The sequence below is a fragment of the Setaria viridis genome, chromosome 1 (genome assembly GCF_005286985.2).
Source record: "Setaria viridis chromosome 1, Setaria_viridis_v4.0, whole genome shotgun sequence".
Lineage (NCBI taxonomy): Eukaryota > Viridiplantae > Streptophyta > Magnoliopsida > Poales > Poaceae > Setaria > Setaria viridis.
The window spans coordinates 27,172,946-27,240,836 of NC_048263.2; the positions used below are offsets into that span (position 1 = coordinate 27,172,946).

Here is a 67,891-nt window from a genome sequence, read left to right on the forward strand (position 1 = left end):
TCCCTCTTTTTCGCTTGTTGAATCAACTCGCCGGCGCTGCCTCTCCTTGCTAGCAGAGCGCGCCTAGGGATAGGAAAGGACCTAATAATTTAGCCTAACCTTTCGAAAAAAATAATGTAACCTAACAATTTTTAAGTATTAGGCTCAATAGGAAGCGGACTAAGTTATTATTTATTTTTGAACTAATATTAATTAAGGTTGTGTTGGATTTTGAAGGAGATATAAAAGCCATGATCTATTACCACCTATATGCGTGCATTGCCTATGAAACCTGCTTCTTGCACCACCCGTACATCCACTAACCTGGCCGCCTAGCTCCCCATGCCGCTTGTCCATGCCCCTAATGAGCTCCTGTCACTTGTCCCCCCCCCATCAAACAACAAGCTGAAGTGTTCTTTCCAGCTAAATCTGTGTCGCATCGTTGCATTTGCTAGATCCAGCAAACGGCACATTCTCAGGTCCAATCGCTCTTAATTGACTAAGCTAGCTAGTCTGGGGTATCTCAATCTCTCTTTAAATAGTCTTTATGGTTGTTGTCATTGGGCTTACGCCGTGGTGAGATGTGAATGGCGACAAGAGTGGGAGGTCAGCACGTGCAAAAGAACTAGAGCAAATAGAAAAGTGCCACCGTAGATGTACTAAGTGAATTAGAGCATGGATGATGGGTCCGTGATTGTTAAGATAACAAAATTAGTCTTATTGCATCCAATCTGAAAGGTTCAAGATAAAGGTGGAACTTCCATCATCCACAATCACCTTTTCATTTTGCCAAGTTAGCTTGGGCTAAGTAAGATACAAAATTACAACCTCTAACTTGTTGCCACCTAGAATCTATTCATTGATGAGATTGAGTTTTGTATAATTCAACTATGTACGTTCGATGATTGGCAACTTGATAAGTTCTCTTATATATTTTAGGTTATCATCGGAGCTATGATAGTATCAATCATTTTTTAGTGTGCAATTGCAGTACCACATAGAAGGATGGCAAAGGCATATTTTTATGGATTTTGTGTTATCATCAATAGATACATCATTTGCGATGAACGGCTCACAACATGCTCACCTTTTGATCAGTCAAAGCTTCAATGGATGTCTGATATCAGGTAAATTTTTCGACACACTTATCTTTGGCTTGTGTTCAAATGAAGAGTAATGTGAAAAAATTATCATCATTCTTGTGAAATTTAATTCTTAAAATAACTTTTTATCAACTGAAGCTGTCATTACGTTGTTTCCTTTTTCCAGGGAAATATTTGAAGCGCTTGATTGACTTCATGCCACTAGGTTTGATCACCAATGTCTGAATCACATGCAGAGTTTTGTATATACTGGTAATGAATCAAACACGAAAAAGATACTTATGATGTTCAAGGGATTGCGTGATCAAAGCTCTGACAAACATAATCAACAAATCAAAATTCTGGATTTTCTGAAAATATGTGAAGTTAATAAGTTAACTGAATATGAGTCTTTTAAACATCTAGTTTAGAAAGGTACTGAATTAGATGTTTTACTATTATACGTGTTTGATGGTGAATGCAATTTAACCTATCTATCATCTTAACATTCTGGTAGTTGGATGATGTTGTTTTTATTTCCTATCATTTAATTGCAGGGTTAGTTTAGATATCATCCTAAAGCATTCATTTGTTCTTGAGACCGCTGAACAAAGAGTTACATCAATTTCATCCATAAATGAAATGATGTTTGGCCGTGATTGGGTCAACGTCATTTTTTAGAGAGTATTCTTTGTCAGAAGTTCCAAGGTTTCAAATGGAAGGACGTGGGAAACAAAAATAGAGAAAGGTTTGAAACTTTTAACTTTCATACCGATCAGTGTGAGGACAATTGGTGTGGGTTTGCAAGATTTAACCTAGATCGACATGTAAGATATTTAATCATTTCCCCATTGAATATTGATGATTTTTATACCATACTCAATAATTTCTTTTTAGGTCGACTATAGTCTAGCAGATACCATGTTGTCAGATCTCTTTCCTGTGTTTTGGGTTGGTTGTACACATGTGCCCACACAACTTAATGAGGTAATTTTCATATATGGAATAAGGTTGTTCAAAGCTAGTTTTCATACTTTGTGATTGTTTTCAACATAGTACCTCCATACCCATAGTTACACCACATCATGCTTCCTTATGCTGAAAATAGTAGTAATAATAATAATCCTAGGGCCTACTTCCCGTTACCCTGATTCTTTTAGTAAATTGGTATGTCAGTATGTGTGAGGGCAGTGAAGATGGGTGGAGATTTATTATATTGTTGTTCTGGATTAGACTATTTGATAAGTTTAGGAGGGCGAAGGGACACCAACTATTGGTAGCATAGATTGCAACTGAATGATCTATTTGTTATAATAAATGTCACATGAGACTCCTATTTTCTTGGAGTTGCTGATGTCTTTATCAAAGTCTCACTATGCTCCATGGAGTGTGAAAGCATTGCAAAATGTTGAAGGAAAGAAAGGCAACTCTATAGAGTGTTCTCCATCATGCAAGAAGAAGATATTTAGCACGGATTAGTCTAGACTTGGTAATAAATTAAATTTGTAAATGTTGTAATATCTAGGAAGTCTCTAGAAACGGGAACACTTATCTCAACCTCATCATCCCCCTTGGCCTATAAATAGAATCGCCTCCCTTGCCATGCCATTCAACTAATGAGCATGGTAGATGAGCGGAGCATGGTAGTAGTAGAAGGTAAGTTCTAGGCTAGCCACTAAAGAGAGGGTGTTGTACACTCTCGTATAATATTGTTGTATTGAAATAAAGTTGTTCTTGTAAGTGTTAGTCTCCTGGTTGGGCCATATAGTTTGTAAGTACTTAGTGCATAGATTGTGATCCATCGAAGGTTGGCTGTGTCACCCAAGATCACAAGGGTCTGGACTTGATCGTATGTTGGCTCTGCCACTCGAAAGTCAGCTTTATCTGTTGGTAGGCTCTGCCACCTGAAAGTGAGAAGTTGACTCCACCGTCAAAAGGACCCGGTACACTAAGTAACTAGAAATTAAAAGGGATGATCGACTCTAGAGTGAGTTGGTGTCCTAGGTGTAGATCCTCAGCTTTGTGGGTATTAGGACCACCTCAATTTCCAACATAATATATTTTTTCTTCTCTTTGCTCGCGCACCTGAACCTGCATGACATAGTACTATTCAGAAATCGTGTTTACCACAATAACGCATTTGTAATCCTTGTGCATGCCTTGAAAAAAAAGACAAGATTACCGTTATCCTAATGAGCTAAATATTTTGCTCTTGAGTTCATAGCAAAAGTGGATCTGGCACGCCCGGTTTGAAGGACAAACCGAACGCTATCTTTATGCATGCCTAGGGTTAATTTTTCATGCACAAAGTGACATCATCAGTGAAATATCATAACAATATCATTACATAAGCATTAATATAAAAAAATGACCAGAGGGTCTAAAACAAAAGATTACACAATCGTACACTAATTGCAGTGGAGTAGGCACCATCTTCCATAGGAAGTCGACCGGGGGCATGCCAGCCTAAAACTCCAAGTCTTCACAAAGTAGCTCCATCTTGTAGCTTCTATCTATCTGAGTAGCAGTGGGGAAGAACAGCAGGGGTTGAAATGGAAAATTGTGAGTACACCTAGAGCCGTGTACTCCGCAAGTGGCTTGTAGTCTCTATCTATCTGAGCAGCAGTGGTGGAGAACAACATAGGTTGAAAGGGAAAATGGTGAGTACACCTGGAGGCGTGTACTCCACAAGTGGAGGGAATTTGCATAACATGCAGGCTTAGAACAAGGAAGGTTTTATTTGGTAGACTACAAAGCTCAAATTTTAGTTGGTCAAGTTTTAGTTTAAGCACCTAGAAATATTATGTTCAAAGGTCTTTCCCAACACACAACCAACTTAAGGCCAAACCATCTTGTAACCAGCATCAACTTCTCTTGCAACCCAAGCCCAAACCACCAAACCATACATCTAACTATATGAGGGTCCAGGCTGCTCTTAACCTTGAGCACGGCTGTTATAACAGGTTTACACAGAGGTCGTACACATTTCCCATGAGTCATGATTCCTGTTTGCCAAGGGTTGCAAGTCCCACATCACATTTCCGAGATGTGTGGTTAGGTCTCACTACGAGACCTTTACAAATGATACACTAGTAGGTGTTGACAAACTCCTTGTCGAGTATTGGGCCTTGCAGAAATTGTACGTGTAGAACTGTACATTCTCATATGCTATCTATCCTAATGCCTTTTATAGCATCAGGTGTCATTAATTGTTTCAATCTTTGCTTTTATAGGTTGATTATCTTGTGAAATATTTTCATTCCGAGGTAATTCTTAAAACGCAATCTTGTTCTTCTTTATTATTTTTTCTGTTATCTCTTATAAGCATCGTAGATTACACTCGTTCATAGGGCTTTGATTTGAAGGTTATTACTAGAGTTGCTCTAAGTGATTACTTTTAACCAACTAGCAAAGTGCATGCGCATTACATATATAGAATCCAAAGTACACTGTGTGCACAAACAAATGCAGTTTATCCCTTTCTCCATTTGTTGTATTAATGTTTGTTTTCCTTTTCATATGCATTGATTCTATTTTGAGATTTAATGGTAATAACTTCAAACATGTGCCTTTGGTTCTCAGCGACAACATGGCATGTACAAGGAATGGGTGTGTGAGAAGGTTGATTTGGAGGTAACTAGGATTGTCTGTGAGACGGTTGATGAGCTAGTAGCTAAATTTTGGTTGATGAGCTGGTAGCTAAATTTTATTTCAACTTTGTTGCATTAGTAATGATATTTTAGTATCAATTGTAATTGTGATGAATTTACTCTGCTTTTGTGCATAGGTCCTGTGCCCTTATCATCTTTATGTGCGACTCCTAAGAAAAAAAGATGATGATTGCAAAAGAGCTTGGCCTAGTGACAACCGAGGAGCCAAGTGTAATAAATGTCTTTTTATAGAAAACAAAATGATATATCAAAATATTTGTCGCTGTTAACTTTTTAATAACTATGTTTGACCATTCACCTTATTAAAAAAATTATGCAAGTATCATTTACTTTGTTTGTAGCTTACTTTAATATCATAGGTATTTTAAGATTGATTTATCTTTTCGTACATTTGCAATAATTTTTTGAATAAGACGAATGGTCAAACGTTGCAAGAAAAAGTCAACAGCAACATATATTTGATATGGAAGGAGTACAACACAATATCTGTGTTCCACACCTGTTTCGTGAAAGTTCTTTCTTTCTTTGCTCATGTGATGTGTAGGACATCAATCCAGTGTGTGCAAGCACCACTGACATGCCGGTGATCAGTGAAGAGCACCAACAGGCAGAGTCTGAAGATGGCCCCCGACGCCGCAACAGTGTTCAAGAGTGGGCCTGTTTGGCTCCAAACTGTTAAAGTTTAACACCCATCACATCGGATGTTTGGATGCTAATTAGAAGTATTAAATATAGACTAATTACAAAACTAATTGCACAGTTGGAGTGTAATTCGCGAGACGAATCTATTAAGCCTAATTAGTCCATGATTTGACAATGTGGTGCTACAGTAAGTATTTGCTAATGGTTGATTAATTAAGCTTAATAGATTCGTCTCGCAAATTAGCACAGGGTTTTGCAATTAATTTTATAATTAGCTCATGTTTAGTTCTCCTAATTAGCGTCAATCCATCTGGGCTTGAGGGGGCAGAGGCCCAGATGGCGCCATGGCGTGCGGGCGCTCTATCCGATTCAATCAATTGACGAGGAGTAAATCTGAATTGAGAGAGCGAAGGACATTGAGAGAGCGAAGGACATGAACATTGTAATGGAATTCTCAACCCTACGAATCCCATTCCCTCTCGATCGCGATTGCTGTTCTTCACCTCAATATCCACTGCTCCTCTCAATCCTCCCTGGTGCTAACATATCTGTTAGTAATATTGACGCCAAATTTCAATCGATTTATGACGAGTAAATCTCTACTGATAATGAGAAGAGCACCGAGCAGTACCATGACAAACTACAGCAGCCCTCGCTGCTTTTCTATTCGAATACCCAAGTTCAGTTGGGCAACTTGGCCCCTTTGGTTCGTCGGAAAAAAATCTCAGCCGCCAACCAACTCGTCGATCCTCACGGAGTCACGGATGGCGCCAAAATTCGAAAGCCACTGGCCCGGCGCGGGCGCGCACGCGCCGTTGGATCGTCACCGCCGACATGCCCGAGGGATGTCAGAAATTGGCAATGAGCTTGGCGTAGGACGTTGTGATCCGGTTGCCTTCCACCCGCCGGCCTGCGATCTCCCTCTCCCGGCAGGCCTCGCCGTCGCCGGCGCAGACGCTCCGTCGCGGGTCGGCGATCCGGACGGCCCAGTGGCCGTCGGAGGCGTTGGCCTCCCTCGCCCGCGCGACGTCCCACCGCAGCAGCGCCTTCTGCCGCTCGTCCAGCAGGCAGAACCCCTGCAGCGGCGGCGGCAGCGCGTCGTGCACCTTCCACCACCTCGCGTGCGCCTCGTCGCTGGCGAACTGCCGCAGCGCCGGCACGTTCCAGTTGCAGTCGTAGTCGCGGAAGCAGAACCACGGCTTGAGCCCCACGAAGTGCACGGCGAGCGCCACGGGCGGGTCCGCCGCCAGGACGCGCCGCTTCGCCGCGCGCCGCTCCGCCGTGTCCCCCTCCCAGAAGTGCTTCATGTAGTTGGCGTGCGACGGCAGGCGGTGCCACCACGAGAACACCTCGTTGAGGTACCCCTGGTCGCCACCGTTGTACGACTCGATGTCACCGACGTGCGCCGCCAGCAGCCGGAACGTGCACTCGCAGGGCTCCACCACCATCACGCCGGAGTTGAACCGGCTGCCGTCGTTCCCCGTTGCGCTCACCTCCGGCATCCCGAACAGCGGCTCCATCGGCCGCTGCACCAGCAGGTCGGCGTCCAGGAAGATCACCCGCTCATACTCCGTCAGCGTCCACAGCCAGAACTTGCTGTAGTTCCACTCGTTGTACGCGTCCCGCGACGCCCGCGGGTTCCGGATCCGCCGGATCGCCCGCACCTTCCAACCGGCCGCCTCCAGCGCGCCACGGTGCCGCGCGCCGATCGTCTCGTCCACCAGCGCCACCATGTCGCGCCCCGACCCCGCCATCCGGATGCTCCGCGCCGCCGTGATGGCGCCGCACGCGTACAGCTGCTCCGAGTGGAGGATCGTCACGTACGCCTCCCGCTCCGGCGCCGGCGAGGCGTACGGACCGCCCAGGGCCTTGAACGGCATGGCGAGCTTGCAGGACCCCACGGGCAGCGCGAGCTTCCGGTTCAGGTCGTCGGCGTCCGGCCGGTACAGCCACACGTCGCCGTCGCGCGCCACCTCGTCCCGGCACCTGAACAGGTTCGGCGCCGGGAAGCACCGGGACACCACGAGCACGTGCGCCGCCGCCGGGCGACGCCGGCCGTGGCGCGCGGCGAGGCGCGCCGTGGCGAGCTGCAGGTGCAGCCGCGCCACATCCTTGGACCAGCTGGCCGCGCGCCCGCACGGTAGCTTCACCGCGACGACATCGTACAACTCCGTTCCCGCCGCCGCCGGCTCCGGCAGGTCCGGGCACGACGGCGCGCCGTACAGCTCTTCCTCGTCGATCCATTCAGGGTACAGGTGCTCCCAGGTGACGTTTTTCCCGACGGGGTCAAGGCGCACCGTCGAGGCCTCCGTCTGCGGCAGCCGCGCCCTCCATTCCTCGACCTCGCCGGCGTCGAAGTTGAGCAACGCCACCCGGAGCCCACCGCCGTCCTCTGCCGGAGCGACCTGCAGTTTCACCGCCGTTTCGATCTGCGACCAGTCGATCTTCAGGCTAGACGCGTACCCGGAGTTCGGCGCGTCGGGGTGCGACATCCAGCTCGCCTTCGACGCCTCTGGCCTGAGTTTTCCAGACAATTATCAGTTAAGTTCTTGGATCATTGGATCAAGTAGCTGAAGTTTATTCATTGTCTGAAGATTTGCTCACTGTGTGTGGTGTTGTTCAACGGCGAGGTGGATCGACGGCGAGTTGAGGAGGCCCATGAAGGAGCCGCACATGAGGAGGACGAGGACGAGCTTCACGTAGAGCATCTTGCCGCTGTAGCCTTCGGGCAGCAGCGCGCTGAACGGCTTGTACTTGGCATCCTTGGCATAGTAGCTTCCGATGCAATCCTTCTTGCTCAAACCGGAACTGAAATCGACACAGCAAGAATTGATTTTACCGTCAGTAACTCAGTGGTAAGAACCCAAAATAATGGATCTAGGTGAAACGTGTCTTTGAGACGATGGAATTATGCCTTTCTGTAAAAAGTATAAACTATTTTTTACTGAGTTGTTAATTGACGTTCGTTTTAACTTTTTACAGCGTAACTGGAAAGCATCTGACGCCTTTGGTCCATTCCACTCTGCTTGTGCAATGACTAAACCCTGATCCTCTTCAATTTGGCGTTAAGTTTTCCAACCCAAGACCTGAGAAAGTCGTTGGTCACGCTGGATTTTGTTCTTCACCTACTCCAGCAAGTCATCTAGAACAGTTAGCTCCATACCCCTAACGGTCCAACTGCCAAGCGTCAGAAAGCTCCGTCGATTTCCTCAACGTCATCGCTGACTGCGGTAGTAATCCCCATCATTCCCCCCCACCCTTTCGTTATCGCTGACAGCTTCGTCTCCTGCCATTTAGGTGTTCTCATGTGTCGCCCTCTGTTTGTCCTGCACCTACTATATTCAGAGCCCTGTTCCTGTCGCTTGGCATGAAGAGAGACTTGTTCAGAACTGAAAACAGCGTCGCGACTTCTTCATCATCCACCAACTGATTCACCCTAGGAGAGCGTTGTTCGTTGCACCGGATCAATTGCTTGGTCAGAACAGGTGAGCCAACCATGGAAGTAATAACTTGGCACGTGATTATTCTAAATTAATCCGGGTTAGCTCATCCGAAAAACTTTTGAAAATAGATAATCTCGTAGGCAACTTTGAAAAAAAAGGGTTCTGTTAACTGCACACGGAATTTGGACGGTACACCTATCATGCCTCTGAAAGTAACAAGTGCTCCCAAAGTCACCAGGATTAGATGCGGTGAAACCGATTTTCTTGACAATTTACGAACCAACATACTATAATAACCAAGTTTCAGATGGTGACTTTGTAACACTAGACTCCGGAGCATGATCGAGTAAACTTTCGACATATGTGTATATATTTGCACAATCGGTGTGATCAGTGTAGCATGAATGGGAAAGAACCTCTCTTCTAAGAAGAAAAGATACGTAGCTCTCCTACGTATTCTCGAAAAAATGAATGGGAAAGAACACGGTGAAAACAAATGTTAAGTGGATGAGGGCAACAAAACTTGAAACGTTAAACCACTTCAATGAGGTAGCATCATGCATGGCGTTCGCTAATCATTTCATTGCCCATTGCCACACGAACAGGAGATGAACAGAGTTCACAAGAAGATGAATGAAGTAGTACAAGGCGGTTACGGTTAGGAAGCATGATTCTCCACAGAAAATGAAGAGAAGGGGGAAGGGGATAAAAAAAACTCACAAAGTTCTGTCCAAGCGATGCCTTTTCTCTGCATGAGCGCAAGCAAAGCCTCTCATCTTGATGCACCAAGAGCAGCTAGCCCAGATGAAACCCTGGTATTGTTGCCTCTTGTACGAGGATAGGGAAGACCGATGACGAACTTTGCCGATCGATAGACCGAGCTCCACTGTATATGGATCCTGAGAGATTGATCCTCTCCAGCTATAACAAAAACCTGTAGCTGAAGCTTGATCTGTTTAACTGTTGGAGCAACTCAAGCATGAACCAAAACAAGTCCTGTTTATCTGTGTTAACAGGGTCTCTCAAGCGAAGTTCTGAGGACAAATGAGAGTTGAAACCAAAGCCTGGAAGCAACTTATAGCACTGGGCACAGCTGGGGCAGGTGAGGTGAGACCAAAGCTTAGGAAGGGACGACACTTGGTTGACAAGTTCAAGCAGGGAGGAAGACCGGGTCCCTTTCACAAGTGTTTGGAACACGTCACATGACACGACGATATCCCCGGCCTGCACTGCAAAAGGCACATTCATGCTTTGCATGGAAGGGTGAAGTAGTTAGCAGGGGCATGCCCTTCCAGACCTAGGATAGAGAGAAAAGGTAAAGGAAGAAGAGGAGGAACAATCCCCTTCATTGGTTGTTCAGTTGTTCCCTTGTCTTCTCTTGTTAACGGGTATGTTTTCATCCATGCTCAGTGATCACTCCACCGTGCTGAACGCCGGCCTCTGTCTTTGCTTCAGGTGTGACCTTACTTATGTTATGTGCAAAGAAAGAGTTGGTGCAACTCATCACAAAAAAGGCTCTGACAAAGATGTACGCAACTGAAGCAAAGACCACATCACTAGCCCTTCAGTAGTCTCTTTTGGATGAGACCTTGACTTCTTGCTAGATTTCTGTGTGCATAATATGCAGAAGAGGTAGCATTTCTTGGTACAGGGTGAAAGATCTGAAGGCAGAGAGAGGAGGTAGATGCCTTTTGCTGTGGTTGGAACGTAGATTGGCTACCATATACTACAAACGCTGCAGGAGTGCAGGTTTGAGAGACGTTCACCAAACCCAACCGGTGGATGCATCGGCGGCCCGGGCGCGTGTGCGTGTGTTTGGTTGGACCTGAAGCAAGTCCTGCTCCATCTGCAGATGCCTTTGTGGCCAAGGGATTCAGGTAAACTCAACCAAACCTTACAAACAAGGTCACACTACTACATAACCTAGGGTGGAATCTAGGAAAAGTACTACATAAACAAACAAATAAAAAAAGAGGTTCCAAAAGAAAAGAAAGAAAGGGAACTTGGTACACACAAAAAAAAAACACAGCAATAAAAAAATGGAGACAAGAGAAGTGAAGGAGAGGGAATAATCTTGACTTGACACTGACAGAACCATTAGGTACGTTGTAACAAGAAGAATTTAGTGAAGGTTACCGGGCACCAAAGTAATCTTTCCCTGTGTGCTATTAGGTGAACCGTGTGGAACATTGATGTAGCTAGCCACCCGTGGAATATAAGGTTGGAGTCGTTGTTGAACACCACCATGACTTGGACTACCGCCCATTGCTACTCCGATCCTTTCCATCGGTCTCAAGCGTAGCCGTAGGGCAGCTGTGCCGACTATTCCTTCTCATCCAGACTACCAATCTGCAGAGTACGTACGTGATTGCAGAGGAAAGTTGAACACCACATACCACTGTGAACTGGCTGCAATTATATGTGGAAAATAACTGCATATAATATACGTTTGGGTTCATAACGGAGCAGGTCTTGCTTCGCTTCCAGATGGAGGGATCGCGAGAGCTGCGAGGGCGTGCGAGTCATTTGCTTACCTCACACCTCAGGGTGCAGGCAAGACGTTTGTTTCTTCCTCGTCTGTTCCATGCGTGCATCCAACTGCTTCTTTGACCCGGCTTCTCTCTCTCTCAATCTCTCCAAATGGTCGGAGAAGCTAATCATCACCGTCCTGTCGCCCCAGGGTTGCTTGATCGGGTCATCTATCTCTCCCATACGACTTCTCTTTGGATCTTCCGTGTCGTCACCGTCCTACGATTTCGGCTGGCAGCACGCGAGACGCAAACCGAACCCAACCAGATGAAACAAAGACACGCCAAGAGGGAGAGTGGAAGCATCCCTGGTGTTGCCTGAGATGAGATGAGAGCCTCACATCGAGTACTGCTGGGAGTCCAAATTTTTGCCGGGTCTGTTGCGCTCAGATTGACGAGCGGGCCGGCCGTCAAAAGGATGAACAAAAACGTACACAGAGAGAGAGGAGCTTCCTCCAGAGGAAACGGGAGACCGAGTGAGTGAATGCACGTGCACGCTTTTCTTTCTTCCCTTTTCTGATGAACGTTGATTCCACGTTGTAGGGTTTTTTCTGCACGTTCCACGCTGTGTAGTTGGGGGAACAGAACTTGACTTTTTTGAGAGAGAGAGAGAGAGAGAGAACTTGACTACTTACTTCTACAGCAGGGAAAGTCTTGCAGGGCCTCGAGGGCCATATCGTGTACGGGCACAATTGGGCCAAGGAATTTGCAAAACAAGAGCGCATAGTTGTTGGGCCACAATCAGACGAGCCCGGCATACTGTCAATGGGCTCTGCACACGGAGAAGCCCACTGCGAGAAGGAAGAACGAACAGAAGAAAGAAACCCTAGTAGACAAGACGCCGCCGCCGGGTTTCTATAAATACGACCGTCATAACCCCGTCCCCTCCACCATCTCCCCGCCGCCGCTCGCCGATGCTGCAATGGATAATCCTCGCCTCAGCTCGGCGTCATCTTCTCTGGGTTCTGGGATTGTTGCGTGTGTTCGTCGTTGGGTTGGGGATCTGTCGTTGCGTGTGTTCGTCGTTGGGTTGGGGATCTGCTTTCTTTGCGCGGAGGGGATCTGTTCCCGTCTTGTTTACGAAGAGGAAATCGCGGCAGCGGCAATGATGATACGAGTATTTAGTCATGCACCACTCTGAATATCTGTGCTGACAAACAACTTACTACCCATTATTCGTCTGAGCCCTCTCGTTGCATGTTCGTTCTCCTCTGTTTCTTTTCTTAGATTTGATTTTTTTTGAGATGGCAATCAGGGTTTTTTCGCGCTGGAGAATGCGATATTGGTTCGATTGCGTTTGGTAGTTTTTGGATGGTTTTCTGGGAACCAGATGATGAGGATCAGACGATCCAACCATGATGCGGACTGAATTTTATTTGAGGTCAAATCTACATGCCGCTGATGGTTCTCCAGTTACCAATCCTCTAGTTTTTCTGAACTGCGCTTTCTAAATCGATTCTGCAGAGTTTGCAGATGGTTCTGATTTGACCTTATTTTATTGTCCTAGTTGAATTCCGGTTTGATCGTTGATGGTAATGGAAAGACGTTGATGTAATGGAAAAACGTAAGCCCATTAAGTATTAACTGTAAATCTTTCAAAAAAAGAATGAAACTGTAAAAGTGGCGAACAGAAGTTTGCGTGGTGCTACCTATAACATGTATCAACACAACAGAACTGAAGAATGCGCTGCTGGACTGGATTGTCAAATGTTAGCAAGGATAAATATCGGTAACTGAACAAAATTGTTTGCCCATTGCATCGGTACACGCTAAATGTTAGGAAAGATGAAAGAGTGGCGTATCATGTACGGAGTAAACTCATATCATGTTGCATTTTTGCATGTAAGACGATGGTGGTATCCCGCACAGTCTGTATGGATGGGCCGTAGCTTTTTGGAAAATTAGCTGTGAGATGTGAAAAAATAATTATTGAAAAAGTAGCGGTGAGCTGTGAAAAAATAGCTATGAATTTTGAAGAAAAAAAAAAGCCTAACTATGGGCTTTGAAAAAAAACTGTTTGAAAAGCTATTTAGTAGATCAGCTGTGGAGACTTCATATGTCATTCATTGTCCACCCCACACAACCTTTTCCCTCTCACTGATGAGCGGACCCCGCTCGTTAGTCCCTTCTTCCTCTGAACAAAGATGAGCGGACCCCGCTCGTTAGTCCCTTCTTCCTCTGAACAAACAAGGTCTTGGCTGCGTGCGAATGAGCTTGTGATGTGAATTGGCTCTCCCTCTCATTGACGAGCGGACCCTGCTCGTTAGTCCCTTCTTCCTCCGGACAAACAAGGCCTTGGCCGCGTGCGAATAAGCTTGTGGCGTGAATCGGCTGGAGCTTGGGCGATGGCGATCGGTGAGGGAGCTAAGCGGCACGGGGAGAGAGAGGGAGGGGCCGGTGGCGGCGAAGGGCAGAGCTAGGCGGATGCTAGCATAGAGGAGGAACGACGGGCAGCGCGGGGAGAGTGGGAGGGGCCGGCAGGTGGCGCAGGAAGGAGGGGTCGCTGGGCGGCGCGGGGAGGGAGGGAGGGGTCGGTGGCTTCAAAAGGGCACGGGCAAGGCCATGTCGAGATTGAAGAGCGTCACGCCACCCAGAAAGGAGAGAGGGGGACCGTCGGAGATGGAGGAACACCGTCGGAGCTCATTTCAGGGGGCTAACGGAGGGGACTGCGGGATGCCGCTGGCAAAAGCACAACCCTAGCTGCGCCGCTCCTCAGGAGAGGGAGGACCGAGAGGAGGAGAGGGGGGAGACGGGATCAAGTCGAGGAAAGAACGAACCAATATCTTCATAACCAGTAGCAGGTGAGTAATTTCTTCGAACTTACCGTTTCACAGCTAGAGAAAGCAAGCTTGGGAGAAGCTACTTTTACCCAAAGCACCTCCAGATTGCAGGTTGGGTAGTCCTTGGCTTTTAGTTTTTTTAAGCCAAAACAGCTTAAAATCTCAACCAAAGGGACCCTTCCGCAGCCCTCCGGCTATGTCGATGATCGCCACAATACGCCACTGTTAAAAAGCTTTAGCAAACTGACCTGCCAATGGTACAAACCACTGGTGCGCCATATCGTCAAGGCATGATGTTAACTAAGAAATACAGTTCATACAAAATTTGAGTTACAACTACAGTTCCATATCCATCAAAAGGATTTTACATGCCTAACACAAAAATCTGAAATCATAGTACATCTAACAGCTCCTGTTAACGTTTGAGGCTTCTAGCTCATAAAATTCAGCACAAGAGCTCTAACTGAAAGGATACAGCAACAAAATTGTCTTATCTTTTCACTAAATTCAGCACGAGTTAGCATCTCTGCTGCTACACATACTTGCCTCTGTACTTGGGCTTCAACTCCCTATCAGGTTTCGCATCTTGTGCCGGCTCAAACACAGCGGAGTGGAGGTTTCCCTCCTCCATCCACTTCTGATGGTTCTCCCTGAACTCCCGGTGCCGCTCCTCAGCCGCCCTCTCAATCTCCTCGGTATAGGGGGCGACCTTCACCATGGTCAGCAGAACCCGGCTGTACCGGTAGCTCAGTATCTGCTCGCAGGAGGCAATCAGCTTGAAGCAGGGGTGCTCGGGGAACTGTGGGCTGGCGACACGGCTGTCGGCACCGTCTTCGCCCCGCAGGACAGGGTAGAAGAAGACGAGCCTGCCGCCCATGACCAGCATCCTCGCAGCAAGGTGAAGGAGGTCATGGACGCACTCTGCAAGGCTGTATGGCGCGGTGGATGGGATGTGGTTGTCCCGTTTTTCGTCCGGGACCGTGTAAGGTCCTTTGACTCCTTTTATGATCTTCCGACCACCGGACTTCCGGCCACCAGCACGGACTCCATATGGTGGGTCACAAATAATTGCATCGAACATCTGATTGGTAACAAGCAGAGATATTTTCAATTCAGACAATGGAGCAAGCAAGTTTAAGATAGCTTATGGACAGCTTATGGAGGCAGAAGCAACAATTCCCGATCAACAGACAAATAAAGACAGACTCACAAATTGTAGACTCCAATCAAAGCAACAATTCAAGCAACAGCCAAATAAAGAAAAAAAACCATAATATAGGCTTTAATCAAATTACATGCAGCAATGCAACAGTTCTATTAGGCAACGGATTTCCCTATTGTGGACAAGGCTTTTCAGCTTAAGTTAGAGCATTAATCATCAAGGCACCTTGTTGAGTACAAAGTGTGCAAACAAAAAATTTATACTGAATTGGCATTTCTAGCCTAGTAGATGTGCTCATTATGTTGTTTTGTCAGGTAAATTTATTTGCTTCAGTGGACTACAAATAGATACGATTAATTATATACCGGTCATTGTCTTAAGTACACTGCACGACAAAAAACATTTCATATTTGGTTTGTTTGCAGCACTAGAACTATACAAAACCAAACAAGCAACATGTGGTCATGCAAATATCATGTGGGATACTTGCAGCACAACTAAAGACTTCTACATTGTGCATTTTGTGGAAAAGGTTGCTCACACTTTCCGTTCAGTCGCCAACAGCCACTGACGAAAATGTGATTGCAAGCACATAAATATCACATAATGCACGATGGTTACCTCCTTCAATCCAGGACGCCAAGGTGGGAGGTTGTTGTCTGCCCTTAGCAAACCTAAGGGCTCTGGTAACTTGTACTGAAGAAAAGATAATATGTTAGTACTTAACATTACGTCTAGCAATCCAGCTAATCAATTAACAAGTGAACCTAAATATTCTTGCAAAAGAAAGGGCGAATAACCAAACATGACTATTTTTTGTGACTTGTAAACTACTAAAACATACAAATCATGGTATCGGAAGCTAATACAACAACAACATTTTAATCCCAAACAAGTTGAGGCTGGAGACGAAACCTAACCAGTCACAGATTTAAAGGATAACAAGTTAAAAAAGGGTAATTGTTGTTACTTAGGAATCACTGGTGTCACCAACTCACTATCAATTGTTATATAACATTGATGTACATACCCTTGTAATGAGCCTAATATTTCCAAACAAATTGTACATGACTGTGGGCTGCAAAGACAACAATAGCATGAAACAAAATGATTCAAGCTACTGCTGCAAAATTACCTGTTCAAAGTTGCTCCAAACATTGCAATCTGGGCCACGACCATCCCGCACAACCCTTATATCGATATCTGCACCCTGAAAAAACTTTATCAGCAAGACAGAGATTAACAAAAGTTGAAGGTATATCTATTCGCACAACAAGCACGAACCATTGTCATAGCTCCAAAATGTGCAGCTGCAACCAAAATGCTACCGGTGCCGACAAAGGGGTCATACACAAGCTTTCCAGGCCGTGCGAGACCTTGATTGGCCATAAGGAAAGCCATTTCAGCATCCATTGCAGTCGGGCCAATGTACTTCCTGCTCTTGAGCTGATAAGTTGGCAGGAGATGCCTATCAGCCGCTCCAACCTCCCGGCCAAAGAATATAGTCCTCTTCGCAACTGGCGGGAGGCCATTGTTTGACCCATAATCATCTGTCTCCATGACAAAGAACCTGTGATCAGGCTTCTTCAAATTAACACGGCCCTGAAAAGAACCAAAAAGAAAAGCCTTGTTACCCAGATAGTCACACAGCATCAAGAAGATCATCAACACCAATATAAATTTGAACGAACACCACCAATATAAATGGATCAAACATGTCATCAACCTTGAATGGTATGTAAGTGAGGCTCTGCATGATCTCGTTCTGCTCTTGGGAGCTGATCACCTTGCCGAAGCTGTCCACAACAATCTTGAAAGTGCTGTCCGGGGTCAGAAACGGCAGCTTCCTCTCGTCGGGGTACTCTCTGACAGACTTTTCCAGCTCCTCGTAGGTGGTGCCATGCCCCCAGAGCTCGTAGATCCCCTTCACTAGCAAGCCTACCCACACGACGCCCAAAAATCACACGGAAGAATCAGTAAACGGCAACCGGAGGAGAGGGGTGGGAACTGAAAGGGGACTTGAGCTCGCGCTTACTGCGGTTGGCGACCTGGGCGGCCAGGCGCTCGTCGCCAGGGAGGCGGACGAGGTGGAACGGAGAGTCAGCGTGGTGGTTCTCCGGCATGCGCCACTCGACGGATTCGCCGGAGCCCGGGCCGGAGAAGAGCTCGGCGAGGGACTCCACCTCCGGCCGCCGGTAGTCCAGGAGCCTGTGGTAGAACACGCACAGGTACCACATCTCTGCTGCGCTGCTTTTCTCCGCCCCTTACTACTTAGGTGAGAAAGAAACGCTGGAGCGGTGCCGTGGCTCGGCGTCTCCGGCGGCGGCGGCGGCGGAGGGAATCAAACGAAGCAAAGCGAAGGATTGCGATTTGCGAGAAGGGGCAAAACCTACCAAAACCCCGGCCGGAGTACCGTAGCTGACATGTGGCCCGCCAAGGTGCCGCCCTTGTGTATTCGTGGGCTTGGGCCTGCACAACATCACAGGCCGACAAGTTTGCTCGAGTTCGTCACGGGCTCTCACGCCAATATTCAGTTTGGCACAAGTATACACTTGTAAACTATACAAGAATCCCCTGTCTGAATATGCGTTTGACAACGGACGCCTGCATAGCAGATACATGGTGCTGATTAGGCATTGCATCATCTTTTAAAAGATGCCAATCAAAAGGAGAGACATTGGAAATTTTGAAGAACAACATGCTGCTCAAAGTGCCATCTATAAGCAGTTCGTAAAGAAATGTGCATCGTCCAGAGTATGAGCAAGCATCTTCTTCCTGAAAATATCAAAGGACCCTTGAAAGTCTTAATACACAGTTAACTCTTAATGTCAAATACAGTCAAAATGATTGGGCCACACTCTGATAGAAGTAAATTTAAGTAATCTGATAACACAATTTTTGTTCTAGATTAGTATAGGCAAGAATCATTAATTCATTGAGAACTGATCCGGTGCACCTCTTTTAGAAAATTGCACGAATCATAAAGCAACCCCTAATTAAATAACTGTTTGTTTAATTATTTTCCACCAAATCACGTCTGGGCCGAAGCCCTACCTGTGCCCAGCTCGTGCCCCAGCCCATAACCAGACTGGATCTCACTCATCCCCCTCCCGATCATCCTTCGGTTTTGTTTCGTTTCCGCGTGAGGGAACGAGCAGGAATCGCGACGCTCGACGACGGGGTTCTACGGTGACGGTGCTCCACATGCCAGTGCCCTTCCTGGTGGATCACGACATGGCCGGCGCTTGCCGCCGGCTTGTGGTCATCGAGGATTTCAGTCAGGACTGCCACCGCAACAGCTGCGTCCTGGACGCCATCACAGGTGCCGACGACGACGCAACACCCACCGTCGCATCCCTCGAAAGTCGGCATAAAGAACACGGGATCAGAGTCGAGATCAAGAGAGCGGGAGATGAGATCCGGACTGGACATGGACTAGGCGCTGTTAGGGCCGGCCCAGAGAAGATTCGGAGGAAAATAATTAAGAAAATAGCTCATTAATTATATACTAGGTGAAGGCCCGTGCGTTGCAACAGGCACAAAAATTCAAATGAGTTAATAGGTCTTCAAACAAATGACATGAAATTAATACACCTATATAAAGATTATGGTATGTATGTTTACAGGCCGAAGTAAGATTTTTCAGCAGCTTTTGGAGCAAACTCTCTTTCAGCTTTGAGGCAGCAACTTGTTCAAGAGCTATGGTAAACTTTGGATGTTCAAGTAGAATATAATGGAGGCTCCAGCCACTTCTCACTGAATTCAACACTGAAACAGTGCAGCGCTCTATGTGTCTATCCACTCAAGCAAGAAACCACACAAACCCTTTACATTGTATCTTCTCCTGCTTCACATGTGAGCCATCTCAACAATTAACCAACAAAAAATGCACTGCAAAATGTAACCAGGACTCTCTTAGACCTCATGGATGTACTCTATTCCTACATTAACGCAAGTCCCTTTTAAAGAAAAAGTAAAAATATAAGTGAGGCTTTCAAAATAACTAAAGTTTATTTTATCACTCCTCGCCCGTCAATCATCTTATCACCATGTATCTTGCCTCCTTACCTGTATAGAAGTTCTTTTAGGGGTGTTTGATACAAGTACTAAACTTTAGGAGGGTCACATCGGATGTTCGGACGTTAATTAAGAAGACTAAACATGAGCTAATTATAAAACTAACTGCAGAACCCTTATACTAATTCGCGAGACGAATCTATTAAGCCTAATTAATTCATCATTAGCAAACGGTTACTGTAGCCCCACATTGTCAAATCATGGACTAATTAGGCTTAATAGATTCGTCTCGCGAATTAGACTCCATCTGTGCAATTAGTTTTATAATTAGATTATATTTAATACTTCTAATTAGTATCTAAACATCCGATGTGACATGTCCTAAAGTTTAGGACGCCGGATCCAACAGGCCCTAATATGATGTCAAAATTACTTGAAAACTAAATTATGACAAAACTTGCCATACATTAATGGACAGAGGGACCAGAGTATGTATTTGTAATAGTCTCACAGACATATCATCTTATCAGTATCATTGGAACCATACAAATTAATTAAGCACTCTAAAGAAAAAAAAATTAACCAAATACAATTGAACCATGAGGGATGACACAAATTGAAGTCAACTCATCTTCATTTTCAATGGTACAAACATGTGTTGAATTGATGTGTTTAAAGAGAGAATCAGGTTGGGACTGTAAGGCACTGCATATCAATATGATTTGCTTCAGGAAATAATAGAGAACTATCTCATCTGATGGCCAAGGATGAAGTGCATAAATTTATCTGATATTGTGATGGAAGCCTTGAAATGGCACAGGGCTTTATGTGATTATGGTCATTATCGGATAGCAATATTGATGAGTCATTCAATTGGTACAAAGCACATTAGACCAAATGGAGAAGCTGGAGTCTACTTATCTGATGGGTGATGACGATCACATTGTGTCAGATCACATGTTCAAAATTGAAAATGGATTTAGAAGGATATTGCTAGAAATACCTTGAAAACGATGATACCCTCCATGTTCCTGCCGTACCCCGTCTCAGGCCTCCTCATTGACATTGAGCCTATTCAGAAATGAATGCCCAATTTCGTCCAATTCAGCTCAAGGAATCCATTTGCGTCGAAGGAGCAGGCGCCTAGAGAAAGTTCAGTAACAGATGCAGTTCCGTTTCAGTTTTTTGTCAGTAATTGAGCCAGTAACCTGAAACTGAACTAAATACATAATAGATGTTACAGTTATATATTTAACAAAATGTACAACAGTTAATCTTTTAATTTTATTGCCGACTCTTGCAACTTTCAGCACATAGGCGAGACAGCTTGTTTCAGTTCGCACATACTGTCGCCGGACAAGAACAAGTACTTGCTAAAACAGCCTTGCGTAAAACTATTGTCGGGCAAAATCCGTTGGTAGCAAGTTAAAATGTTTTCCGGCGAGTAGATGGCAGAGTATGTAAGATCGTATGTACATCACTTTTAAATGCACCTTTAGCTTAAAGTAGTGCAATGGTAAAACAAATGAGATTGTTAGTGGTAGCTAAGATATGTAGCATTATTGTTGCAATGCGCCATGCCAAATGAGATGAAGCTGCTCCCAAACAAACATTAGAACAAAATGGAGATGCTATAGATGACAGATTCCATTATTCCTTCATTAGTTCTGGGAAATACATACAGAAACCAAATCGATATGCAAGCGTGCAAATGAGCAGTTTGTAGTTTGCTGATAGCTTATCAGCGTCTGCGTTGCGAGGTAGTGCACACACCTTCAGCTAGCTTCTTAACACGTCAGGGTCAATCACTAAGCTAAGGGATATTACTAATTAAGAACAGGGAGAAGGCAGATGATAAGCACAGTGTGCCGGCAGCGACCACGCAATCGCAATCCAAAACACCAACAATTCTGGGAAAAAAACTGGATATAAAATAGGAAACCACAGGTATTCGTCATTGGAATTGCAAGGTGCTGTTTTGACCGGATTGAAATTGAAATACACAGCATTATTGTTTGAAATTAGAAACTGACACAGCAATTTCCGCAAGCAGCGAGGGGATTCCAGACTGGGTGATGGAGGGCGGGGGTTGTACCTCGAGTCCTCGACAGGCTCGACTGATGGGCTAGAGCACATACCGGTGGATGAGCCCAGTAGCATGCCCACGTGATCATCCTATTTGAGCTTGAAACTGATAGCCCTACCATTAGACAATCTTCTTAATCCCAATTTCCTGGTATCCAAAATCCTCTTTTGGTTATAGTATTCTTGATCTATGCGCACCCAAGGCCTGGTGCGGATTAGAGCTTATTTCGCTAGTATACTTCTTTACGGACCCACAGTATTTGCTAGTACTTCGTTTGGGACCCCACCAACAAGATAAGTGATCAGTGTTAGAGTGTCGAGTGATTGTTTAGCACTTTTAAACACAATCATTTATATTATACACAGTCTGTCCTTATGCATGTCACTCAAATGGAACAATTGTATTTCTGAGAACTATCTTGCACGGTTGATTGAATCTAGAACTTCACTGCTAAATAATCTATAGGGATCAAATGAGACAGGGAGCCGGCTGGTTCTCTCAGCTGCTTCTGCTCTGCTCGCTCAGAGCCACAGCATGCTGACCAACTGCGGGAGCTCGGCGACCGACGCGTGGCTGGTGCCGTGGCCGAGCCGTATAGGCTGTGATTGGTAGGTGCACGAGGGCTATCCAGGCTTGTGTAATGGCTCTTGATTTTTCTCCTCCGCCGCCTCGCTACTCCTCGTGCGGCAGGCGATCCCCGGCGGACGGACAGGAGGTCGTCCCCGCCTGGAAGAGGTTGGCGATGACGACGGCTTCGAGAGGCGGCGCCGGGAGGATGTGTGAGTGCGGAGAAGGATGTGTGATGTGAGTGCTGAGGCGGATGACGACGGCTTCGAGAGGCGGCGCGCGGGCCCTGCGTTTTGAAGTGAGTTGGAGCGATTTGAAATTTGAATGATGCTCTCCGATTGGTCCTGGGCAGACCCACACCACACCACCTCTTGCGATCGATGCGCGGTCCATAGCTCTTATCAATTTGATCATTTTGCAAGGACTTGTTGCATGCTTGTAGGTAGTAGTAGTTTAATTTATTCACTCATGCTCGATTTGTTCAATACTCCCTCCGTTCCAAATTATAGGTCGTTTTGTTTTTTCTAGATACATAGATATTATTATGTATCTAAATATAAGGTATATCTAAGTGTATAACAAAGTCTATGAATCTAATAAAGTCAAAACGACCTATAATTTGGGACGGAGGAGTACGTACTAAAGCCATCTGGAGGTTGCCGGTGGTATTTAGATTAATATATGAACTATTGTTTGCCTGTTGCATATAACTTTACTTAACGAGTTATGGCCAAGTTTTTTTTTTCCTGCGAGTTATGGTGCATGCATACAATTTGTTTTCAGATATGCCAAGTCGTATCACATACTTTTATGTAACAGTAATGATCTATAGTTATGAATATAAGTTTTGTTAGTTTTATATGAATTGTTGTTTCATACAAGTTTTAGTCTGCAAGTTATGGATAATGGGAGTTTTATATGAGAACGCCCATTACATATTATCTTTTTTCACATGTTTTTTATTCATGGCTTTTGGTCACGTATAAGTTAGGCCGAGGATTATTTATATATCTTTTCTGCGTAAGTTATATATATATAACTTTGTGTCAATAATGTGTGTGTCACAAGCTGTATACTTTGTATAAAAATAATATGCAACTTATAAACTCAGAGTTTGCTTTTTTTTTAACTTTTCTAGGCAAAGCATATAGTTTCATCAGAGATTAACTCTAGTTTTGTATGAAGATATAGATGATACAGTTTACGTATGATAATTATATATGTATACAAGTATATGCTCTGATAGTTTTTTTTTACATTTCTGTACATGAAAAATGTTGTTAAAACTAACTTTTATCGAAAATACCCCCACCCAATTTTATTCCCATTATTCCATCGGTCCCAAATGTTTTAAATACCAAAAGAGAAAAAAAAAGTGAAAAGAGGTACCCGGGGTGTTGGACGGAGGCGAGGGATGGTGTGGAAACAGCGCGGAGCACGCGAAAACTAACGGTCCAGAAAGGGAATAAATATTCCAAAAGTGGTAACCGTGCGCTGGTCGGAAATCGAATGTTGGGGGAGCTCCTGGCGCGCGCGCTGTGATTAGCGACTCCCGGCAGAGCCGGGGTTGTGTCGACGCCCCCTTGACGGCTTTTTAAGTGGTAGAGATTTGCTTTAAGATGTGTGTAATTTTCTAAAAGAGGTGTACCGGAGAGCAGTTCTCTTATTTTGTACTATTATGTAGTTCAGGGTCAAGGCTATGAACAGTAAATGGTTAATTTGATCAAAAAGATACTTCCCGATTTTTGCCACTTGCCACCAGCACTGTCTTTTCTTTTTGGGACCAGATATTGTTAAGGCATATTGGAAACATGGTCGCAGAGAGGGTGGGCATTGTAAATACATTCGTTGGTTGCCTTTGAGTACGTCAAGATGATGTTTTTCCTATCCATCCATTTTCAGCTAACTGACAGAGCGAACATAGAAACCGAGTGCTGGGGGAGACCTAGTCATTAACTTCAGTGTGCTCTTAGATTTTCACATAGAAGATCTTGCTGGTGACACATCAGAATCCAAGTACTGATTCACAAGAATCCCCTGCCTGAATATGCGCTTGAAAAAAAAAGATGCGTATTTGAAAACAGACATGCAAATCAGAAGGAGACACTGAAATTTTGATGAACAAACATGATGCTCAAAGTGGCATCCTGACATGCTGCACAGCTGCAGTGCCAATCTGCAAGCATATATGCTGCTCAAACATCAAGGGGCATCAGACGATGAGTCGTGGTTCATGCCTTCATGGAGGATTGATCCTGAGAGGCATAAACACTGACCTGTTGCAAAGCTGCTTATGTTCTTCAGTTTGTTCTAAATCTTGTTAGCTGATACTGTTTCCTGATCCTATTTGAGAGGATCGCTAACTGTTACCTCTCTAGTTCTTGCATCAGTAGACACATCTCCCCACAAAAAAAAAAGAATTCCATGACCCAATTGTTGCTGCCGGAAAAAACTACTTGCTCGTGGGCTTATAACTGGATTCAGTTACTACCTTCTAATAATAAGGTCATAAGTGAGTAAATAGTCTAGTACACTATACAAGAGTTTAATACCTAAAAGGAGCTTATACAACACACAGTGCAACTCTGACTGGCAAAAGAGTTATAGTTCATAATCCATGAACTTTTTAAATAATGGAGCAAGTTTACACACCAATTTCCACAGTCTCTCTTGTTTATCTTTTTTGTTACACCCTTTACAGATTTGCAAGGCTGATTGGAATGCATAAGGGAGGAACCGTCGGTGCCAGAGTGTGGAAGGGTCAATGATGAAATTCAGATGTGCTGGTTTTTGACGGAAAAGAGAAAAGGGTCAATAATGAAATTTAGCTTACATCAAAAGGTCTAAAAGACAACCAAAACCTCAAAATGAATAAAAAGGCAGAAAAATGTGGAGATGCGGGGGATCGAACCCCGTGCCTCTCGCATGCAAAGCGAGCGCTCTACCATTTGAGCTACATCCCCAATTAGTGAATGTAATCTTATTTATAAGTATTGTAAAAGCACACCAGTGAAAGAATGCTAGCCGAATGTAGAGACTTAAGACCAGTTTGGCGGTATCCCTTTGGTGTTATTTCACGATAGTTTATTTAATTATACGTTAAATCCTCCAAGCACACAAGCAAAACACACTATTAGAATGTTAGACGAGTGTTACATTTGTGCGTAACAGCAGTTTGGCTGTAACGTAACGAGTATCACACGCTTATGGAAAATCAAATGTCTGGCCTCAGAGAGCCTCCTGACTCGACTGGCTTGACTCCTGATAACTACCCGCGGTCAAGTCACTCAAAAAGAGGCCACCAGACGAAGCGGAGACATGCTACGAGAAACCAAGGTCTACAGGGGCGAAGGACATGTATTGAAGCGTTTTTAGCATTCGCAATGTCAAACAATACATTAGCCAACCAACAAATTATGGTAAAAGCGACGTTGGCCGAATCTGAATGTTTGTTTGTTTTCTGATTACAGGAAGGAAACTCCTTCCAAAGCGTCTGAGCTCTGTGCAATTCGGCGCACACCTATGGGAATTCAGGAACCCCAGGGAGGCTGCAGACCTTCAAAGGGAAGGAATCTGTGCTTGCTGTTGCCATGAGTCAACCCACTCCGAACGAGGTGATCCTTGGTCCTCCAAACAGCAGTTGGAGTCTAACATCTGAGTCAGATTCTCAGCTGTGCCTATCAGCGCCTCGACCTTTCACAGCTGCGCACTTCTTTGTGAAGTAGGAATGCATCTCCTTGGTCGTTGTTGAATGTGCGTCGCTCAAAGCTACATACTGTGAGCTGCCGTAGTAACCTCTCGAGACATGAGTAAAGACAGCTCTCAGGGTCCTTCATGGCAGGGTTCGTTGACAGGACAGCTGCGTTCACTGCGTCCGCCACGAATTCACGCTGGGGAGCGTCCAGCAGGTATCCAATGCATGATTCTGCAGGCTTCTCATACGCAAGCAGGGCCACACTCTCCTGCAGACAGCAGAACATTCACTGTTTAGCTCATTAATACAGAGAGTTTAGCTCATTCGAATTGGAAGTCTAGCAAGTCGTAAAGGTATCTAAGTGTTCACAAATGCATTAATATTGTAGCGGGCAATGCATGCAAGAAACCAAAAGAACCCAACAAAGAAATACATCATTACCTTCAGCAACCCCTCAAAAGCTTTGTGAGTCAAGAAGCTTGCCAGGTTAGCACGAGCATATTTCACAGCATCCTCCAGTTGTTCAGCCTAATACATTAGATAAAGTTTACAAACATGAACCCGCAATATTGTTCATGTCAACCAAAAAACAAACACCAGCTAGGGTTGCAATACAAGGAGACTGGCCACCAAAGTTGACATGGTAACTAGCAGCAATTAACCAGTTACCAACATTAAAAGTACAGCAATGGCTGGATTTGGAAAAGCAGCCACTAGTGATACTCAATTCTCACTGATTCTAGTAGGTGCTTTTCACCTAGAGTCCTAAACATCATCTCGGTTCACATATTTCACTCTGCAGTACACCAAGTTGATTAGAGCAATTACTAACCATGAAACTATCAAGGGTGACCTGAACGCAAGCATTGGTGTCCTTATGATGATGCAATACAGTCAAGATTTTATTCCACTTTCTAGCAATTAAACCCTGAATAAGTACGCAGCAGGCGACTAAGAGCATTAGCAAGCTCATATTTATATTGCAGTCAATTTTTTCCCACCTAAACCTAAGCTACAGTGAGATACGGTTGTGTTAAATTACTTGACCTGGATATTATACTACATTACTAGCTTAATTTTGAGTTATACCCATCTCAACGAGTCCCTCAGCAAATGTCAGAAGTTAATGCATATGCATGTTCATGACATTGTTCCCTACTTCTGGAAAAGCTACAATATAGAAGTGGCAACTGGCAACTAGCATACAGTGGTAATACAAGTCTAGTATTCAGCATATAATCTGAAAGTGGCATGACCTATAAAGCACAACAATTGAATTTTGGATATTCAGATAATTACCCTGATATATTCTATGAATCTCTGAGAATGGAGTAAGAAGCAAATAACCGATTTCTCATCCTGCAAAGCAAAGAAATTATTTCTTAGAATGCACAAAGAATATAACTATGTTCTTATGGAAAACATGACTCAGTGCCCTATAAGATGAAGACATTAATTGCTGGACACAACCCAATATTATTTGAGATATAGTATCGGTCATATCGAAATTTTTAGTAACATGGAGATGACAAACTAAATCAACTACAAGACGGAAGAGTAATAATACCTTTATAACTTGTGGATACCACTCCCCGAGTCTTTTGAATGTAGTGTCAATATCTCCACTCATGATAAGCTTCACCAAATCAAATAAACTGTTTTCAGAAAGCAGAAGCCATAGCAGAGGCAAAAAAAGGAGGGCAATATATCAAATCAATATCATGAACAGCATCTGAGACACGATGGAATGATGTAGACAAATGTAATAATGACAACATGGTGGCACTGCACAACTAAAGATATGAAAGAGCTCGAGCTTGCAAGGCAGCTGAGAGCCTGAGAACAAATACCAATCATCAGTTCATCACTTTCCTGTGAGGAAGAAAAAAATGCCAGCTACTGAGCTCTCCCAGATGCAATTTCAAAATGCCAATGTAGAACTTTTCAAACATAATTGATTGGCAGTAACAGTAAACAAAAGTGAGGTCCCCCTCATAACACACATAAGCAGTAACCACAATAAATATACTAGGCACAAAAGTTGCTTCATGCACCAACCACTAGGAACTGGTGTCTAATTGTCAACACTACATCAAACTAGACCAAAAATGAGCAAGTGTAGTTCTGTATAACTTTAATAAAGTGCCAACTGAATCCACAGAGATGAAACCTAAGAGACCAGAAAATGGATTCAACAAGCAGTTGCATCGAGTTTTGAAGCTCACCTGACGCAAAAGTTTTCTGTGGCTAAGACCATATATTTCTGGGGGAGGTTCCCTATGACCATTTTGGCGACTGGCAGGGGGATCAGTTGCATTTGCCAAATCAAATGAATTCAATGTATCTTGGTAGCCATAATGTAGGAGATATGAACGGACAATCCTGTTACAAGTTCATAGTACGTATCAATAAGGGAAGGCAACATAGAATATATTTCAAAAATCAGGGAAGGGAGGAGCCACATGACACATAAGCCAATCATTAAACAATTTAGTAGAAGAACCTAAATAAGGAGATATGGAAATGAAGATATGCAGGTGGTAAGCAATGAAGTAAACAAAAAATGGGTGTACTGAAGCATACCAATGACTGATGTTTGGTTCTTCCAACTTCACTTTGTCTGTCACCGATTGTTGCCTCATTTTCTCTTCAAGAATATAACCCTGCCAAATAGAAGTGGAATACATCAATAACAAAGCTACCGACATCATACACCAACTGAACACTCTTGAATCAAGTGTTTAGTAAATGGCATAAAGCCAGTTACATCATAACTATATCCACATAACATGCATAAACTCATCATCATAAAGGAAAATCAATCTTTTTTTATGGCAGCATATTTTTAGTGGTGGCTGGTCAAGGCGTCAAGGGCGCATGCAATTGAAGTTCCTTTCAATTGTGTTTGACTATGCAGCCAAATTTGAAAAAAAATGTGATGGATAATTTGTAATAGAAAGTGAAGCATGAACCATAGATGCAGAAGAGTACTGTTGATATACAGCTAGTGCCATCACTAAGACACTAAGGATTTCAAGTTGCGACAGAAAAGTGTAACAATCTTAGGTAACTGAGTGAGGTAATGGTTGATGAACAAAAACATTTGCCTCACCTCAATGTCAAAACAGAACGGTTCTTTTCCAAAGTTTACAGTCAACCTGTAACAACAATTAAGATTTTTTAGTCCCCCCCCCCCCCCCAAAAAAAAAAAAAGTTATATATGACAGTAGTGTTTTCACTAAAAAGGTAAAGCTATCGCAGGTTTGTGCAGTAATTATGGACGCTGCATAATTGCTTGAAGTGGGCATTTTAAGCAAAACAAGTCAGGTTCCATATAGTTAGGAAATATAAGCTTAACCTTGTAATACTTTTCAGTTCAAAAGTTCCAACATAGAACATCAAATTAACTGTTGACTCGCTACATCTTTTTATATGGAAGCTACAAATCATATCGACAATGATGAAGTTATGTCTGAGCATTAAACCGGGAGTCATTAACTTGTGTTACTATTTAGGTGTTGTGTCCCACTAGAAGAGAAAATCTATTGTCAATATGTAGCTGCTCAAAAACATGCAAAAGACAAATGAGCAGATTGCATTTGGTATAGGTATCACTATCCAAGTTGCAGAAAGCCCCATGTCTGCCAGATGTTTCTGCAACTAAGGTTGGAATACTAGGGGTAAAATGCAACTTAGTCCAATTAGCATTATATTTGATTTAAAGAACAAGTACAGAAGGTGGCAGCTTACTCTTCACCCTGACTATGAACTGCAACGGTAGGATATAGTGGGCCTTTGAGGTCCTTTGGAACGGCTCCAACCAGAGATCCATTTTTCCTGTGCAACAATACATTTCGAAATATGAAGTATACAAGGCAAAAAAACCTTTGAGAGCAATTAGATTACAGTGCAACAATACATTTCGAAATATGAAGTACACAAGGCAAAAACCTTTGAGAGCAACAAGAATTAAGCATACAGTATACTTCAACCTGAACATACAAGGGATGGCATACCAAAACCAGCAATTGTGTGGAGGCAGGTGCATACATACACAAGACTATCATTCTTTTTCTAAATTCAAGATTTGGCATCCTACAGATGCACTGCTAAGGATACTTGCAAATATAGAAAGGTTCGCAGTGAAGTACCAGAATAATATATTTGTCATCTTATGTACAGGAAATAGATGACCTAGAACTAGAAGGTAAATAATAGCCAATGAAACAAGCAAAAACTATCAATGTACTAAGAACTCCCAAACTTACGTGAAAAAAAGTTCTTGTGACAAGTAGTTGATGCCAGCACCAATTGTGTCACCAGATGTAAATTTGGGCCCGAACGATTCACCTTTCCCCTGACCTCGGTAAAGGTGGCCATCATCACCATGGTATCCACAACTGTTAGACTCCCAACTGGAAAGAACAAGAAAATCAATTAAACAGAAGCCGCTTAAATGTTTTAGCATTTGCAATATGGAGTCAGCTCAAAATAGAAAAAGGGTCTTATAATGAGCTTATAGATATTGCATAACATGACTTACAACTAGAAATTTCAGTACAGTCATAAAGATGAAAAGGCATATATTATCTATAGCATGAAAAAGACCTTAGGAAGAAATAATCTGGCACTTCCGCTGAACTACTGTATGTAGCTTTCCTGATCAAGTTTGCAAGCATATTTAGAGATGTGATGCAATTATCAAAAACGACATGCCAAGCTTTCGTAATAAATGACAAAAACAGAAACCCAAATCAGACTAATCGGAAAAACGGAGCAGCAAGGCAAGGACCCTCACCCCGGTTGTCGCCGCATCTTGAAGCTATCGGTTGTGAACCCAATTGAGGTCTGCCCCTTGTAGCCAGCGTTCTTGACCCCCATCTCAAAGTAGTACACGGGCCGGCGCGTGGGCGCGGGGCGGTTGGCCTGCACGACCCCGACGTCGTGGCCGTGGTTATGGCTACCAAGGTATCTGACGGACAACTTGTCGGTGGAGACGACGGCGAAGAGGCCCGAGCTGTTGACGGTGTTGAGCTCGGACGGGAGCGGCTCGGCATCCAACTCCGCCGCCGCGCGGTCCCACTCCGTCGGGCACCGCCACCGCGATGCCAGCCGCATCGGGTCCACCGTCGTCCCTGCCCCCGGCGATCCCGCCTCCGCCTCCTGGTTCGCTACCATTCGCCTGCCCAACCACCCGAGAAGAGGAAATGATGTCGAGGAAAGCAGAAAATCACCGAAAATATTGGGGGAAACGAGCACCGGTCCGGATCAAACCCTAGCACGAGGGAAATCGCGGGAACCAAGATTGGATGGGCGCGGAGCTTACCGGGAGGCGGAACGGACTGGATCGGTGGTTGCTTGCGGTTGCGGGCGGGTGGATGGGAGGAGGTCAGGGGAAGGAAAGACGGAGAGGATGAAGAAGAGTTCGGGAGAAGCAACTGGCAATGTGTGTTCCGGTTGCTAGACTGTACTGTGTTTTCTGGGCTGCGAGTTGGGCTGCGAGTAAAGTTTCAAAAAAAAAAGAGTTGGGCTGCGAGTAAAGTTTCAAAAAAAAAAGAAGTTGGGCTGCGAGTCGGTAAGATATTGAAGCCCGCTTTAGCACGGCTCATGTGGACGGAGCGGCACGGAGGCGGGGCTAACCTGGTGGCAGCGTGGAGCACCTGACCATTGGCGGGGCGCGGTGCTGACCGGCGGCGAGACTGAGCCTGCATGCATGAGCGCCGGCTTGGGGTGGATCGACGGCGGGTGGAGCACCGGCGGTGGCGTGACGCGCCTGATGCACTGACGGAGACCACGGCGGCAGGCGGCACGCAGCATTGGCGGCGTCCGCCAGCGGGAGGTGGGGTTGCGGGGCCGAAGGTGGATGGCAGAGGACCGGAGGTGGGGGCGCGGGTGAGGGGCAGCCGAGCAGGAGGAGGACCAGGAAGAAGGACCAGGAAGACGACAAGGGGTGAGAAGAAAAGGAGAAAATAAAAGAAGAGAAAAGAAAGAAAAATAGAAAGGAAAGAAACATAGAAAGAAAAAAGAGAAAAAAGAAGAAAAAACTATAAGGGTAATATGGATATTTTATATTCTCTATACATTTAAAAATACAAGAGAAGCCGTTTTGCCAAACGTTTCCCAACAAAACAGTTAGAGCAAAAAAAAATCACTTCATCGGAGAAGCTACAGCCAAAGCTATTTTTTCACGAGCTAGAGCTGTGCCAAACGGGGCTTGAGACGAACTTCGTTTTTGATAAAATATGAGTTCTTTGAACTAGGAGTCGGGAGATAATTGATGGTGAGTTCGGCAGAGCTTCATCTGACTGATTCTCTATGGGATCCGATTCTCTGAGAGAAGTGATTCTATAGCTGATTCTCTAGCATATAAACTCTTAAAATTAGGATGGAGAATCACTTCATAGAATCAGAAGAAACTACTTTTTTCCGCTCCCAGCCTTTTAGTTCATTTCAGAAAAACACTTCACAGAATCAATACAGAATCACTTCTCTCTAAAAAACTGTTTAGCAGAGTTCCTGCTAGAATCAGTAGAGAATCAGCTCTGGGAGCTCTGGCAAAGAATGTTCCAATTTATAATGATGATTATTTCAATTTTGTAATCTTGTGGATTTCTCGACGATGAACCGATAAGATAATTGACAAATGGTCATGTCCAAATAAATTATAGAAGGGCTACGAAGAAATAGAGTGGTTTTCTAGTTCAGTTTCGTTAAATTATGATGCTTTTAGGACGCGGAGTATCTTTTTTCGAAACTGGTACCTAGGGGTAGCTACATAGGATGCATAGTAAAAATTATAAAACTTTTAATAATAAAACAACCTAATTTATAAGCAGATGCTTTATTACATTATTATTGGCATAGATCATATAATCGTTGTCACTCCAAAATCAACCAATGATGTAGATTGGCACTTGCATTATCCTGAAGCCACGCCAGTACAACAGGATCACTATCCTGACGCGCGTCATATGTTTTGAGAGAGTAAAACATTTGTGTAGACGAAGATTGAATACTAATATAGTACTACGGTCAGCTGTATCTCCATGGACATGGAGACTCACAATGCAGTGAAGCCTTCTTTTTTGACAGGGCCGTCCAATTCAGAAGGGGACTGCAAGTCTTGATATCTATCTTGGTTTGATGGACTTGTCTCTGTTAGTTAAAGATTTTTCAGGTTATCCTGAAGCGACTGCATGGAGAGGAAACGGGGTCTAGAACTGCATCTCCCCTGCATCTCAGACAACAGGAACATCGTCAGCTCGTCAATGTACACTTTGCCATCGGAGATAGGTCATCTGGATAATTTCACACTGGTCATATATGAAATGACTGCACCTGCGATTTACCACCACGAAATGGTTAGTGACTAAAATAAATTCCAGATATGGTAAGCACTACGCATTGGGATTGTGAATCCTACATTATAATCACATTGAACATAACATAATTTTGATAGATGAAACTTTTTTTTAAAAAAAAAGGAAAGAAGCAGCAGTGCTGATGCTATGGAGCAGAATTGCAACATGAAGCCTGCCTTTTATTCATCAAAATTTTGTCTTGATAATGTTGGATATGCATGCCAATGAAGCAGATTAACAACTTGTTTAGACACAGTAAAGCGTCTGATGCTTGATGCTTCACATTCTAAATTCAGGAAGCTCTTGGTGTTACAGATACTATAAGCCATTAAGCTTAAAACAAACCAAAATATAGCTCCCATAAGCAACATATAAGATACTACCAATCCAGAACCTCAAATCAAAATTTGAGCTAATAGAAAAAAAAATATCAATCAGCTCAGCAAACACTGAAATATCACAAAATCAGATAGACCATTTCTTTTCTCCACATAGCTGTAAAGAAGTGCTGATGCTACAACACCAGATCTGCAACCAAAATGTGTGCCCTTATTACTATTGGGTATGCAGAGTGTACAATATTGTTTTGATACACTAACAATTCCATTCTTCACTTTCCCAATTCAGCAAGGGTTTGTACATTGTCCCAAAAAACAAAACCTAACTCCCATATAAGGCATAGGCATAAACTATTCAATAACCAACCAAGAACCCAGAAGGATAAACCAAAATTAGACTGACAGCAAACCCTCCCAAGCAGCTCAGCTATCATCCTCCTGTTCGTGAACCTCTGAAATGTCGACAATCTGCAGCCGCTCTTCCTCTGGAACCAAACACCAATTCGGTGACTGCACTGCCCTGAGCCACTTGAAGTCATCCACATTGGCCCAATTACCAGTCTCCTCCTCAAGCCTGGACTCCTTCAAATCCCCATCAATCCCATCATACTCCAAAGCATGTGGTGCAAACCTCACACCACTGCAATCCTCAATGATCGGCCTGCTCCTCACCCGCAGGTAGAAATCCGTCGCCTTCGCCTCATGAATCCTGATCTGGTGTGCTGCCATTACAAAAGTGCAACCTTCGACATCCTCTATGAGCACCGAGCCAAGAACAGCACCAACGAACACACGGCAATCTCTCAGCTTGTGGACATAAAGCGCCCGGCATGTGCCCTTGAGATAGACCTCGCAGGAAACCAAATCCGCGAGCGTGAAATCCCCATCCTTGTCGTTGGAGACTCGCAGATCCTTCACCAAGGTGGCGCCATTCCTGCCCCGGAACCCAAACCCTGGTAGGATCGCGTCAATACTGGGCTTTGGCTGCTCCGGAGGCGGTGGCTGTGGTTGTGGTACGGTGGCAGGATCTTGAGGCGGGTTCTTCGGGCCCTTGCTCTTGTTCCTGAACGAGAATGACTTCTTGGGCCGGATCTCAGAGGCAGCCGCCCTGTGTGCCGCGCGGAGGTCGGCGGCGGTGGCGAGGGCGGATCGCAGCTCGTAGGGGGGCAGCGCGTGGGACGACTCCGCGACGAGGCGGTCGAGGTCATCGATGGCGGCCGCGGCAGCGGCCAGGGAGGCGGCCGCGTCGCCTTCGGGCGAGGATGCACGACAGGCAGATAGCGCCGACTCCGCGGCGAGCTTGGCGGCGGCGAAGCGGGTGAGGAAAGCCTCGACGGGGGAGGCGCTGGTGGAGTCCGAGGAAGCGCCAGCGGCGGCGGCGGAGGAGGAGGATGAGCGCTTGGAGAGGCGCTCGAGCATGGCCAGGTGCTTGCGGTGGCCCCCGCCGCCGGTGGCCTTTGGCTGTTGGGGCTCTGGCTCCATCCCGCCGCCGGCGCTGGAAATGAAGATATGCAGGTGGTAAGCAATGAAGTAAACAAAAAATGGGTGTACTGAAGCATACCAATGACTGATGTTTGGTTCTTCCAACTTCACTTTGTCTGTCACCGATTGTTGCCTCATTTTCTCTTCAAGAATATAACCCTGCCAAATAGAAGCGGAATACATCGATAACAAAGCTATCGACATCATACACCAACTGAACACTCTTGAATCAAGTGTTTAGTAAATGGCATAAAGCCAGTTACATCATAACTATATCCACATAACATGCATAAACTCATCATCATAAAGGAAAATCAATATTTTTTTATGGCATCATATTTTTAGTGGTGGCTGGTCAAGGCGTCAAGGGCGCATGCAATTGAAGTTCCTTTCAATTGTGTTTGACTATGCAGCCAAATTTGAAAAAAATGTGATGGATAATTTGTAATAGAAAGTGAAGCATGAACCATAGATGTAGAAGAGTACTGTTGATATACAGCTAGTGCCATCACTAAGACACTAAGGATTTCAAGTTGCGACAGAAAAGTGTAACAATTTTAGGTAACTGAGTGACGTAATGGTTGATGAACAAAAACATTTGCCTCACCTCAATGTCAAAACAGAACGGTTCTTTTCCAAAGTTTACAGTCAACCTGTAACAACAATAAAGATTTTTTAGTCCCGAGCAAGTTGCGGTAGATTCTGATCAGACTCAATAAGAACCACCAGCAATGAGGATATAGAAAAATAATGGTCCCCCCCCCCCAAAAAAAAAAAGGTTATATATGACAGTAGTGTCTTCACTAAAAAAATAAAGCTATCGCAGGTTTGTGCAGTAATTATGGACGCTGCATAATTGCTAGAAGTGAGCATTTTAAGCAATACAAGTCAGGTTCCATATAGTTAGGAAATATAAGCTTAACCTTGTAATACTTTTCAGTTCAAAGTTCCAACATAGATCATCAAATTAACTGTTGACTCGCTACATCTTTTTATATGGAAGCTACAAATCATATCGACAATGATGAAGTTATGTCTGAGCATTAAACTGGGAGTCATTAACTTGTGTTACTATTTAGGTGTTGTGTCCCACTAGAAGAGAAAATCTATTGTCAATCTACCAAGGTGATGCAAAGGAAAATGGCGGTAGAGAAAAATGAATAGAGGCCTGTCTAATAAGAGACAAAACATTCTACCAAGACATTAGAGGAACTAATACAGGATTTTTTAACACCTTTCTGTATATACAAACTTAATGTTCTAGAAGGTTTCAATCAATATGGAGAATGATTGATTCATCTATTAGTGTCTTACTTTTCAGGTGGTGTTGAAAAAAGGTCCTCCAGCTCAGTAGGTAGTAAAGCACCATCCTGAATATACCTAAATAAAAAAGTATCTAATGATCAATCAAATCAGATACATGTTTAGCTAAAATATTATTAGAATTAAAATGCAAATAATAGTGAGTCCTCACCAATTGCATATCAGGATAAGCTAACATTATCGATGTTAACCATGTTGCATATCCCTGTCAAGAAATCAACCACTTCACCTGTCAGCTCCAGTGTCCGCAGAAAAAGCTGAGTTCATTACTTCACCATCAATGGGGATACATTCCTGCATGAAGCCAGTAATGGAAATTTCCAGAACACTACCGAAGCAATAATAAAAGTATGCTATTGCTAGTGACTGAAGCTTACATACCTGAGGACTGTTGACTGCGTACCTCCTGGAAATCTGCAAGTTGGGCGATGAACTCCTTGGCCTATTCTTCAGGAGCACGTGCGTACAGCTCCAGCAATGTAGTTGCGCCGGTGTGGACCTGCAGAGGGGGCGCGGCGTGGAGGAGCCGGAGGCGGCGCCTGCCTGGCGGCGGACGGAGGAGGTGGCTGCGCCGAGGAGCAGGACGACGCCGGCGGCGGTGGCGGACGGCGCGGAGGCGATGGCGGCGTGGAATTGGGGACCCAGGCGGAGGGACGGCTCGGAGGGGTGGAGGGGAATCGGACGGAAGGAGATGGCTCAGAGCGAGGGTCACGGAGCGGAGGGGAATGACGAGCTCCATGTGATTGTAATTTTCCAAAGGAGCTGATCTCACGAGGGAGTGATTTTATGGTTGAAAGGGATTCTTTTTGATTTTCTAATGTAAACTCTAAAATTCAGAATGGAGAATCACTTCATACAATTAGAATAAGTTACTTTTTTTTCCCAACCTCTTAGTTCATTTTAGAAAAACGCTTCACAGAATCAACAGAGAATCTCTTTGAAAAACTATTTCACAAAGATCCTGCTGATTAGAGAATCAGCTCTGGAGTTTTGCCAAACGCACCCTAAGATGAATATTCCAATTTATAATGACGATTATTTCAATTTTATAATGTCATGAATTTCTCGACAATGAATCGATAAGATAATTGATAAATTAGTTAGTGGTTTAATATCAGTAATGAAATGGGTATCGAAACTACCAAATGCCTACGATATAAACTGAGAGAGGGGATCCGGTTACATCTAAAGATTTTATTGACGTATAAGAGAGTAGCACTAAGTTGTTCTATATATAATCATTATATATAATCATTGATATCATCTTACAAATAATCCAATGTACTCTCTCCATTTAAAATGTAAACATATTTTGATAAGTGAAAAGTTCAAACCTACAGATTTCAACACATAATTAGTAAAAATATATGTACATTTAGTACAGAAAACTTGCACCAAAATCTTTTGTATTGAAAGTGGTCTTGAAATTATATTGAATCTTTTAGAAATTGGCATTATGCTGTAAGAGAAAACAATCTCAAAATCTTGTTTAGAAGATTTTTGCCCATCAAAATATGCCAAAACATTCTTTAGGGAGGTAGATGTGGATGGAAGCATAGAGCATGACGTGATAAATCGTGATGATCCGTGGATAGGGTGGTGAAGGATCGAGAATCGGACCATAAATTATATAATTTTAAATTAAAAGTAGATATAACTGAGTTGAATTGTGAGAAGACACGAGGGTTATGATCCATTGTCACCACTAAATGGGGGCTACCACGGCGAAATGTGCAGGGATTGAACTAAACCCTCCCACGGTACAAATGGCATTTTCGTCCGCATATACTGGTGAAAAACTAGAGAAATGGCGTCCGCGCCGCGGGATCAACGGCCAAAAAGCCACCCCCGGGCCATGGATGGCTGGAAGCATCCATCCGCCCGTTGCCTCCTCGCACAAGATTACCGAAACACCCTCAGATCCACTCCAAACAGGAGGAGAGCCGACCGGCGCCCGCAGCCCCCCAAAACAAACACGAACCAAAGTGCTGAGTCGAGTGCTGTGCTGGCCGTCGAGATTTCGCCGGCATTCGTTTCAATCCAGAGCGCGCGGCATCGGCGAGTTCCGAGTGGAGCGTGGGTGCGATCTGGTGATCGGGCGGCGGAATGGTGGTGCCGGAGGCGGTGGCGCTGGAGATACCGGCAGCGGCGGAGGAGGGGTCGCCGCCGCCTGCCGCCAGGGTGCCGCCGAGGATCAGGCGGAGGCTCCTCCGGGCGCGGGAAGGCGGAGGCACGGCGCCGACGGCCGAGGAGATCGAGGCCAAGCTCCGCGAGGCGCATCTCCGGAGGCAGGTGGGTTTTGTGTCTTCCCTTCTCCCTCACGTGACGTAGAAATTACTTCACCGCACGGGTTCGTCCCTGTTGGTTTTGTCGGTGGATTGATTGAGATGTTAATTCGCTTTAACCGGACTCGGTTTTTGAATTTCGTGTTGGTTGGTAACTTGGTGGAGTAGTTGCCAGTTGGAGTAGGATCAAAAAGTGTAGGTGGATTGCTGAACTCTTGTGATACCTTAGGAGCAAATAGCAGTATAGCAGTATAGCACGCCTTATGTAGTTCATTGATCAAACCCAGGAGTAGCATGACACTTGAATTGGGTGTATGAGTGTATCTGAGAGTATTAGAATTACAATTTAGTGTTCCTGCCAGTTCTGTGGACTCATGAATGGGAAGCTGATGCTGGTTAATTGACTACTGCAATGTTTATTTTGGTTGGTAGAAATATGTTCTGCTAATTGTAGCCCATGTCTTATACATGAGCTATTATCCTACAGCAATTCCACGAGACACTGTCCTCCAAAGCAAGGCGCTCAATTAGGAGCCCTTCAGGGTCATCTCAGAAGGAGGATCGTGGGCAGCTCCTGGAAGCAAAGCTTGTGGCCGCCAAGCAGAAGAGGTATACGAGAGAGGAACACAGTAGAGTATATTACTCTGTTTTATTTGGGGAAAGAGGACATAAAAAACCAAACCCAATTTCAGGTTGAGCCTCTTGGCAAAGGAACAGAGCCGGTTGGCTAAGCTGGATGAGCTGCGACAGGCTGCTAAAAATAATGCTGAGACGAGGTTTGAGAGGGAAAGGGAAGAACTCGGAATGAGAGTTGAATCGCGGGTTCGGCAGGCTGAGAAGAACCGTATGGAACTCCTGCATGCACGTTTGCAGAGGCAGGCTGCATTGGAGGAGAGGACAAAAAAGTTCTTTGTGCAAAGACTGACTTGGGAGAACAAGTACAGGGAGCGTGTACGTTCTGCAATCCTGCAGAAGCGTACTGCTGCGGAGAAGAGGCGATCAGGGCTGCTGGAATCTGAGAAAAGACAGGCGCAGGGTAGGCTCTTGCAGGTCCAACTTGCTGCCAAGACTGCCTCTAGCCAGAGAGAAACAGAGAGGAGCAAGTTAAAAGAGCAATTAGAAGACAAACTTCAGAGGGTATGCGTTTCTGTGATGCAGCATTGATGTAATTATCTCAGCTCTTTAACTTGTGACATAACCATCTATATGCAAAAGCAGGCAAAGCAACAGAGGGTTGAGTATTTGAAGCAGCGAGGAAGTCCTTATGGCTCTATACGCAGCAGTTCGGTTAAAAGTGGAGAATTTCTTTCAAGAAAACTGGCAAGGTATCATCTTATAGTACATTCCGCAATTTCCAAATAATTGTCTGGCTTCCATGTGTAGCTTATGATTTATTTAAAAATTATTATATTTTGTGGCCCTTCAGATGCTGGAGAAGATTCATAACTTCTAGGAAAACAACAGTGGTGTTGGCTAGGGCGTTCGACTCGCTGGGGATAAATCAGCAATCAGTTGTGTCTATGCCATTTGAAGAATTAGCTATATGCATTGAATCTCCCACAGTCCTTCAGACCACTAAGGCGTTGCTTGATCGGTTGGAGAGTCGTTTTGTTCTCTCTCAGTCATTTAGTTCATCAAAACCAGTAAATATTGACCATCTTCTAAAGCACCTAGGATCGCCGAAAAGGAGGATCCTCCCAAGCAGTGCAGGAAGAAGTAAAGTAACGCCCAAAAAGGCAGTTAGAAATAATGACTCTAGCAAGGTGCCTAGATATTCGCAAAGGATTGCACTTTGTGCGTACATGATACTAGGTCATCCAAAATCTGTTCTTAGTGGACAAGGTGAGCGAGAGAAATTGCTTATGGACTCAGCAACAAACTTTGTGAAGGAATTTGAACTGCTGGTTAAAACAATACTCGATGCCTTAGACGGTGCATGCATATTGAAGCAATCAGAGCTAGATGTTGCCTCTCCTGGATGTTCTAGTTATGAGGAGTCCTCTTCCATTGTTGCTGATCGGAAGAAATTCAGAACTCAATTGGTTGCCTTTGACAAAGCCTGGTGTGCTTATCTTTATCATTTTGTGGTGTGGAAAGCAAAAGATGCTGAATCACTAGAGGAAGATCTTATTAGAGCTGCATGCAGGCTTGAACTGTCAATGATCCAAACATGCAAAATAACTAATGAAGGGCAATCAGATAACTTTCGTGGTAATTTGAAAGCCATTCAGAAACAGGTATAATTTTTACATTCAATGCTAATTATTTCTTGATCATTTTTAGTAATCAGCCTTGGGGTGCATTTTAAGAAGTGGATCAAGTTTGTTCACTTCTTCAACATTGATTCATCTGCTGAATTGAGTTTTTGTTCCTCATCCAGGTTGCAGAAGACCAGAAACTTTTAAGGGAGAGGATTCAACACCTGGGTGGTGAAGCTGGTATTGAAAGAATGGAATCTGCTTTATCCGAAACAAGGTCAAAGTTCTTTCAAGCAAAGGAGGGCACGAGCTCCATTGCAACTACAGTTGCAAATATAGCATCTCCTTCAGTTGCATGTTCTCCTGGACAGTCTACTGTTTCTGAAATTAGGGAGAATTCTAACATGGATGCTGAAAAGACAAATCGAGTTGTCAACTGTCTGTTTGGGTCTTCCTCATCACCATCTGACAGCAGCAAAGGAGGCAAGCTCACACTGAGCTGTGCAGTGCCAGAAAAAATGCCAACTGAAAATGAACAAATAGTCAATGAGATACTTCATGGCATCCATGGCTCTTTTGCTGACATCTCTGATGGTACTGGTACTGTTGAAGGCGATTTCAAGGTTAGCTCCGGCCTTATAATACTACTGTGGAGTTCATTAGTACAATAATATTTAAAAATGCAATGTATATCGTAGAAGAAGTTATTATTATTTTAGGCTCTTTTCAGGGAAATCAAATGTCTGAATTCAGGGTGTGGCTCTTCTCAGTATGAGATGATTCTCTTGTTGTGTAATTTCAATATTTTTTGTCCTTTTTATTGTCAGGCAAAAGTCAAGGAAACAATGGAGAAAGCTTTCTGGGATGTGGTTGAGGACTCGATGAGAGGAGACATGCCAGACTACAGTTATCTGGTCAGCCTGGTAAAGGAAGTCAAGGAAGCATTGCAAGAGTTAGCTCCTACAGGGTGGAAAGAAGAAATAAGTGAAAATATTAACCTTGAAATTTTGACCCAGGTAACAAGAGTTCAGTTAGAATTACCGACTTGATGTTGAATCCTGATGCATACTTAATACAACTTATGTTGTTTTTGGTGGAAAGTTACTTGCATCAGGCTCCCAGGACAGACAGTATCTAGGACAAATTTTGCAGTACTCTCTGAATAAGCTGCGAAAACTATCTTCTCCTGCAAAGGAAGATGAGATGAAGAAGAGTCATGATAAATTGTTGGGAGACCTGATTGAAGACCCTGAATCTAATTTTGGAGATCCAAATTCATTTGTTGTTTCTGTCATCAAGGGTTTGCGCTTCACTATGGGAGAATTAAAGGTCCTGACTATATCAAATTTGTTTTTGAATAAATTGATGGGCTATATGGTGAAATTACAATATTACCTGGTGACTAAAATCCTTACTGAACTGAACACAGGCTCTAAAGGCTGAAGTCAGTAGAGCACGCATCCAACTATTGGAACCAATCATCAAGGGATCAGGTGGAGTGGAGTATCTGCAGAAGTCTTTTGCCGATCGTTATGGCTCCCCTTCTGATGCGTTAGCTTCTCTCCCTTCAACTGCCTGTTGGATTTCATCCGTGAAAGATATTGTGGAAGAACAGTGGAATGAATATGTCAGCTCGCTATCAATTCTGCCAGCAGCAAACCATGTTAGTACATTACTTCTAACAGCTTCATTCGGTCCTGTAGTCACAATGCCATGCTCATGCACCTTTAACAATAGCTTAACTGCTTTTTAGTTTGCACTTTGTACCCACCATTTTCTCCTGCTGTTCTGGTTACACTTGAAAATTCTGAGAGTTCCCAACCATCATAACAGGTCCAGCCACTTGTTGCCACTCTCCGAACTGGGCTTGCAGTTCCAGGTCATCTACAATCTGCGATATCTGCAGCAGGTATTTTCTTTGTTTTCTCCCCTTTCAGACACAAGTTGCTATTTACCAATATTCACTGCTGATGCTGCATATTGCCAAGCAGGCAGTACAGAGCTACCAGAATGCACAGGAGAAGGACTTGGCAGGTTAATAAGGATCGGGTTATTGCAACTCATCAGCAGCACGGAGGGTCTGCAAAGCCAGACAGTTCCTGAGACCTTTATGCTCAATTGGATGAGGTTGCGGTCTGTTCAGAGTAAATTCCAACAAGTGATTGTGATAGCAACAAGGTGAAACACTATTTTGGTTTCTACTTTTCAAGTTTGCATTACTATGAGGTGTTATTATGATTTGCCAGAACAGAATGACTGAATCCAATTGCCTCTTTTTCTTTTCCTGTTTTTGCAGCATGCTTGTCATGCATCAGGTCTTAGTGAGTGAGAACCCGAATATATCTCCTCCAGAACTGGAGAATGTAACCTTGGAACTATTCAACATGCTCACCAGTCTACTAGTCAACTTTGTAGATGTTGGTACTGAAAAGATCATTGAGGCGATGATGCATTCATCAACCTCAACGAGCTCTTCGTCAAACAAAATGATTGAGACCAGGAAGCAGATTTTGACTAGGGTCTTCCTTAAAAGCCTCCAGACCGATGACACTGTCTTCAAGAAGGTCTCTCAGTCCGTGTACTGTGCGTTCCAGGCAGTCACCCTGGGTGGCAGTGGGGAGAAAGGCAGGAAGCTGGCCGATGCATCCCTGAGGCGCATCGGGGCAACAAAACTCACTGAGCGAGTAGTGAAGGCAGCTGAAGTGCTTATGAAAGCAGCAATGGTGTCAGAACAGGTCCATGGCCCGTGGTATAGGCAGTTGTTGTGAATGTTTCAATCACTGAATCTTAATACGATTGTGGCAACAGCATTGTACAGCGATCTACAAGAGTTCGGGGGCTCAGATCGGGGTATGAGGATTTCAATCTTCTTGGGGCAGTATGAATAATGTCTGATGCAGATCAGAATACGGCAAGAGTTCATCCTTGGGAATGCATGTCAGAGGGCGATGTTTGTGTGAAAAATGGTACGTTCATCGTGTTATAGCTGAACAATATGCTTGGTTTGTGCGATTGCCGTGTGATGTTTCATATAAGCATATAAGCGCATTGTATATATACACGAAACTTATACAATTCTGAAATGCTCTCAAGTACCATGTATATATCTTCCATCATCATGCACTACAAGCTCATCTGTAAGCTGCCCCAAAACTGAATTTTGAGGTGCAAGTACAACATCAGCTCACGAGGACAGCTGCTCTGCCTCCGGTGCCGCCACGGAAGCCTCGACCGCCTCGGCAGGGGCGGGGGCCTCGAGGGTCTCGGCCGGCGCGGGCGCGGGCGCGGGCGCCGGCTGGAACTTGGCGACGTAGTAGCTTAGCGGCGGGCCGTTGTAGGCGACCTCCGCCACCTGCGGCTGGTTCTTGCTGACCTGGATGAGGATGGAGGATGCCGCGGCGACGGTGATGAGGACGAGCCCCGCCGCGATGGCGGCCGTGTTCTCGGCCCCCTCCGCCGACGTGCCCGCCGCGCCGGAGCTGATGGCGCTCTCCGCCACGTACACCATCGGCTGTGCAAGTATTTGCAGGAACGATGCTATCTTATCAGCTCATACTTTCAGAAAGATTAATCTCCTTTATTTCTAGTGGAGGATAAAAGGAGGCAATTCTACATCGCTGGTCGCAAAAACACCAAGGCTAGAACTAGAACGCCCAAATGCAACCAAAAGAAAACAGCGTGGAATTTTACCTCGACGGAGTAGATGTTGGTCTGGCCGGCGGTGTCCTTCTCGATCAGGCCGGTCCAGCCTCTCTTCTTGGGCGGGAAGGTGCCGACGACCCTGGTCCTCTCCTCCGCCAGCCACTCGGCGCTCAAGCTCCCGACCTGCCCACATCGATCAGAGATGTTAGGACATCTCATTGCTGCTAGCGACGAAGGCTCAAGTGAAGGAAAGAGGAGGAGCTAGAACTGGCAGGCAGCAGCCGGTACCTCCTTCTCGGGAGCGCACTCCACCTCGTTGCAGTCGGAGTCCTCCTGCGCCGGCGCCGGTGGCGGCGACGAAGGAGACGGAGACGACGAAGCGTTACACGAGAGCAGGAACGGCCTGCTGCTGCTAACGCCGCCGATTATGCCGCCTCGCACGAGGCTCGCCTGAGGCTTGCTCCTCAGGAAGATGCAGCCGCTGGCGGAGAGCATGGACTGCGCAGGGCAAGCCATCTCTCCCTCTCCTTCTTTCTAAGCAGACACACACACAGCAGCAGCAGCAGCAGAGAACAAGTGACGAACAGCAGCCAGAGAATTCGCTTGCGAATCAGCGGGGGCTCTCCTTGCTCTTTGCCGGCTGCTTTTGTGAGAAGGCGTGAGGTGAGGAGAGATAAATATCTTTGCTGTCGCTGGTGCTTCAGTTTGTTACCTGTGGACGCCGGTCCGTCCACGTTGCCGCGCTGGCCGCTGCAGAGATCGCTGGACGGGGCAGAGCCTCCAGCCTCCAGCGCTGGGCGTGGCCCGTCCAGCGAACCAGGCGGCGACCCATGGCTTGGCCTTTCTGAAATCGCACAGGCACCGTACAAACACAAATCTCCTTTTCTTCTTATAAAAAAAAACGCAGAAACACTGAAGCTTTTAAGAGACAAGACAAATGGCTGCAGCCACATACAGCTCCGAACAGTCATCGTGGAGACTGGATGGAGCTGCTTTTTACTCAACAAATGAACACGCCAACATCGCAAATCGAAGCCTCAGCAGACTTCTCCAGGGCCGCAAGGGGGCAAACAGGCTTGAAGGCATCAAGCTCCAGCCAGCATCACGTTTACATCACATCATGTAAAATCTGGCTGAGACATGCTCTCAGTTCAGTTAAGGAGAAAAACAAAAGGTGCTTCCTTTTGCGAACCAACGTCCAAAATATAATAAAAAAAAGAAAAGAAAAAGAAAAGGCAGATCCAGTGAGGACTCGATTGACCAGCCACGGGGAATTGCAAACCTACATAACTTAGTAACTTGCTACGGCGGTACGGCCAACCCCTATCACCTGGGTTGCTCAATTCTCCCACCGACCGAGAGAGACTGTCATCTTATTTTGAGCTAGACTGTCAGCTTGAAGCAGCTCAGTTGTCCTTCCATTTGTTGACGTACTTGAGGAACGCCATGGAAGGGTTGTCCTTCGGTTGAGCCCGGACTCGCGTGGAGCGGCGCAGCACCCCCTCTTCAAGTAACATCTTGTTCACGATTTCTTTCGTTCGCTTCTCCAGGGTGTTACTGTAACATGGACCAGGAAAAGAATTAGCCAGCACATAGTGAAACAGCAAGGCTGTTATGCCTTTCTGACTTATGCCCGTGAAAAATGAGTCTTGCAGGTTAGCATCAAGCAATGCAGGAAAGACGGCACAGAATCAGAAGCGGCGAAAATCATTTGACCAGAAAATAAAAACCGAACAGATAGAGAGTATAAGGCCACATTCTTCCACTATCAAGAAGATAAACTAAGAGGTTTGTGAGCTGAATACAAAGCCTGCAAATGCAATAGGCAAAATGTGCCGGTTACTGAGTAATACATCACGCGTCACAAAAGTTTTATCTAAAGAACCACAATATGGGGTTACAAAGGCAAATGTACTAATGTTCATATCAAGAAAGAGTATAGTGTCAGTCACTTTCTACAATCAACAACTCCATACCCAAATGCCAGATAGTTGATCAACAGTCAGGTTCTTAGAGATCACATACCTTATCTTATTATAGTACTTCTCTAGCTGCCGTTTCAGAGCTCTCTCCCTTATACCTTTCACATTCAACGAACCCATGAGTGCATCAAGCTGTCATTTCAAAAAAAAGGAAAAAAAAACTTATTATTATAGCAGCCACAGATGCTGAACATAGAGATTTCAAACCAGAGCATTGCAGTCACCTCTTCCTTAGTGCTGTAGTAACCCCATTCTCTGGAATCTGCACTTTCAACAAAAAGCCTTCCTTCACGCCTGAAAAAACAGTACCTATTGTAGTGTCTGTCTTTACCAAGAGGGCTAGAACGGATGGATAGTTTCTCAATCTCCGTCTCAAGATGCCATACCTACAAATACGACAAAGTGTCAATATATTAAGAAAAACAGCAAGGCTATTGGTAGCCACTGTCACTTAAGATCAAATATGACTAGAACACATAGACAGGTGCATCTGCACATGCAAATACACCCTGAGGAGTCAGGTGCTCACCAGATGTCGTTTGCCTTCTGTCTTGCTTCGAGAAACATTGCTCTTATCCTTTTCTTCTTTTCCTCTAGCCGGCTCATCTACACTCTCATTGCCATCTTGCACAGCATCTGTCTGGTTCTCTTCATTATTCATGGCAATTTCAGTGTTCAAGTTTTGCTCTTCTTTGTCCTTTCTGGTACTCTCTCTTTTTGTTGCATTAAGGGCTTGTTTCTGGTCCACCCGCTCAATTAGTATCTCCCTTATGGCACAGGTTTTAATAGCTTCTTCCACTAGTTCCCGGAGGATCTTAAGTTTCATATCAGTGTCAATGAGACCGTAATAACCCCTTCTTACTGTCGCAATGTTACTGGATAGTTCTTCAATTTTTGTCATTTCCAAGAAATCACATAGATATTCAGCCCATGTTACTAAACTTACCTGCAAAGGATGCACAGAAAGGAAAACGAAAAGATGAGAGGGCACATTCAATGGAGAGATGAGTGTGGTTGATCTTAAAAGTGTAAGGGAGAACCTTTAACTTCCGTTTCTTGTGCTGCAGGACACTGAAATAGTCACCTTTGTCCTTAATGAGCAAGTGAAACATAGCTGCATGTATTTCCACAAGAAGAACATTGCTTTCTTTGTGGCAAATTGCATTCTCCATATCTGTTAGCGGAAATGGGGACAGATTCAGAACCCTCCCAAAAGATGAGCAGAAGTCCCATACCATAAGGAGATCTCCCACACAACCCCTTGGCACTCTAAAATCTGTAGCAAGAGGAGGTCTCTTAGATAGAGCCGGATCATCTGCATTGGGCCTTACTAACAGATCATCTATTGGATACTTAATTGGGACATGTGCATCTCCTTCATCTGGCAACCACACAAGAATCACTTGTTAGAAGCTTGGAAGAATTTTTTTTAAAAAAGTTGCTAAAAGTGGTATGAGTTCAGTTGAATCACCCTTCTTCATCTTTTTTCTCCCATCTTCAATAGTTCCATTCTCTTTTCTTTTTCTTCCTTTCTTATGCTAGAGAAAGAAAACAAGTTTAGCACTATATAAATCTGTAACATTCATGAGAAACAAACTAAACAGAAGTGAGAAGCTTGGTGCTCACCATTAAATCTTTAGGGGGATCCATAGGTATGCCATACTTTTTGGCGAGATTCTCATGTATAACCCATGGGGTAGTCTGTGTTGTTGAATCTCTAATAAAAATCTTCAGTGTGTTCCTGCTAACAGGCGCCCTCCGGTAGAAGAGATCCGCAGCTTTGACAACTGATGTGTTGATCAAAGTCTTGTTCCGACGAATCCAACCCACTTCACACATCTTTGTGCCATCAGAATAAAAAATCTTCATAATCTTGCAAGGTACCGCAGAACCATCCTTTTTAGCATGCAACTCTATTCCTTCAAATACTTCTTCAAGCAAACAAGCATATATCTTATTGATAAGATCATGTAAGCCAAGAGTGCCTGAAACAAAAGGTAACATGAAATACATTTCCATTATGATTAGTGCAATAACATAGATGCTTTGTAAATGACAAGCAGACCATTATTCGCACAGTTTAGCAGCTTGCAAGCATATGACTTGAAGCTATACAGTACAATTGAATGGAAATAGCTATTTTTTACTTGTCATCGCATCTACACAGTGCCACTAAAACTTCTAAATTACAAAGACAGGTTTTGTTGATGGAACAAAAGAAAAACTTAGATGTACACTCAGGACTCATGACACATGAGACATGGCAAAATAAGGAAATATCTTCTTACTGTATTGAGTCATCCGAAGAACATAAGCCATCATCCCAGTTGGTAAATTTTGAGCCTTCTCCATTGAGTTATGTTCAGACACCAAAGCTTCTTCAAAAGTTAAATTAGATTTTCCAGACATCTTACATGTCCAAACTCTTTGGCGATAGAGGTTTAGCCTCTTCAGATATTCTCTGATGGGTCGTTAAGGATACAAGCATTGCTAAATTACTTCACTGCAGATGCAAAAAGGCACAAAATCTTGTATTGCAACTTGCAACGATGCTTCTGGACAAATAATAACAAATTGGCTTGCAACAGCGTGATACAAAGAGGATACTGATAATCTCGGAATATCTCCTTTGTGAAGCGAATTTGGAACACCTTCTCCTTCGAATCCAAGTCCTTCGGGGGCTCCAGTAAGGAGAAAGGTTTCTTATTGAAGAGAGGCATTTGGCCTATGATCTAACCTGCACAAGAAAACAAATTACAACTTTCATTACTCTAGTAAAGCTCTTGCATGGAAAAATTAAATCTTGAATACTCAAAGAAGCTGATTAGTAATGCAATCAGCCAACAGCATCTGGTCAGAAATGAGTAAGGATTAAGGAACAGTAACAAGAGTGTACATAGTGACAGGATCTAACACTCTGTTCTTGTACCCACAAGAAAGGCAATTTAATGTAACATCTAAGCTAGACACAATTCTAGCAGAAAAAAGTAAACCCAACGCATTAGAGCAGCATGCCAAAAGTGAATCATTTTGTTACCCACATCAACGCGTAGACAGCATCTGGTGCTTCAATGCAACACCACCATGGGTCACACCGAGCCACCCTACAAGCAGTCCTGGACCCTAAACCTGACAAAATGGGCAGGGCAGCCCGAAATCTGAGAACCCAGAAAGCCCACCAATCCCAAAACTCTCGTTCCCACGCAAGTGGATTCCCAATCCCCGGTGCCTTTCGCCGGCGCACCCCACCTCATCGATACACCTCCAGAACCCAATCTCCGATTCCCCTCTAGACCATCTCGCAGAACGGCCACGCACGCCACCACGGCGATACCGCCGCGCCATCACCCGCCCGAACCCCGGGCATTGCCGCAGCTCCCCGCAGCACAATCCAGCCCAAATAAACAGGAAAGAACACCAAAAAGAGCACTAGGGTTCCCGGATCTCACCGACACGCACCTCGATTCGACGCGGCACGGAGGAGGCCTTGCGAGGCGGGGGGGACCGGCCGTCGACGCCGCCCGTGGGGCGGCGGGGCGTCGGCGCGGGAGGGGCCCCGCCGTCGCGGGGCGCGAGGCGGCTGAGGGACGCGGCGACGGCGGAGGGGGAGGCCGGGGGGCGGAGCTGGTCGCGCGGGCGCGGGGCGCGTTTGGGGAATGGTTTGGCGCCTTCGTTTTCGAGTTGGGTTCCTTCGTTTCAGGCTGGGTCGCGAAGAGGAGAGAAAGAGGAGGAGCAGCTGAGAATGAAAAGGTGCGGGGGTTGAAAATAATAAATAAAGGGAGAAAAATAAATGGGGGTGCGGCGGTTTGAAGTACTTTCTGAAGGGAAGGGCCGAGGGCGGTAAAAGGAGGCCGTGCGGAAATTTTACCGCGTCGGGCGTGGAATTCTCCCATAATGTCTTCGACTTCGAGGGCGATACTCAAATAATTGCAGTAAAAAATCCTCCATAAGTTCAAGTTTCAGCGGACGTGTGTTCTCTACGACTTCAACAACGGATTCCTATGACCTAGAATTAGAGTTAGAGGTCTTGTTTGGAAATCTGGTGCAGTGCTCCCTCAAATGGAATGCTAAATTTTATCATCTTGAGATGTTTGGATAGAATAGTAAACTTTAGCACTTTTAGTAGCAAAAGACAATTATATCCTCCTTTCCCTCATCTCCTTTATCCCTCCTCAACTTCTTCCTTCAAAATTACAGACGAAAACTCTTGTGCTCTGCTGCTCGAGCCTAGACAAATCTTTAATGATCTTTTCTTATGGACGATGCTATCTGCACGAAGGCGGCGAGCGCTCAAGTTGAAGTGAGGTGAGCAATCATGTGTTCATGCGGCCTGCGTGCGGCGCAGACGTGAGCTCCTCCAACGCCGCCCTCACCTGGTCCTACAGCAGGTCGATCCGCCGAAGGTACACCTCCAGCTACCGAATCTGCTGCTACCGCCACTTCTCCCCTTCCATCGGTAGGCCCACGATAGCCGCCGGTGGCTCCAGCCCCATCGGTGCCGCGCCGCCGCCGATGCTCAGCATCGCGCGGACCATCTCCTTGAACAGCACCGCTAGGATAGGGTACTCCGCAGTGCTGCCGCCAGTTACGGCTCCCCGGCAGGCGGCGCCGGTCGGATCTCGGGCCGGCGGTTGCCCATGAGGTGGTGGCGGCGCGGGTCTTCCCGACGCGGCCACCTGCGGCAGCGGCGGGTAGTGGCAGTGCGGGTCAGGTTTTCCCGCGGCCGCCTGTGGTTGCGGCGGCACGGGTCTTTCCCATGGCCATGTGGCAGCGGCGTGGCCGGTGGAAGCGGCGGTGGCCGGGCGGAGGAGGACAGTGGCGGGGAGGAGAGGATCGGCGGGAGGAGTATGCGGCGGGACGGGAATGGCGGCGGGATGGATGGCCAGCGGGAAGAGATGGCGGCGGGAGGGGCGGATGCGATACGGGAGACACGCGCTGCGGGAGAGGGAGAGAGGGATGCAGGAGGGCAGCAGGGGAAAAGGTGGGCTTGGGACTACTTTTAGCACCCATTAGCACTCTTGGATGTGCTAAAGAAAATAGAGATGCTAAACTTTAGCACACACCTTTTAACATCTTTGTTTGGAAGATCAAGTGCTAAAAGTGGGGTGCTAAAGTTTAGCATCCCTTTCTAAATAGGCCCTTAGTTCTAGCTACTTCATTCCATCAAAAGAGAAGGGCATATCTTACTTTTTCTCTAAATAAAAATAACATACGCGTTAAGCATGTTCTCTTTGCACATGTGCAACACTGCTTCCACAAGGTCGGGTTAGAAGAAAAGGAAAAGTCTGGTGACCGCTGCGTCAACATTTCACGCCAACGTCGCTACATCAAGCAAAGGATTAACGGGTGCAGCAGTGTGTTTCCTAAGTGTAAACATAGCTTAATTCTAGGGGTAGTAGCCCTAAGATGACGAGGTGAGAGGAAATTCATGGGGAGAAAAAGGTAGAAAGTCTTTAACGGGAAACGTATTTCCCTCCCTCTCTCTTGAACCTTCAAGGAAGGCTTCAACGCGGCATGGTAACGTGCGACGTGGCCACGATGAGGAGGACTACGTGGCTGCCCCTCGCCCACGTCTCCGATGCCCAAATCTGCAGCCCGGTCAAACATGGCCCAAAATAATATTACAGCCGGGCCCTTTTTATGGAGCTAGGCCTTTTACTGGGTCCATAGAGCTGGGCCTTACCCTAGTAACCATGCTGGGCTTTTCCTGTCTGAGCCCGGGAACGCTCGTGTGGAGTACGAGTACTGAACAAGAAGACTCGAGTCTACTTTCCCTCGACTGACTCCACTCCCACCGTTCCCCCCGATGCCATCCAGCGCCGGCGGCGGGATGGAGCCGGAGCCCGAACAGCCAAAGGCCGCCGGCGGCGGGGGCCACCGCAAGCACCTGGCCATGCTCGAGCGCCTCTCCAAGCGCTCATCCTCCTCCTCCTCCGCCGCCGCTGGCGCTTCCTCGGACTCCACCAGCGCCTCCCCCGTCGAGGCCTTCCTCACCCGCTTCGCCGCCGCCAAGCTCGCCGCGGAGTCGGCGCTATCCGCCTGTCGTGCATCCTCGCCCGAAGGCGACGCGGCCGCCTCCCTGGCCGCTGCCGCGGCCGCCATCGATGACCTCGACCGCCTCGTCGCGGAGTCGTCCCACGCGCTGCCCCCCTACGAGCTGCGATCCGCCCTCGCCACCGCCGCCGACCTCCGCGCGGCACACAGGGCGGCTGCCTCTGAGATCCGGCCCAAGAAGTCATTCTCGTTCAGGAACAAGAGCAGGGCCCCGAAGAACCCGCCTCAAGATCCTGCCACCGTACCACAACCACAGCCGCCGCCTCCGGAGCAGCCGAAGCCCAGTATTGACGCGATCCTACCAGGGTTCGGGTTCCGGGGCAGGAATGGCGCCACCTTGGTGAAGGATCTGCGAGTCTCCAACGACAAGGATGGGGATTTCACGCTCGCGGATTTGGTTTCCTGCGAGGTCTATCTCAAGGGCACATGCCGGGCGCTTTATGTCCACAAGCTGAGAGATTGCCGTGTGTTCGTCGGTGCTGTTCTTGGCTCGGTGCTCATAGAGGATGTCGAAGGTTGCACTTTTGTAATGGCAGCACACCAGATCAGGATTCATGAGGCGAAGGCGACGGATTTCTACCTGCGGGTGAGGAGCAGGCCGATCATTGAGGATTGCAGTGGTGTGAGGTTTGCACCACATGCTTTGGAGTATGATGGGATTGATGAGGATTTGAAGGAGTCCGGGCTCGAGGAGGAGACTGGTAATTGGGCTAATGTGGATGACTTCAAGTGGCTCAGGGCAGTGCAGTCACCGAATTGGTGTTTGGTTCCAGAGGAAGAGCGGCTGCAGATTGTCGACATTTCAGAGGTTCGCGAACAGGAGGATGATAACTGAGCTGCTTGGGAGGGTTTGCTGTCAGTCTAATCTTGGTTTATCGTTCTGGGTTCTGGGCTGGTTATTGAATAGTTTATGCCTATGCCTTAAGGGAGTTAAGTTTTGTTTTTTGGGACAATGTACAAACCCTTGCTGAATTGGGATAGTGAAGAATGGAATTGTTAGTGTATCAAAACACTATTGTAGTTCATTCATTGTCTGCACTCTGCATACCCAATAGTAATAAGGGCACACATTTTGATTGCAGATCCAGTGTAGCATCAGCACTTCTTTACAGCTATGTGGAGAAAAGAAATTGTCTATATGATTATGTGATATTTCAGTGTTTGCTGAGCTGATTGAGATTTTTTTTTTCCTGTTAGCTCAAATTTTGATTTGATGTTCTGGATTGGTTATTGTATCTTATGTGGTTCTTATGGGAGCTATATTTTGGTTTTTTTAAGCTTAATGGCTTATAGTATCTGTACCACCAAGAGCTTCCTGAATTTAGAATGTGAAGCATCAAGCATCAGACGCTTTACGGTGTCTAAACAAGTTGTTATTTTGCTTCATTGGCATGCATATCCAACATTATCAAGATAAAAAATTTTGATGAATAAAAGGCAGGCTTCTTTCCTTTTTTTCATGTTGCAATTCTGCTCCATAGCATCAGCACTGCTGCTTCTTTCCTTTTTTTAAAAAAAAGTTTCATCTATCAAAATTATGTTATGTTCAATGTGATTAGAATGAAGGATTCACAATCCCAATGCGTAGTGCTTACCATATCTGGAATTTATTTTAGTCACTAACCATTTCGTGGTGGTAAATCGCAGATGCAGTCATTTCATATATGACCAGTGTGAAATTATCCAGATGACCTATCTCCGATAGCAAAGTGTACATTGACGAGCTGACGATGTTCCTGTTGTCTGTTGTCCATGTAGATAGTGAAACACTGAAAAGTTCTTGAGATGCAGGGGAGATGCAGTTCTAGACCCCGTTTCCTCTCCATGCAGTCCCTTCAGGATAACCTGAAAAATCTTGAACTAACAGAGACAAGTCCATCAAACCAAGATAGATATTCACACTCCCAATTTTGATGAATGAAAGGCAGGCTTCATGTTGCAATTCTGCTCCATAGCATGAGCACTGCTGCTTCTTTCCTTATTTTTTAAAAGTTTCATTTATCAAAATTTTGTTATGTTCAATGTGATTAGAATGAAGGATTCACACTCCCAATGCGTAGTGTTTACCATATCTGAAATTTGTTTGAGTCACTCTAACCATTTCGTGGTGGTAAATCGCAGTTCTAGACCCCGTTTCATCTCACATTTATTAAAACGGCAAGCAATCCCTTCAGGAGACCAGTCCATCAAACCAAGATAGATATCAAGACACGCAGTCCCCTTCTGAGCGCCTGTACAACGGTGAGACAACCCCTGACTACATAGCGCCACATGTGCAAAACAGTCCTACGTGGGCAGTCATTAAGGACGAGAGAGAAGGGGAAGCGACTGTACGGACTCGTGCTCCGAGAAGAACTCGATAGCGCATTTAGAGCAAGTATAATAAGTCCTACTCAGCAGGCTCCAACATGTTCCATGTCATCGAAATCCTAGCTGGAGGAGTGAGAAAAGAAGAGAGAGAATGAAGCGGGCGTTTCGTCAACCGCCCGCTGCAGCGCACGCAACGAGGCAAGCACGCCTGCTTGCAGCCTGGTGCGGGCGCTACGGCCGTCGTTTCGTTCTTGCTGCAGATCCCGTGCGTCTTCCCCGCCGCCCCTTGCTGCTTTCGTCTACGGCGCGCCTTCGTCTCTTCACTTCGCCGCCGGCGCCTCCCGCTGCTGCTCATCACCAAGCCAGCCACGGCGGCCGCTACGCTTGCTCGTGGTACAGCGGCAAAGGCTTTCCCGCTGCATAGAATGGGCCTAGTAGGCTAGCACAAGCCGCACCCCTCCGCCTGAGCTTTTGATTCTTTTCGTGCTGTTGCTTCTTGCGATTTTTATTCGAATCCTTTTTCAACTCTCATTCTTTACTGGTAAGAAATTACCGATACAATTAGTACTACGTGAACTAGTATTACTGGTTTTTGCCTTGTTTCACTCACATGGAAAGAATAATCTAGCGAAAAACTATAGATGCATTTCCATACGAGGACCTGTTGACCTTTTCCCTTAGAAATTTAAGAATACAGTTCTTTTGTCGTGGAGGAATAAGTCTGAATGTTTGTCGAAATGGGCACAAAGATGTATCTTAATTACCATGGGTCCAATGGCCATTTCAGGTTATGTTTCCAAAAATGCCACATATATAAAATATCATTCAATTCATAGTTGAAATAGCTTCATACACTGCACAATTTCATTATTCGTTGTTTCCAACACTATATACCCAACACTATATACAACACACGGACATGTTTCATCCCCATGAAACTCATTTCACCTCTCTCTTCGTTAACTCTTCGCCACATCATCAAAATGCTAACATGGCACTGCATTTAATAAGAATGAAAATTCCGTTGGGAATGGCCTAGCATATCAAAGTTTTAAATACTTATTTTTTCATAGAACCAATCAAATCAGCTTGCCTAATAGTTATATGAGTGCTTGTTGATGAAGGCTTCAAGTGACACGGCATGAGTATATAGCTAGCAGCTGGCTAAATTATTACCCTTGCTCGGATCAGCTGCGGGCTTGCAGCACGCGCGAAATCGACGGGATGGCGCCAAAATCAGTTCCGCACACACCAAATCGACTTCCCCGCTCACCAGCTGCCGCCGGAATACCGCGACCGCAGGCTAACGCCGCGAACTCCTGTCCCGGCGAGGCGGCGACGAGGACCGCGTGGTGCCGCGCCGCTGGGACCAGCGCTCCCCGAGCTCGAAGGCGCCCCGCGATGGTGGTGCTGCACGCCAGATGCGCCGAGACCGTGCTCTTCCCTCCGACTCTGCTGGATCCTGCTCCTGCCTCCCCTGTCTGATCTCCGTATGTACGTGTAGTGTAGTTTAATAAGAAAACTTGTTTGATCTTCTCCGTGCATTGTGATCAACGTACTTCGTCTCAAATTTGTCCCACCGTTCGATGCTGGGAGAGAATAGATAAGGAAGGCATATATTTCTGTAGTGAAGAGATGTTACTGTAAGATCCATTACATTGCATTAGTAATCATACCATGTCTTGATTAAATCTTATCATGTTTCTATCATAAATTCATGCGTCTTATTTAAGTCCACATACACCATGTATTATCTTATACAAACAACAAAAGGGTTTACAAAGATCAAGTTGTACTTGATCAATTTGATTTATGTGTCTATGGATGAATTAAATAGTTTACATGTAACCTAACAGACAGACCAATGTACAAGTTGTCTGTTTCATCGTCTATATGTAACATGGCATTAACTTGCAGACAACAACTATCTAAACTGTTGAACGTGCCCTGAATTGGACAGCCCTGTCCAAAAAAAGGGCTTCATCGCATTCTGAGTCTCCATGTCCATGCAGATGCAGCTGACTGTACTACTATGTTACTCTCCCTGTTTCAAATTTTAGGTCGTTTTAGATTTTTTATGTTCATAGATATTATTATACATCTAGACATATACTATATCTATATGCATAGCAAACATTATACACCTAGAAAATATCAAAACGACCTACAATTTGGAACGGAGGGAGAAGTATTCAATCTTCGTCTACACAAATATTTTACTCTCCTAAAACATATGACGTGCGTCGGGATATGATCCTGTTGCACTGGCGTCAGGGTAATGCAAGTGCCAATAGACCATCTTTGGTTGGTTTCGGAGTGACAACGATGATATGATGTTAGTATCTTTCTTTGTTTTCTAATAAAATCTATTATCTATGTTAATGATAGTGCCATAAAGCAAAAGCAAGTACTCCCTTCGTTCCAAACAAGTGGTTTTGATATCTAGATATTAGTTTTTACTATGCATCTAGATATATACTATATCTAGATACATACTAATAGTTATACTAATAGTTATGAATCTAGATTTGCCAAAATGAGGTACAATTTGGGACGGATGAAGTACCTTAAGTACCAGTTTCGCAAGACAACGGTACCCCCACCTCCTAGAATATAGCTACATTTAGTTTTTTCCAAAGTCAAATCCTTTTATTTTTAATTTTGACCAACAATATCTCTAAAAATAATTTATTTCAAATAAAAATGTAACATATTATAATAGTTGGTTTCCCAATAAATCTACAAACACCATTTTTATGTTATTAGTCTGTATAATTATTTTGCTATTTGTAGTTAAAGTTGAAAAAGAGTTTGACTTTGAAAAAAATCTAAACATAGTTATATTATGGGATGGAGGGAGTATATAAGTACCCATCTTTTGCATGGGAGATTCTATATGATCAACTTGTTGCCATCAAATCCTTGAGCAGATGTACAGACTAAGAATGTTGATATTCCTTGCTAGATAGCCGAGATTTAATAGAGAATATTATTGTCGACAAGAACAGAAACAATAAATAGATTTTCAATAATCTCCGTGGACTGGTAGGATCCATGCCTTTGATAACTAAAATCCAATTGATGAAGAATTAAGGAAATTTATTCAAAATAAAAGATGTGCTTATATTCGTTCTGCGAAACCTCTGAACGCGCACATACTTAACGAAGTCAACCCATTTTCACCGATGTAGAGTCACCACTGGCCAAGCTAGAGAGTCAAGCTTTGTTCAAGTGCTTGCATTAGACTTATTTGTCGTGTTGCACTGAACTATTTTACACAAATACCGAAACTATGCAACAATGTTTAAGCTCTTATCAATAATTTATTTGTGAAATCTGCAAAAAAACATGTAGATTATAATCTTAGAAGTATCTAATCTCGCTAAAGACCACATTGACAACTCTCATTTTATGAAAATATGTTGAATAGCATAGGCATATGCGCGCTTTGGGGTTTTTCCGCAACCAAAGTGAGTAGGTCCTTTGCAACAAAATTACTTATGAAGCTAATATCGAACGAATTTGTAGTTTGACAGCAGTTTGGCATTGGCCAAAATTTAGACTCGAACTAAAATTCTTTTGGCAATTGGCATGGTCATGGTCAAAATTCTTAGGCCGCCTAGAGCGGAGCTTAACTGGGCCTAAACCGTGCACGCAGAGCCCACCAGGTCACCGCGGCCTAGGGTTGCCTTCCTCGCCTCTCTTTCGTCTCTCTCGTAAAAAACAAAAAATGTTTGCCTTCGTTGCATAAAGGAGTTCCCACCGAAACGTCGCACTTCGTTCCCCTCCGCCGCCGCGACCCACCGGCCACCACCCTTAACGCCGCCATACTTTCCCCCTCTCTCCCGGAATCGGTCGGCCACAGTTTCGATGTGATGGAGGTTTGCTTGCCCGTGGACTTGTTTCGACTTGGAGTGCGTAAAAGTGACGCTTTTCCTTTCTCGATTCAGATTCGAACGTGGACTCGAAAACAAGATTGCTGTAGATCGGGGCCGATAGGGAATTAGGAATTGATGGTGTCTATTTACATCGAATACGAATTGCATTACAGGGTTCCGGAGATCTATAATAAGAGGCAGGAGGGGTCGTTAATCTGAGGGCTTGGGTGAATAAGACCGGACAAGAAGATGCCAAAGAAGCGGCCGGCCGATGAGCGTGCCGGCGGCCGTGCGTCCAAGATTCCTAGTCGGCGGCGGAAGCACCTCTACCTAGTCTTGGATGACTGGGAGAGGGGATACAGCATCCGCAAGTTAGACTTGTCGTCGGACTCGGATTCCGACGACGTTGACGAAGCCAACGGCCCGGACGGCAGGACCGGGACGGAGCTGCGCTTGCCACCAGCGGTCTTCCGCCTAGAGGCACCACGCGCTCACTCTGGTCTGTTTGCGGCCTTTGGCACCATGATCGTGGCCACTCAGCTCACGCCCAGGGGCACCATCCCCATGTTCGACGTCCGCACACGGGCGCTCACCTTCGGGCCTCGGCAGGAGGGGCAGCCCAACCCCTGCTGCACCGACTTCGTGCAGGTAGGTGACAACCTCTACTTCATCGACGACAGCTGCTTCATGATGCTCGATCCTCCTCCTCCACCACCCAAGTTTGCACACCCTTACATTCAGATTGACTGGACATGGCGGGGGCTCCCGGTGCCACCATTCGATGACTGCCCTGTCTCTTATGCTGTGCATCCTGATGGACGAACCATCTTCTTCAGTACCCAGGGCCAAACCAAGAAGCATACCGAGGTTGCCACTTTCACCTTTGATACTGTGTGCTCCCAGTGGACTCGCCATGGAGCATGGAGACTGCCATTCAGAGGCCGTGGCTACTTCGACTGTGAACTGAATGCTTGGGTAGGGCTCTCCGGCCAGCCGGATAACCTTGGCCACCTATGCACCTGTGAGGTTGTATCCGCTGACGCCAACACCACTGATGGGCATCCCCCGCCGACTTGCAAGCTTAGCAAGGAGAAGCTCTTCTGCGTGGATCCTGCTGAGAAGCACATTGGCGCCACCCTCGTGTACATTGGAGGCAGAAGCAAGTTCTGCCTTGTGCAGTGCATCGCAACAGATGATCGCAAGGGGGGTGTTTGGGAGGAGGTGCTTCCTGAATGCCTTTGCTATCTGTATCGGGTAACAACCTTTTCTCTCAAGTATGACATGAACGGGGACTTGCGAACAGTGCACCACCGACTTCGGTCATATCGGCTGCCTAAAATAGCAACGGAGTACTGTGATCACCTGGAAAAGCCTGTGGCATTCTGGATGTAAGCCATGTGACACTAAACTGTTCAATTTATCATATCCGTGTTGCCTTCTGGGTGTAATCCTGTCCTGCGTGGTGTGGATGCGTGCGTGGTTGTCGTCTCTGTTACTTTTGTATTGTTAGTTTTATCATCTACAGATGCTGCCTACATGGTCTGCTCAATTTAATCCATTTGTAAAGCCTAAATGAACATGCATTTAGCAATTAGCAAGGTATTATGACTTGATAAGTTGATGTACTTGACAGTTTCTCCAGCAATGACAATATTTCCCTTAATTAATGGGCCTAGGTTTTCAAGTTATTGGAACAACAAGCATATATTTCGACAATTTAGCTTGATGTATCTCGGAGACGTGAGCTAAAACATAAGAAACGATTCCCACAATTAAATTAATGCATTATCTTAGGGCCACCTCGTGTCAAGGAGGGGTCGTTAAGTTAGCAATCAGCACCTGATAGCAAATATAAAGTAAACCAGCCATTTTAGTGTCGATGGGTTGTTATTTGAGAACTTATTATATATATCGCTAGAATTCTTTCTCACCACCCACAATGGGTGGCCTTGTCAAAGGTTTAGATGTCACTAATATCGTGCGTGCGTGCGTGCATAAATATGGCAACAACAATATATAAGCAATGCCAATTCACTTCTTGCCATTTTATTTCATAGCGTGTTAAAAAACTGCGAGTCTTTCTAATTTTATACTAAATCTAATTCCTCTAACTTTAGTTGAGTTCGTGGAAAAATGTATTAGCATATACTCCCTCTGTTCCACGTTACAAGTCATTCCAACTTTCTTGGAGAGTCAAATCATTTTACGTTTGACCAAAATTATAAAGAGGATCACAAAGGTTTATAGCAACGAATAGATATACTATGAAAATAACTTTAATGAAGAAACTAATGATACTTATTTGGTATCATGAATATTAATACTTTCTTGTATAGATTTGGTCAAACTTGAGATGCTTTAACTCTCTGAGAAAGTTGGAATGACTTATAATAGCATACAAATACACAACAAAAGGCATTTCATGGTGAACTTCATGGAACTGATTTGATGTTATATTTGTTGATATATTTTTTTATAATTTAAATTAAAGTTAGAGATATTTGACTATAACGACCAAGAAATAGTTCTATAACTCTATACGGATATACCTACACAACAACAAATATATTGGTTTCTCATTTTTATCATAAAGATTTGGCATCCACAAAGTAGTTAAAAGCCTCTATGTCTGAGTTGAACTATACAAATTTGAATCGTGCGTCATATTTCATGAAATTTAAAATCTCGTACCATAAAAAAGCTAGTAGTTCATTTAATTATTAAATGCAAACTGCAGCCTAGTAGAATCATCTATTCTGGTAGGCCATTTTGCTGTGTGCTACCATAGCGCGAGGCCAACGGCCCCCAAACTCCAAATCCTCACACTCGACGCACCAAGTGCATACACCGGAACCATCCTGTCCGTCCATTACAGTCGCTCGATCTCACGAACGCCTGGATGCCGCTTCAGGTCCACAAAACGGCACCCTACGCCGGCCGTCTGGCCTCGAAATTTCGAACCCCATCAGAACCCCGCCGACGCCAAACGTTCCCCCCAATTCCCAACGCCTTTGGAGCCCGTAGCCTCTTCCCCCCAATCACAACCATCGCAAACCCTAGCCCAAAATCTCATCCCCAACTCTGGTCGAATCGCTGGGAGTAGTCGCCGCGGGCTCGGACCGGTGGAGATCGGCGAGGAGCGGTGCAGATTCAAGGGGTATTATGCACTTTTGCTGCTGTTGTTTTCTTGCTTTTTTTTTTCTGAGCAATTCTTCGGATGCGTTACTTCAATCGGTCAATCGCAGGGGGCTTAATTGTTCGGCTTCGGATCGGCGGATATTGGCGAGGAAGGGCTCAAATATTCGGGTATCGTACAGCTTTGCTGCCGTTGTTTTCTTGCGTCCGAGCAATTCTTTTTTGCATGCGTTATTTATCTGGCTCTGTTCTTCAGTTTGGTGGAACGGCAAGGAGTTGGTGGGATCGGGGTCCTTGCGCGTCGGCATAAGGTGCGATCGGCGGATGCGATTTGGTTTGAGCGTTCTGGAATTCGAGGTGAGAATAATCTTTCAACACAACAGGGTTGGATCTTGGGCGGATTATGTAGGTTCAACGTAGACGCCTTTAATTTTCTGATGCGCTCTGTAGGTTCTTTAGGTGCAAATTCCTTGGGTGAATACATGATTGATGTAGGCGTATGGGTAGAACTATGGTGGATTATAAGTTACTGATGTTTCTCATGGCGATGTCTCATGTTGATGGATCTTTTTTCCCCCCGTGGCATTCAGAGTTCGAAGGTCCCTTTGACAATTTAGAGAGATTTGCTGTAGGTAGAAGCAACTTCTAGGTGTTTAGTTTTTGGGTGATTAGGTGTATGCGCATGTGGTCTGAATCTACTTGCCAATTTCATCCGAAAATTTCTTTGAGCTCTTATCTTATGCACTGGTGTTTGTGCATGACTTTCTTGCACGCATCTTACAGTAGCAACTCACATGTAATTTTAAATGTTGTTCGAATTCATCTAGATCACGAGCTTACTACATTTACCCTTTACATGCTGACTGCTTAGAACACCATTGTTTCTGTGCTGCTGCGCGACATGTGTGCACTGTGCAGGCTTTTATTTGTATGATCCTTCCATTTGTGCTAATGTGCGATCCTCACTCACTTTTTTGTTCCATTTCATCTCTTTTTAATATAGATTGCACCCACTGGTTTGAGATGCTTGCTTCTAAGTTATAAAGTCAACTAGGTGATATCATCAGCCTCATCTCAAGCTTTGATTCCCCTTTAACGCATTCTCCCTGCTGCTGTCTATTAATTGGTTCAACATTCAGTGGTACGCTCGCACTGACCAGCAACAACCAACTTATTATCATTTATTAGTTGCTGTAAACTAGCCCTGCTGATCTTTCCAATTTGTTACCATTGTTGTGGCTTGCCTTTTCCCCATTCAGGTATCCCTGCACAATAAATATGTATAGCATATTGGTAGCGCAGATACTATATAGGCTGCAGTCGTTTATAAAAGTAATTTGCATAACTGTCAGATTGCCATTTCATTTCCGCTCATTTCTGTATGTTCCTTGTTGCTTTGATATAGTGACAGACATTGCTGACTTAGGTGACTTTTAGTGACAGATGTACTTAGGCATTTTTTTTGGCAAAATTGAAATCTTGGTTCCACCAAGTGGAAAAACTGAAGTTTTCTTTACTTCCAGTAGAACAAAACAATAGCTCATTAGTAATCATGTCCAGTCCATTATTTTCAAGGTAGTCATCATTATGTTTCTTTTATTCAAGTTGGGCGGGGTATAATGTTTTTTCATGAATGTTGTTTATGATGAAATGAGACACAGTTCAGCACACACTTATGAATAACAAGTTAGTGCGAACTGTTCTTATGCATATTTTATTCACATTTTCCATATCACGATGCAGAAAGGGGTGGTTCTTTCGCGCAGTAGAAAGTATAGCAAGCTCTTTCTCAGTAATAAGGAAGCCAAAGAGTGCATAGCACTTTCTGAAAGTCCAAATTCCAGGATGAAGCAAAGTCTGGTCCCAGGGTATGACCCAATGATACAAGGTAGAACACCAAGAGGGCCTAAGATCAATAATGTGCAGACAGTTGTTCGTAATAAGGCTATCAAGCGATGCAAGGAAGTGATATGTTGGGGCCTCAGCATGCACCGGAGGGGAAAGTCCCTGAATGGCCAGTTCAGCCTTAATGATCTCAGCTACATTGGTCAGCTCATCGTGGTGATGTGAAATGTCAACCGAAGAAAAGAAAATTACTGAAAAGAGCTACACCAGAAAGAAAGACAAATGATTTTTTGGCTATTAAGAATGCTGCAATGGAGATACTGGAAGTAAAATGTGCAATGCAGCTCCCTAATGATGTTCAAATTCTTTTCCATCTTCTATCAAATTATAAGGCTGGGGATGAGATCCTTATTGAAAATCATCCACGGCTGTAGACAGAGAAAGAGAAAATAAGCCTCTTCAATCACATGTATACACATGTGAAAATTCTGGGAAACAAAGATCAAGCAAAAGACATCAGAATTAAACAACATACCTTATGGCAATGGGGCTTGGAAAATAAGAATCCAGAGGAATGCATATCTCGATGCAATCGACCGTCACAAGAATAGGAGGAGTTTCTAAATGGACAGCCAAGATGGCATCCTATTGCTGCACCGTAATGCAATTCAACACCTTCCCAAGGACTACTCAGTGGTTGTGGTGCACGGAAAGGTGCAGGTTTTGTTTGAAGTTCATCAAGTAGAGCATATTGTTTCTACGACCTGTCAAGGAGTTAGGCTCATCTACGCCCTGCAAGCAAGTAGAGGGTGAGCTTAAAACAGCCCTGAAGTAAGAAACACTTAGTTCAATAGTTGGAGAGTTCAAGTCGACTTACTATACATGGATACTTGGATCGAGTTAAGTGGATGGGATAGATAGGCTTATACTTGTTAATTCTTTCTTCTGTTGGCACAAACTGATCGTGCCACTAGATGATAAGTAGTTTGTCTGTTCTTGTTACTGTCTTGCTAAAGACATGGATAACCGGCAGGTGCATCATTACATGTTATCCTTTGTGAAACATGGTCACTGTGGATAGCAATACACAAGAAAAGGCATTGGGAGAAAATGATAGAAACAAATATTGCAATTTTCTAGGTATGAGATGCAGTCATGAACTTGGTTAGTGAGTGATGACACAAGGTTAACAACGCTTATGAATAACAAGTTTTAAAGCGAACTGTTCTTATACATATTTTTTCCACATTTTCAATATCACGATGCAGAAATAGGTGGTGCTTTTGCGCACCAGAAAGTAGGGAAAGTCTCTGAATGACCAGTTGAGCCTTAATGATCTCAGCTACACTGGTGCAGCTCGTCGTGGTGATGTGAAATGTCAACCGAACAAAAGGGAATTACTGAAAAGAGCTACACTAGAAAGAAAGGCAAATGATTTTGTGGCTATTAAGAATGCTGCAATGGAGATAGTCGGAGTCAAATGTGCAATGGAGTTCCCTAATGATGTTCAAATGTTCTTCCATCTTCTATCAAATTATAAGGATGGGGATGAGATCCTTATTGAAAATTATCCACGGCTGTTGACGGAGAAAGAGAAAATAAGCCTATTCAATGACATGTATACACATGTGTAAATTCTGGGAAAGAAAGATCAAGCAAAAGACATCAGAATTAAACAACATACCTTATGGTAATGGGACTTGGAAAATAAGAATACAGAGGAATGCATATCTGGATGCAATCGACCGTCACAAGAATAGGATAAGTTCTACCAAGACAGCCAAGATGGCATCCTATTGCTGCACCGTAACGCAATTCAACACCTTCACAAAGACTACTTAGTGGTTGTGAGGCACGCAAAGGTGGAGGTTTCGTTAGAAGTTCATCACGTAGAGCATATTGTTTCTACGACCTGTCCAGGAGCTACACTGGTCCAGCTCATCATGGTGATGTGAAATGTCAACCGAAGAAAAAGGAAATTACTGAAAAGAGCTACACTAGAAAGAAATACAAATGATTTTGTGGCTATTAAGAATGCTGCAATGGAGATAGTCGGAGTAAAATGTGCAATGGAGTTCCCTAATGATGTTCAAATGCTCTTCCATCTTCTATCAAATTATAAGGATGGGGATGAGATCCTTATTGAAAAAATCATCCACGGCTGTTGAAAGAGAAAGAGAAAATAAGCCTCTTCAATGACATTTATACACATGTGTAAATTCTGGGAAAGAAATATCAAGGAAAAGACATCAGAATTAAACAACATATCTTCTGGCAATGGGGCTTGGAAAATAAGAATCCAGATGAATGCATATCTGGATGTAATCGACCGTCAAAAGAATAGGATGAGTTTCTACCAAGACAGCCAAGATGGCATCCTATTGCTGCACCGTAATGCAATTCAACACCTTCCCAAGGACTACTCAGTGGTTGTGGTGCACGGAAAGGTGCAGGTTTAATTTGAAGTTCATCACGTAGAGCATATTGTTTCTACGACCTGTCCAGGAGCTACACTGGTCCAGCTCATCATGGTGATGTGAAATGTCAACCGAAGAAAAAGGAAATTACTGAAAAGAGCTACACTAGAAAGAAAGGCAAATGATTTTGTGGTTATTAAGAATGATGCAATGGAGACACTCGGAGTAAAATGTGCAATGGAGCTCCCTAATGATGTTCAAATTCTCTTCCATCTACTATCACATTATAAGGATGGGGATGAGATCCTTATTGAAAATCATCCACGGCTGTTGACAGAGAAAGAGAAAATAAGCCTCTTCGATAACATGTATACACATGTGTAAATTCTGGGAAAGAAAGATTAAGCAAAAGATATCAGAATTAAACAACATACCTTATGGCAATGGGGCTTGTAAAATAAGAAGCCAGAGGAATGCATATCTAGATGCAATCGACCGTCAAAAGAATAGCATGAGTTCCTACCAAGACAGCCAAGATGGCATCCTATTGCTGCACCGTAAGGCAATTCAACACCTTCCCAAGGACTACTCAGTGGTTGTGGTGCACGGAAAGGTGCAGGTTTAATTTGAAGTTCATCACGTAGAGCATATTATTTCTACGACGTGTACAGGAGCTACACTGGTCCAGCTCATCATGATGATGTGAAATGTCAACCGAAGAAAAGAAAATTACTGAAAACACCTACACTAGAAAGAAAGGCAAATGATTTTGTGGCTATTAAGAATGCTGCAATGGAGATACTCAGAGTAAAATGTGCAATGGAGCTCCCTAATGATGTTCAAATGCTCTTCCATCTTCTATCAAATTATAAGGATGGGGATGAGATGCTTATTGAAAATCATCCACGGCTGTTGACAGAGAAAGAGAAAATAAGTCTCTTCAATGACATGTATACACATGTGAAAATTCTGGGAAAGAAAGATCAAGCAAAAGAAATCAGAATTAAACAACATACCTTATGACAATGGGGCTTGAAAAATAAGAATACAGAGGAATGCATATCTGTATGCAATCGACCGTCACAAGAATAGGATGAGTTCCTACCAAGACAACCAATATGGCATACTATTGCTGCACCGTAATACAATTCAACACCTTACCAAGGACTACTCAGTGGTTGTGGTGCACGCAAAGGTGCAGGTTTAATTTGAAGTTCATCACGTAGAGCATATTATTTATACGACCTGTACAGGAGCTACACTGGTCCAGCTCATCATGATGATGTGAAATGTCAACCGAAGAAAAGAAAATTACTGAAAAGAACTACACTAGAAAGAAAGGCAAATGATTTTGTGGCTATTAAGAATGCTGCAATGGAGATACTCAGAGTAAAATGTGCAATGGAGCTCCCTAATGATGTTCAAATGCTCTTCCATCTTCTATCAAATTATAAGGATGGGGATGAGATCCTTATTGAAAATCATCCACGGCTGGTGATAGAGAAAGACAAAATAACCCGCTTCAATGGCATGTATACACATGTGAAAATTCTGGGAAAGAAAGATCAAGCAAAAGAAATCAGAATTAAACAATATACCTTATGGCAATGGAGCTTGGAAAATAAGAATCCAGAGAAATGCTTATCTGAATGCAATCGACCGTCACAAGAATAGGATGAGTTCCTACCAAGACAGCCAAGATGGCATCCTATTGCTGCACCGTAATGCAATTCAACACCTTCCCAAGGACTACTCAGTGGTTGTGGTGCACGGAAAGGTGCAGGTTTAATTTGAAGTTCATCACGTTGAGCATATTGTTTCTACGACCTGTCCAGGAGCTACACTGGTCCAGCTCATCATGGTGATGTGAAATGTCAACCGAAGAAAAAGGAAATTACTGAAAAGAGCTACACTAGAAAGAAAGGCAAATGATTTTGTGGTTATTAAGAATGCTGCAATGGAGACACTCGGAGTAAAATGTGCAATGGAG

The 67,891-nt window shown here is 44.6% G+C and overlaps 9 protein-coding genes and 2 non-coding genes across 19 annotated transcripts; 4 read left to right on the forward strand and 7 right to left on the reverse strand.

Moving 5' to 3' along the window:
* Positions 1-5,934: 5,934 nt before the first annotated feature.
* LOC117842954 (UDP-glucuronate:xylan alpha-glucuronosyltransferase 1) lies at positions 5,935-10,270 on the reverse strand. The gene is made up of 3 exons (XM_034723487.2): positions 9,538-10,270; positions 7,979-8,182; positions 5,935-7,891 (listed from the first exon to the last, which is right to left on the reverse strand). Exons 1-3 carry the CDS (start codon positions 9,591-9,593, stop codon positions 6,223-6,225), a joined length of 1,929 nt encoding a protein of 642 aa, XP_034579378.1. The 5' UTR covers positions 9,594-10,270; the 3' UTR covers positions 5,935-6,222.
* Positions 10,271-12,445: 2,175 nt separating this feature from the next.
* LOC117841755 (small nucleolar RNA Z221/R21b) lies at positions 12,446-12,533 on the forward strand. Its single transcript, XR_004637344.1, has one exon. It is a non-coding gene; the product is annotated as a small nucleolar RNA Z221/R21b (small nucleolar RNA).
* A 1,872-nt stretch (positions 12,534-14,405) lies between these two features.
* Positions 14,406-17,691, reverse strand: LOC117838109 (uncharacterized). Its single transcript, XM_034717994.2, has 6 exons — positions 17,323-17,691; positions 17,014-17,225; positions 16,572-16,889; positions 16,423-16,497; positions 15,909-15,983; positions 14,406-15,206 (listed from the first exon to the last, which is right to left on the reverse strand). Exons 1-6 carry the CDS (start codon positions 17,522-17,524, stop codon positions 14,658-14,660), a joined length of 1,431 nt encoding a protein of 476 aa, XP_034573885.1. The 5' UTR covers positions 17,525-17,691; the 3' UTR covers positions 14,406-14,657.
* Positions 17,692-24,847: 7,156 nt separating this feature from the next.
* On the reverse strand, positions 24,848-24,920 carry TRNAA-UGC (transfer RNA alanine (anticodon UGC)). Its single transcript has one exon. It is a non-coding gene; the product is annotated as a tRNA-Ala (tRNA).
* Positions 24,921-25,296: 376 nt separating this feature from the next.
* On the reverse strand, positions 25,297-31,129 carry LOC117857753 (ran-binding protein M homolog). The gene is made up of 11 exons (XM_034740606.2): positions 30,978-31,129; positions 30,450-30,833; positions 29,920-30,066; positions 29,402-29,488; positions 28,764-28,809; positions 28,235-28,314; positions 27,877-28,033; positions 27,219-27,287; positions 26,951-27,010; positions 26,093-26,179; positions 25,297-25,919 (listed from the first exon to the last, which is right to left on the reverse strand). The coding sequence occupies exons 2-11, from the start codon at positions 30,827-30,829 to the stop codon at positions 25,638-25,640; spliced, it is 1,395 nt and encodes a 464-aa protein (XP_034596497.1). The 5' UTR covers positions 30,830-30,833; positions 30,978-31,129; the 3' UTR covers positions 25,297-25,637.
* A 2,338-nt stretch (positions 31,130-33,467) lies between these two features.
* LOC117857786 (tubulin-folding cofactor C) lies at positions 33,468-36,897 on the reverse strand. Of its 8 annotated transcripts, XM_034740678.2 has the most exons (6): positions 36,537-36,896; positions 36,307-36,449; positions 36,147-36,212; positions 35,440-35,485; positions 34,912-34,991; positions 33,468-34,845 (listed from the first exon to the last, which is right to left on the reverse strand). In XM_034740678.2, the coding sequence occupies exons 5-6, from the start codon at positions 34,968-34,970 to the stop codon at positions 33,774-33,776; spliced, it is 1,131 nt and encodes a 376-aa protein (XP_034596569.1). In that variant the 5' UTR covers positions 34,971-34,991; positions 35,440-35,485; positions 36,147-36,212; positions 36,307-36,449; positions 36,537-36,896; the 3' UTR covers positions 33,468-33,773. The 8 variants fall into 8 exon arrangements, with proteins under 8 accessions (XP_034596569.1, XP_072149583.1, XP_034596538.1 ...); XM_072293482.1 differs by having other exon boundaries at positions 34,912-35,485; positions 36,537-36,897; XM_034740647.2 differs by having other exon boundaries at positions 33,468-34,991; positions 36,537-36,894.
* Positions 36,898-38,103: 1,206 nt separating this feature from the next.
* Positions 38,104-43,761, forward strand: LOC117857762 (uncharacterized). Its single transcript, XM_034740618.2, has 12 exons — positions 38,104-38,447; positions 38,928-39,049; positions 39,133-39,577; positions 39,659-39,765; positions 39,867-40,677; positions 40,821-41,261; positions 41,466-41,654; positions 41,740-41,967; positions 42,068-42,301; positions 42,472-42,547; positions 42,630-42,816; positions 42,935-43,761. The coding sequence occupies exons 1-12, from the start codon at positions 38,262-38,264 to the stop codon at positions 43,404-43,406; spliced, it is 3,498 nt and encodes a 1,165-aa protein (XP_034596509.1). The 5' UTR covers positions 38,104-38,261; the 3' UTR covers positions 43,407-43,761.
* LOC117857821 (protein MAINTENANCE OF PSII UNDER HIGH LIGHT 1) lies at positions 43,638-44,947 on the reverse strand. Its single transcript, XM_034740697.2, has 3 exons — positions 44,569-44,947; positions 44,329-44,463; positions 43,638-44,149 (listed from the first exon to the last, which is right to left on the reverse strand). The coding sequence occupies exons 1-3, from the start codon at positions 44,794-44,796 to the stop codon at positions 43,823-43,825; spliced, it is 690 nt and encodes a 229-aa protein (XP_034596588.1). The 5' UTR covers positions 44,797-44,947; the 3' UTR covers positions 43,638-43,822.
* A 409-nt stretch (positions 44,948-45,356) lies between these two features.
* On the reverse strand, positions 45,357-49,968 carry LOC117857770 (uncharacterized). Of its 2 annotated transcripts, none has more exons than XM_034740630.2 (10): positions 49,722-49,968; positions 48,870-48,999; positions 48,551-48,723; positions 47,889-48,247; positions 47,734-47,800; positions 47,303-47,643; positions 46,792-47,208; positions 46,487-46,648; positions 46,306-46,394; positions 45,357-45,837 (listed from the first exon to the last, which is right to left on the reverse strand). In XM_034740630.2, the coding sequence occupies exons 2-10, from the start codon at positions 48,980-48,982 to the stop codon at positions 45,687-45,689; spliced, it is 1,872 nt and encodes a 623-aa protein (XP_034596521.1). In that variant the 5' UTR covers positions 48,983-48,999; positions 49,722-49,968; the 3' UTR covers positions 45,357-45,686. The 2 variants fall into 2 exon arrangements, with proteins under 2 accessions (XP_034596521.1, XP_034596527.1); XM_034740636.2 differs by having other exon boundaries at positions 49,712-49,968.
* Positions 49,969-52,027: 2,059 nt separating this feature from the next.
* LOC117866527 (tubulin-folding cofactor C) lies at positions 52,028-53,466 on the forward strand. The gene has a single exon (XM_034750794.2). It carries the CDS (start codon positions 52,069-52,071, stop codon positions 53,149-53,151), a length of 1,083 nt encoding a protein of 360 aa, XP_034606685.1. The 5' UTR covers positions 52,028-52,068; the 3' UTR covers positions 53,152-53,466.
* A 4,935-nt stretch (positions 53,467-58,401) lies between these two features.
* LOC117840726 (uncharacterized) lies at positions 58,402-60,015 on the forward strand. Its single transcript, XM_072291058.1, has one exon. The coding sequence runs from the start codon at positions 58,754-58,756 to the stop codon at positions 59,894-59,896; it is 1,143 nt and encodes a 380-aa protein (XP_072147159.1). The 5' UTR covers positions 58,402-58,753; the 3' UTR covers positions 59,897-60,015.
* The last annotated feature ends 7,876 nt before the right edge of the window (positions 60,016-67,891 follow it).

Coding starts and splice junctions, on each gene's coding strand:
- LOC117842954 (XM_034723487.2), bottom strand. CDS start 9,593: ATGAGAGGCTTTGCTTGCGCTCATGCAGAGAAAAGGCATCGCTTGGAC. Junction 8,183..9,537: donor CATCGCTTGGACAGAACTTT/GTGAGTTTTTTT, acceptor TGTCGATTTCAG/TTCCGGTTTGAGCAAGAAGG. Junction 7,892..7,978: donor GTTGAACAACACCACACACA/GTGAGCAAATCT, acceptor TGGAAAACTCAG/GCCAGAGGCGTCGAAGGCGA.
- LOC117838109 (XM_034717994.2), bottom strand. CDS start 17,524: ATGTGGTACCTGTGCGTGTTCTACCACAGGCTCCTGGACTACCGGCGG. Junction 16,498..16,571: donor ATTTTGGAGCTATGACAATG/GTTCGTGCTTGT, acceptor AAGTTTTTTCAG/GGTGCAGATATCGATATAAG. Junction 15,984..16,422: donor TTTGGAGCAACTTTGAACAG/GTAATTTTGCAG, acceptor TCTTTTCTTCAG/TACAAGTTACCAGAGCCCTT.
- LOC117857753 (XM_034740606.2), bottom strand. CDS start 30,829: ATGGTAGCGAACCAGGAGGCGGAGGCGGGATCGCCGGGGGCAGGGACG. Junction 26,180..26,950: donor GATTCATAGAATATATCAGG/GTAATTATCTGA, acceptor CTAATGTATTAG/GCTGAACAACTGGAGGATGC. Junction 25,920..26,092: donor CTTTTGAGGGGTTGCTGAAG/GTAATGATGTAT, acceptor TGCTGTCTGCAG/GAGAGTGTGGCCCTGCTTGC.
- LOC117857786 (XM_072293481.1), bottom strand. CDS start 35,039: ATGATGTCGATAGCTTTGTTATCGATGTATTCCGCTTCTATTTGGCAG.
- LOC117857762 (XM_034740618.2), top strand. CDS start 38,262: ATGGTGGTGCCGGAGGCGGTGGCGCTGGAGATACCGGCAGCGGCGGAG. Junction 42,548..42,629: donor ATCTGCGATATCTGCAGCAG/GTATTTTCTTTG, acceptor ATTGCCAAGCAG/GCAGTACAGAGCTACCAGAA. Junction 42,817..42,934: donor GTGATTGTGATAGCAACAAG/GTGAAACACTAT, acceptor CTGTTTTTGCAG/CATGCTTGTCATGCATCAGG.
- LOC117857821 (XM_034740697.2), bottom strand. CDS start 44,796: ATGGCTTGCCCTGCGCAGTCCATGCTCTCCGCCAGCGGCTGCATCTTC. Junction 44,464..44,568: donor AGTGCGCTCCCGAGAAGGAG/GTACCGGCTGCT, acceptor CGATGTGGGCAG/GTCGGGAGCTTGAGCGCCGA. Junction 44,150..44,328: donor CCAACATCTACTCCGTCGAG/GTAAAATTCCAC, acceptor ATACTTGCACAG/CCGATGGTGTACGTGGCGGA.
- LOC117857770 (XM_034740630.2), bottom strand. CDS start 48,982: ATGCCTCTCTTCAATAAGAAACCTTTCTCCTTACTGGAGCCCCCGAAG. Junction 48,724..48,869: donor GAGATATTCCGAGATTATCA/GTATCCTCTTTG, acceptor ACGACCCATCAG/AGAATATCTGAAGAGGCTAA. Junction 48,248..48,550: donor TCTTCGGATGACTCAATACA/GTAAGAAGATAT, acceptor CTTTTGTTTCAG/GCACTCTTGGCTTACATGAT.
- LOC117866527 (XM_034750794.2), top strand. CDS start 52,069: ATGCCATCCAGCGCCGGCGGCGGGATGGAGCCGGAGCCCGAACAGCCA.
- LOC117840726 (XM_072291058.1), top strand. CDS start 58,754: ATGCCAAAGAAGCGGCCGGCCGATGAGCGTGCCGGCGGCCGTGCGTCC.